General features: G+C 46.0%; 3 protein-coding genes across 10 annotated transcripts; 2 read left to right on the top strand and 1 right to left on the bottom strand.

Moving 5' to 3' along the window:
- Nucleotides 1–306: 306 nt before the first annotated feature.
- Nucleotides 307–9,678, bottom strand: CIAO1 (cytosolic iron-sulfur assembly component 1). Of its 4 annotated transcripts, none has more exons than XM_083753376.1 (8): nt 9,558–9,678; nt 6,585–6,750; nt 5,809–5,957; nt 4,722–4,833; nt 4,392–4,480; nt 2,692–2,893; nt 1,314–1,401; nt 307–1,136 (listed from the first exon to the last, which is right to left on the bottom strand). In XM_083753376.1, the coding sequence occupies exons 2-8, from the start codon at nt 6,724–6,726 to the stop codon at nt 896–898; spliced, it is 1,023 nt and encodes a 340-aa protein (XP_083609502.1). In that variant the 5' UTR covers nt 6,727–6,750; nt 9,558–9,678; the 3' UTR covers nt 307–895. The 4 variants fall into 4 exon arrangements, with proteins under 4 accessions (XP_083609502.1, XP_083609503.1, XP_083609501.1 ...); XM_083753377.1 differs by having other exon boundaries at nt 9,554–9,668; XM_083753375.1 differs by lacking the exon at nt 9,558–9,678 and adding an exon at nt 9,117–9,174.
- On the top strand, nt 9,339–24,393 carry TMEM127 (transmembrane protein 127). Of its 3 annotated transcripts, none has more exons than XM_083753440.1 (4): nt 9,339–9,581; nt 11,936–12,365; nt 19,392–19,556; nt 21,553–24,393. In XM_083753440.1, the coding sequence occupies exons 2-4, from the start codon at nt 12,122–12,124 to the stop codon at nt 21,858–21,860; spliced, it is 717 nt and encodes a 238-aa protein (XP_083609566.1). In that variant the 5' UTR covers nt 9,339–9,581; nt 11,936–12,121; the 3' UTR covers nt 21,861–24,393. The 3 variants fall into 3 exon arrangements, with proteins under 3 accessions (XP_083609566.1, XP_083609565.1, XP_083609564.1); XM_083753439.1 differs by lacking the exon at nt 9,339–9,581 and adding an exon at nt 9,685–9,880; XM_083753438.1 differs by lacking the exon at nt 9,339–9,581 and adding an exon at nt 9,710–9,854.
- Nucleotides 24,394–26,511: 2,118 nt separating this feature from the next.
- STARD7 (StAR related lipid transfer domain containing 7) lies at nt 26,512–48,857 on the top strand. Of its 3 annotated transcripts, none has more exons than XM_083753335.1 (9): nt 26,512–26,996; nt 31,015–31,458; nt 40,028–40,218; nt 41,087–41,136; nt 41,725–41,835; nt 41,927–42,009; nt 42,621–42,720; nt 44,951–45,035; nt 46,817–48,857. In XM_083753335.1, the coding sequence occupies exons 2-9, from the start codon at nt 31,034–31,036 to the stop codon at nt 47,014–47,016; spliced, it is 1,245 nt and encodes a 414-aa protein (XP_083609461.1). In that variant the 5' UTR covers nt 26,512–26,996; nt 31,015–31,033; the 3' UTR covers nt 47,017–48,857. The 3 variants fall into 3 exon arrangements, with proteins under 3 accessions (XP_083609461.1, XP_083609459.1, XP_083609460.1); XM_083753333.1 differs by lacking the exon at nt 26,512–26,996 and adding an exon at nt 27,030–27,237; XM_083753334.1 differs by lacking the exon at nt 26,512–26,996 and adding an exon at nt 27,059–27,610.
- The last annotated feature ends 12,091 nt before the right edge of the window (nt 48,858–60,948 follow it).

The raw sequence follows: 60,948 nt of genomic DNA, 5'->3' as shown, positions 1-60,948 counted from the left end.
ACCATCTTGAAGTGCTTACAAGAACCCAAAAGACAGTACCATATAGAGGAAGTTTGGAAATCATTTCAACCAGGGCTCCTTGACTTCCCCCTCTGCCTTCTGAGGTTGCAATTCATGCAGACTTTTTTGTGAAACAACCTATCCATGCCTCACATGTTGAAGTATTTGACACGGATGAGACAAAGATACCTTTCCCATGAGGAAACTCCCACACATTTTATAATGAGGGGGGAAATGAACTGACAAGCACTTTTCTCTCTTGGATGGTGACCCCTGTATGCCAAATAAGTAGTTGGCATGGCAAAGTCTTAGTTGTATTTTTAACATAAAAACCCATTTAGAGATAGGAGCAGACATACAATAGCACATGGTCAAAATAAATTTTACATGTGTCACAAGCTCATTTGCTCAGAACTGCTCTTCTCCCTCTGCAGCACCACCTCCCAATCCAAACCTACATCTTATAAACCACATTTTAGTACAAAACCAGCAGTTACAAAGCCTGTTGCTTCCCAACTGGTAAGAAACGCCTAATCAGCAGGCCAGTCTTTCTGCAGGCAACCCTGGCTTTGTTTTAAAGGAGTGATGAAGCTAATAAAACCCAGCCTATGTAGTTGGGGGATTTTCTACCCAGCTGCAAGACAAGACCCTGTTTGGTCAACAACATGAATCTGTGCAGAAGACCCAGCCGCCCTCCGCTGCCCCCACTAGGTGTTAGCTCTGGCACAGCAGCTCTTGTGGAAAGGGGGGAGGTACTTCATAACAAGGTTACATGATACCACCTTTTTAATTGCCTTTACAGAGGGGATGCAGTCCAGCTTGCTGCCCACAGGTGTGCCACTGTTACACTACTAGAACTGTGTTATTGTCAGAGGGAGCTGGGAAATTTGGACCCTCAGCAGACCTCAGGGCGCTGGTATTTCCAAAATGCCATCTCTCCATCATCGCTGCATGAAGCCAGCAGCCCAGGCTCCTTCGGGTTCCAGGCCACACAGTTCACATCCTGGGAGTGAGCCCGGGCCATGTGGACAGTAAGGGTGAAAGTGGGCTGGTGGGGGTCTGAGTGCAGCTCCTCCTCAAATATTCTGATGGCATCATCTCCACAAGCTGTGGCTAAAGCTCCCGTTAGCTGGCACCTGCAGGGGATGAAACGAAAAGAATGGACTATGGGCCTGAACACACTGGTGATCTGTGCAAAGGTTCAGTGATACAATCACAGAAAAACTTTACCACTTGACTGGAACAGATTGACTGGTCCCCAGAATGACTTGCAAGCTGCTACACAAGACTTCTCCCCTACCGTGTACACTCACCATGCCACGTCGTAGATGGTTCTTGTGTGGAAGCCAGAAAGGGTGCAGATGCATTTCCAGGTAGGATCTGTGCCACTGCAGACAACACCTGCAACACACAAACAACTCCTTAGGCTGAGCCTGTCTGCTTTGCTTCATAGGCCAAAAGCTTCTTGCAAAGAGAGGCAACCTGAAGCTCTACAGACCCCACCAATGCTTTTTCACTTCAGAAACTAAAGTGTATGGAAGGAAGCAGTGTCCCCACTGGATGCAGAAGCTGTGAAGTTCCCCATTTACATCCTGGAGCAAGAAGATTCTGGCACACCTAAGTCTTGTCTTTGGTCAGCACTTCAACTTAAGTACTAAAACCCTGGAACTGAACTTTTCAAACACCACTTAATTAACTCTAGATTGCTCCAACTTCCACACAGATTCTCATAACTGCACTCTCTCATGAGATTGGGCTGAATAGGGTTCACTCCTCCCCTCCCACTACAGTTTTTACTCAACAAGGGTTCAGTGATAAGAGCGGAGACACTTGCCTTCCCTACCCAAACCCCCTTTTCAGATAACACTTCCATGCTTCAGGCATCTCCACCATCACAAAGACTAGAAGTTAAAGAAGATTAAAGAATACAAAATTGTGTATGTGTGTGTCTGTATTCAGAGAACCTGTATGGAGAGGTAATATAGCACAGTGGCTAAGATTCTGAGCTGTATATTTGAACATGAACACCCACACGCACACCCCTGTTCAAACATCACCTCTATCACAAACTCATTGAGTCTTAGGAATAAATGCTCTCTCAGCCCCAGGTTCCCCATATGTAATATAGGGGAAAATAATACTGACTTACTTCCACACCACCACCAGCATTTTGTGTCCAAGGAGCATGCCCATTTCTCACTGAGCTATCAGCCTTAGACTGTTTTCCTAAGGATTTTTTTTGTGTATCTGCAAACCTTGGTGCTTCTTGTTTGTGGATGCTGTAGCTTTGCATACTTCAGAACCAGCCCACAGAGAATGGCATTTACTATTGGCATGTGTGGTGGTGGTTGATTTTAGGTATGTAATATGGAACCTGTGGTCCCCTAAGCACTGCTGGACTACAGCTCCCATCATTTCTGACCACTGGCTATGCTGACTGTGGGTAATAGGAGGTAGAGTCAAACAACATCCTTGACCTAATGAAAAAACAGCAGTGGAAAGCCCAAGAGAGGCTGCACTTCTACACTGCCACCAGTAACAGCTCTTCAGACCCTACAGAAGCCAATTCCTTAGGGTGGCTCAGCTGCCCCAGCAACAAAAACTTCAAATCTTAGCTGCCATGGCCCTTGGAAAACTAGGCAGATCCAATTCCTTGAACAGATACATTCCATCTTTGCAAATGCCACTGACCTTGCTCATTGCCCGGCTTATACTGGCGCCAAATGCGCACTGTCTTGTCATCGCTGCAGGAGGCCAGGCGCTCCCCACTGTGGTCAAAGGCCAGGCTCCACACCGTGGACTCATGCCCTTCTAGGGTGGTAAAACACACCCAGTCGTCCTCTTCCTCCCGGTACAATTTCACAGTGTCATCATAACTCGCTGATGCCAATAGCTGGTAGTGGAAAGGAAAAATCACAGGTAAGTGTTGGAACAAAACACCTCTAGGGCAAAACTGAGAGCAAGGCTGTTCAATGAGAGCATGGAGGGGAATGCAGAATGTTGTGTAAGACACAAAGCTCAGCTCCCTGATAATCCCGGAATTTATTTTAAAGCCAAAAGCATTCACTCTTCTAGGTGATGTTGGACTCCCATGCCCATCAATCCCAGTCAGAACAGCCACTGAGCATGGATGATGAGAGTTGCAGCTGAGCAACATGGGGGTGGGGGGCAAACCACTTTGGCAATCCGTGCCCTAGGGCAACAAAGATATCAAGGATCCTGCAGTAGTTTCCAGGAGAAACAGATCCGTAGAGAAGAAGCAACTTCGAAGAAACAGGAATACAGACCTAACCTGTGAAGATGACAAAGCCCCACTGCTGGTGGTCACACCAAGAAGGGTGCTGAAGAGCCCTTTGCCTCCATCCCTCCTTCAGAGTGGGTGAAGCAAACACTGCAGCCTCTCAGCCCTTGCTGAAAGACCTACATTGGCTCCCAGTACGTTTCCGAGCACAATACCAAGTGTTGGTGCTGACCTTTAAAGCCTTAAATGGCCTCGGCCCAGTATACCTGAAGGAGCGTCTCCATCCCCATCGTTCAGCCTGGACACTGAGGCAATGGCGTAGCATGGGTTGTCAGCAGCCCCGGGGCAAGGCAAGTAATTTGCGCCCCCTACCCCTAATCCCCAGATGTTGCGCCCGGTGCAGCCGGCCCCCCCTGCACCCCCCACACTACGCCACTGCACTGAGGGCCAGCTCCGAGGGCCTCCTGGCAGTTCCCTCACTGCGAGAAAGTGAGGTTACAGGGAACCAAACAGAGGGCCTTCTCGGTAGTGGCACCCACCCTGTGGAATGCCCTCCCATCAGATGTCAAGGAAATAAAGGTTGAATGCCAACCTCATTTGATCCTTTGCCCCAGGCAGCAAAATGTGCTGGGTCAGCCCTTGGAAGGGCCGGCTCCTGAGGAGTCTTCTTCCCTCTGCCAGCCAGGCCCTGAGTGGACAGGGCTCCTTGCACAAAGGTCTCTCCCTAATCCACCCTGAGTTGGTGGGGATGACCATCTTCCCACTGTCTGATTTGGGAAGCCCAAGGAGAACTGCTCCTCCTTACTCATTACAATTCCCTGGATGCAGTTTTATGGTTCAGCCATGCCATTCCTGTCTTACTTCAAATGCCCATGTTGAAATGAATACTCCAGTCCACACACCCCATTAGCATCAGGAGGCTGCAGCAACTGAGTGCAAAAATTGCAACACAAGGGTATTCTTGTTCGATTAGGAGGGCTATAAGGCTTCAATGGGAGGGGGCAGGAAGGACAGAAATATAAATGTTTACAGTTTATGACAGGGGGCTATAGAAACACTGCCCTGGTTAGAGACCAGCCATTTGATAGGTCTCCAAGACACCCGGCCCCAAGGATACCAGCTGTCCGCCATACGGACAGGGAACACTCACCTCTTGGTTGGGATGCCAGACAACATGCTTGACATCCTGCGTGTGGGAATTCAAGACACTCATGCACTCGTATTCATCCTCTTCGTCCACTGCAGCACAGAAGAGGGGGATGTAGGGGAACAGTTTAAGAAACAAGGCACTTCTCAGCAGTGATTTCTGCACTGTAAGGTGTTTGACTAGATGTTTGGGGTCATCTCCAACTCTACAATTCTATGATTCCCTCCCGTATCTGTGCTCTAGTCATCGTGCATCAAGTATATTCACACACAGTGAAAATCCCAATTCCTTTGCCCCAGCTCCGTCCTCTCAAAACACTTTTGCGGCTCTCACCTTCCCAAACCCAGACAGTTTTGTCTCGGCTGCAAGTGGCCAGAAGGCTGCCAGATGGTGCCCATGACACAGATTTCACCTCATTCTCATGGCCCTCCAGAGTGGCTGCACACTGCAAAGAGAAAAGGGGTGGAGATATGAGAAGGGTAACCAGGAAACTGTGTGAAAACCTGACAATGTGGCAGGATGAGACACCTGAAAACACAACAAACATTTCCTATTGCTGGAGGCAGCAGAAATGGTGCCTCCAGACAGTGTTGGATTACAAATCCCACTATCTATGAGCATTGGTCAAGCAGGCTGGGGCTGACAGGAGCTGGAGTCCAGCAAGATCTGGAGGGTTTCTGGCTATGTGTTATGTGCTAGGAGTCTTGGTTGACCACAAACTTGACATGAGCCAACAGTGTGACGCGGCCAATGCAATTCTGGGCTGCATCAATAGGAGTATAGCATCTAGATCAAGGGAAGTAATAGTGCCACTGTATTCTGCTCTGGTCAGACCTCACCTGGAGTACTGTGTCCAGTTCTGGGCACCACAGTTCAAGAAGGACACTGACAAACTGGAACGTGTCCAGAGGAGGGTAACCAAAATGGTCAAAGGCCTGGAAACGATGCCCTATGAGGAACGGCTAAGGGAGCTGGAGAAGAGGAGGTTAAGGGGTGATATGATGGCCATGTTCAAATATATAAAAGGATGTCACATAGAGGAGGGAGAAAGGTTGTTTTCTGCTGCTCCAGAGAAGCGGACACGGAGCAATGGATCCAAACTACAAGAAAGAAGATTCCACCTAAACATTAGGAAGAACTTCCTGACAGTAAGAGCTGTTCGACAGTGGAATTTGCTGCCAAGGAGTGTGGTGGAGTCTCCTTCTTTGGAGGTCTTTAAGCAGAGGCTTGACAACCATATGTCAGGAGTGCTCTGATGGTGTTTCCTGCTTGGCAGGGGGTTGGACTCGATGGCCCTTGTGGTCTCTTCCAACTCTATGATTCTATGATTCTATGTATTCAACTGTGACAGATTTTAATCAACTGAAAAGCATGAGAAAAGCAGCAGCAGCAACAAAACCAAAAGGGAGATTCAAGACACCTCAAAATCCTCATGGTTCTTCTTCCAAATGCAGGTGGTAGCATCAAAACTGGCAGAAGCCAGGTAGTTCCCACAGGGGGACCAGGCCACCTTGCGGATAGTTCTCTGGTGTCCCTCACCCAGAACAGACTTGCACACCCAGGTATCACCTGCCAAGAGAGAAAGCCAATTAGGAGCTGTGACACATCTCTGGGTCCACTGGAGAGTCCTTCTCCCTCCTCCTGGCACCTCAGAGGTCACTACATAAACCAAGTTAGAGAGGTGTTTACCTGGTTCAGCTTTACACTGGGATCAGATCCACCTAAACTACCCAGAAAAATCAAGAGCTGCTGTTACCACCACCTGAGTTAAAAAGCATCATGGGGAAAGAGATCTAATAAAGTCCTGCCCACTCAACTCCCCTTGGGCACTGGCACACTCTTTTTTGTCACAGCTGTCTTAAGCAGGCCTAGGCACTGATATGGGATGACAGGAATTCATGGCCAATGGCCAAGGGATAGGAGGTCCAAAGATTCCTGACACCTGTCTTTCATCTATAGGTGGGTCACAAGTCTCTCTCTACCCTCCCAGGATAAGATGCAGCATGGAATCCAAAGTGCAATGCTTCTCTTAACTGAACAATGGACATCCTTGACCAAAGACTTGGTTGCCTGTTTCTCTCCCCCTACTTTCACGGAATTACAACAAGGAGAGCAATCTGAACCATGTCTACTCAGTCCCATTGAGGTGAAGTAAATTATGTTAGGATTGCAGTCTGAACTGGCAGACTAGCTCACCTTCTTTCCCCCATATTCGAATGCTACGGTCCCCACCACAGGAAGCTAAGAGACTCCCTGTAGGGTTCCAAGCGAGAAACCAGCATCGGGAATCTGGGTGTGCTGGGATGCGAGACAAAAGTGTCAGGGAATCCTTCATCATAACACCAAACAGTCCCTGCAGAACCTATGAAGCAGCAAAGAATGAAACCAACAAAAAATAAGAATGATTTAAAAACTTGCAATTCAGGCATCTCCTGAACAAGAGTGCCCAGCATTCTAACATATTGATTTGCAACTGCAGAATAAAGCCTTTATTTTATCAAGGTGTGTAATGAAAATCCTCCAGGCATGCAGCCCACATGCCTTTTGCATTATGCAAGTGCTTTAAAACTGTGATCTGCAACCTTCACTCCAGTGGGTCACATCATGTCTTCACCCAATAGTAATATTTATTGTTATTGCTTCTTTTATTTCCTTTATTGCATTATGATTTGAATTCTATAGAATATAAACTACAGTGCAATAGAACAATCAATAAAAATGCAATTTAAAAGTATACAGTATCTAGCACAGTGCAGTCCACTAACATCATCATCAAGTTTCAAGTGGTCCTTGCGGGGAGGGGCAGAAAGTTTGGTAACTGGTACACTACAGAACTGTGTTTGCAGACAAGGGAAGAAACAAGGGAAGAAAGGGTTGCACAGAGCTGCCTGCATCCCAAAGCCCGGGGCGCGCTGAAGAGCGTGCCACAGGCTTTAGGCAGCTCTCTGCAACCCTTGGGAGCCCGGCTCGACTTCCTGCCGGGCTCCCTAGGCTTGCGAATAGCAGCCTGTTCTGGGGGCTGGGGTCAGGGGAAGCTCGGGAAGCTTTTTTTTCTTTATTCCCCCCCCAACCCCCCCTAGGTGCGTCCTATGGGGCGAAAAATATGGTATGTAGGTTTCCGTTTGTGATCACAGGAGGACAAGGGCCACAAGCCTGTAGCTAAGTACTGAAGACCCTGTTTTCCAAAAGCCAAGCCTTTGAAATTGTTGATATCTCTATGGGAGTTTTTGTTATGTGAATGGTGCCACCATACCCTCCAACATGTCCCAATGCAAACTGGGATGCATGACCTGTGGGAGAGGAGGGCACCCCAAATTGAGATGTACCAGACAGTTGATGGGTATGTGCCACAGACCTCCTGGGTGGATTAGGTGGACCACCAGTTGGGAACACTGCTGTTGAGGGTTACTTTTATGTGGCTCTCAGAAGCTACATAATTTGAATTAAGGCCTGGTAAAACATTTGTTGAGAATGTCATTCAAAAGGAAAGGAAAAGAATATTCAAATTGAAGAAGAAATATATTGCACAATTCAACATTATATTTCTCTGGTTTGATTTAGTACGTAACCTGTTAGCTGTGATTCCTGTATTACAGGAGATTGGAGTAGGTGATAACCAGGGTCACTTCTAACTCTACAATTTTATGAGTTTCTTTTTTCCACAGCTATATATAATGTGTGGTGCCTAAGATCATGCCAGAAATAAACCCCAATTCCTACTGCATTATTTATTAATTTCCAAAATAGACTTCTTAGCAGACCGTTAGATGAAGTCAACATTTATAGAATCAAGCCACTACAGAGGGTGGGGTGGGGGCCAAGAAAAATACACACTTTGAGCTACATCCAAAACCACAGGAGTTAGCTATCCAGCGAAAAAAGATTTGTGTGTGTGTTTGTGTGCGAATCTTACTGGCTCACAGTGAGATCCCACCGAGTCCGGCATCCCATTTCCCAAAGTGCTCAGCCAGTGTACTCTTCCAGGGAGCCACAAAGCGGGGCATCAGATCAGGACCAACAACCAAACCTTACTGATCACTCCCAGCATCACCTGTTTCCACAGCCTCTGTACACAACAGTTCATTCACAGCTATCACGTGTATGCAGCCATATCTATCTATCCCTACGGCGCACTTTTCCTCCTTGGCCAAAGCAAGGCTCAACTCAGCATAGCATCTCACTTCCTACAGCAGATGCCTCTGAGAGCAGCGGCTCTTCTCTTTTATTTTACTCGTGCAGTTTGCTATGCAAAGGTATTCTGCCTCTGGACTAGGAAGTTCTAACAGCTGTATGTCTTGGTCATAAAAGAAAAGAGATAAATGGTCGTAAAGGACTCCTGCTGCAAGTCTAGTCTGGTAGCTGGATGAGAGAGCCAGAGCAGTGCAGCGCAGCGGAGTGTCAGGCTAGGACAGGCACAGGCGAACTCGGCCCTCCAGCTGTTTTGGGACTACAACTCCTATCATCCGTGACCACCGGTCCTGGTAGCTAGGGATGATGGGAGTTGTAGTCCCCAAACATCTGGAGGGCCAAGTTCGCCTGTGCCTGTGCCTGGGCTGGGAGAGCAGCGTCCAACTCTTCCCCCCCCCCATTAGCCATGACGCCCACTGGGTGCGACTTCGGGCCAGCCCGCCTCACAGGGTTGTTGTGGGAATTAAAGGGGGGAAAGAACCGTGTACCTTCGGCTCCAGCAGCCCAAGGAAGCCTCCCAGCTCCGCTGCTGCCTCCTACCTGCCTCCGCGCTTCCTCCCCGCTTCCCACAGGGCACCTCTAGGCGCAGGCGCGCAGGCAACGCCACAGCGCCCCCTGGAGCCCACTCCCGCGCCGTGAGTTTCGCCCCCCTCTCCGGAGCGGAAGTGACGACACCACGCGGAAACTACGATTCCCAGCATACTTTGCGAGTGTCAGTGCGAGGCGAAAAAGAGAGTGTGTGTGTGTGTGTGTGTGTGTGTGTGTGTGTGTGTACACACACACAAAACACAAGGAAGGAAAGATGGGCCGCATCTCTTTACTCGGCTCTTGAACTGGCCCTCCTGCAACTTTCAAAGGAACAAGGTTGTGGTATTTATTTATTTATTTTACTTCACCCCTTGCAGGAAAAAGAAAAAGAATAGCCCCTCAAAGCGCTTTACCAAAAGATAAAGACAAGAAAAAGTCAAGAAAGACACCAACAAGTCAGGGCCGAGAAACGCTGAGGTGAATTTTAATCTGCTTCAGTAGTTCGCCTTTTTCTCCCCTTCAGCAGGCGCCCGCCCCTCCTCCCGCCTCTGGCGCCGTGACGTCGTGCGCGCGGCCGGCCGGAAGCGGAAGTGGCCGGCGGCTGATGTTTGGTGGTAGCGGGGGGGTCGGGCTGTCGTCGGGCGAGGAGGAGGAGGAGGAGGAGGAAGGCGCCGGCCCCCGCGGAGCGGCGCGGCCTTGGAAGGAAGGCCAGGCCCGACGGGGCTCAGCGCCCGGGAAGGGAGCCGAGCGGTGAGTGGGGGAGCCCGGCCGGCCAGGTCAGGGCGGCGCCCCTTTGTGTCTCCGAGGGGCAGGATCCGAGGGAGAGCGCCGGGGCGAAGGAGGGCCCAGGGGTGGGTGGAAGGTGGATCGGGCTCCCCGGCTCCCCGGGAGGGTCGCAAGTCCAGGGGCCTGGATTTCCGGCTTCCGATGTGTTTTGATAACGGCAACAAAATCACGCCTCCTCTTTGCCGCTCGCTGAAATGGGGGGGGGGGAGCCCCGAGTGGATGTTTTCCTGACGTTAAAAAAGATGTCCGAGTAGAGTTCTCCTACCCAAAACAAATCCCTGGCCGTAGGATTTCTTAGTTCTGGGGGTTGTAGTCAATGCTAGGGTTGCTCAAGAGTAGACCCACTGAAATCAGAGGGCACGAGTAACTCAAGCTCATTGATTTCCACGGGCCTAGCGTTGGCGACAACCCTTAGCACCTGACTCCGGGTGGTGAATCTTGGGGTTCTAAGGAAAAATAAATGAGATTCCACAAGACTGAAGTCTGCTAGCCGTGCCCTAGTCCGTGAAAGCTTCCTCTGTAACAAACTTGTTAAGTCTTTAAGGTACTTTTCGTTGTTCAGAGAGTGAGCAGTTTAAGAAAGGTGAAGGCAGGGTGGTTTCCAAGTTACATGTGTACTTGAAGTATGTGTACCTCGCTCCTCAGCAAAATACAAGTTCCTGAAGAAGGCTATAATGCTGATTAAGATGATCCCTGGTCTCAGGATTACAATTTAAAAGAAACAACACAAAAGGAAAGGGGATTTGGAGGGAGCAGTGGGAGCAAACCAAACTAAAAAAGGCCTCTTTGTTCCTTTTTTGGCTGGTGAAAGCATGTACAGGGTTCCTTGTGTCAAATGAGAGGATAAACAGAGGAAGGTAAAGCAGAAAGAATACATAGTTGCTTATGTTACTTTGACTTGGTTACCATTTAATCAGGTCTAATATTATTCAGTAAACTGAATGGTTTCTGTTAAATGGACCCAGCTGCTTGAGCTGTGATGGTTTGAGTGATAATTTCCCTTTATTCTTTATTCCAAAATACTTAGATGTGCCTTATGAAAATGTCTAATTTCCTCTGACCTCACACAACCTGAATGGCTCTTGTGTGATGCATTCATTGGACTTGCAATAATTAAATGAACAACACAGTGTGGCTTTGTCAAAGGCACTAATTGTTCTGCTTAAAAGTTGTGTGTGTGTGTACATGTAGATAAACAAAGGTGCCATTTTGACAAAAGTACAAGAGAGGGTCCCTTTGTCTCTCAGCTCTTTTATACACCATGTTTGATTCTCTCCAGCCAGCTGAAATCTACAAACTGTTTTTTGAAAGTGTTCAGTGGGATAATATGCAAGATACGTGCTCCATTTATTCTCTGTCTCAGTGGAGCACCCTTGGAACACTACCTGGCTTCACTGTTGTTTAGAAGCAATTTAGTTGAGGTGCATATGCATAACAAAGGCACAAATCCACTTGCCTAAAAATAAAGAAATGCTATGGGGGGGGGGCTACTGCTCCTCCTCATTTCAAGCCATACATTCATATATCATTACAGGAATGTCTAATATCCATGACCAACTCATTGGTTTTACAAATGCTGAATAGGCCATTGCCATTTGACAGGTTGATTTGGTTTGCTAGTATTGTTGTATGAAGTATAAAATGGGAGCCTCAATAAGTTCTCTTAAAAACACTGCTTTTGTGCAATTTAATCTTGGAAAATAATGAGCCTATTATACATGATAGTACTTGTAGTTCTTTTATTAAAAGGACTCATTAGCAACATTTTTGCCACTTTTGTGAACTCTGGCCCTAATCTCCTTTGGCCTGAGAATTAATGACCACTTTTTAAACCGAGGCTTCTTGGCATTGTGTGTTTGTGGGGTGCAGGGAAACTGTTGTATTTCATCTGCTTAACCATGGGAATCTCCATAGAAATCAGTGAGTCTGCTCACTTGTACCAAAAAAGGAAGAAATGTTGGTCAGACTTGGCCACCTTGAGGCAGCCCTTAACTTGCCACAGGTGAGAGGCTATTTACAAGGCTTGATCTGTTTGTCTTTTTCAGGTTCTTCTGAGTGCAGAAGAGACACTTCATCTGGTGCTCTGTTCTGCCTGCAGCCTTCTGTGAGTCTGCTCCCCCTGACTGGTGCCTAAAGTCATTGGCCACTCACCCATTCCAGAAGATCCCAAGGGCATCTGTCCATAGTGTGTTTCGTTGGATTTATTTGGCCTAATCTCAGAAAGAGGATCCATGTACACCCCAAGTGGCTCGGTGTTGCCCAGTGGGCGCAGGCGAAGAGGCCAGGATGGGAGTGCCTTGCCAAAGCAGCCAGAAAGGAGCCTGGCTTCTGCATTGCCTGGTGCTCTCTCAATAACTGCCCTGTGTACTGCACTAGCAGAGCCTGCTTGGCTACGGATTCATGGGGGCACTTGTTCTCGCCAGGAGCTGGGAGTTGCTGATGTGCTAGGATATGTAGACCCGGATTTACTTAAAGGTGAGAGTGAATTGTGTATAGTGTGCATTCTTTAAACAGAAATTGGTGTAGGTTGGTTCACACAGTAGCTATTCAGTGTAATCTTGTGCTCACCAAGGTGAATTCTGTGTGTGTGATTCCTGGTGTCTTATAATAATCAACTGTCTGTAGGGGAGTTGATTCTTGTTTCATGGTTCTCCTTATTAAATATTTACCAACCCAGAAGTTATGGAGGGATAGGTCCCTGTGGGAATGAAACTTGCTGCCCCACCTACCCCTACAGTTTGTGCATTCTTGTTTGCATGTTTACTCAGATGTAAATCCCAATGCCGTCAGAGGAGCTTACTTACAGCTAAACAGGACTGCAGCCAAAGTTGTCTTTTTGTAGAACTAAGTGCTGTCAAAAGGATACTTTGTATCAATATTGTTATAATGATATTTTATATGTTCAGTGTTTTTGAGCACTAATCTTGTCAAAATTTAACTGCCAATGTTCCATTCGTTGCAGTGGGATAAAGTTATTGCATAAAATTTATATGCCATTTGATTGTAAATACAAACAAACCTCAAAGTGGTTTACAAAAGTTAGACATGCGCTTAAATCATAAATGTGTTACAGTGGTATCTCAGGTTACATACGCTTCAGGTTACAGACTCCGCTAACCCAGAAATAGTGCTTCAGGTTAAGAACTTTGCTTCAGGATAAGAACAGAAATCGGGCTCTGGCGGCGCGGCGGCAACAGGAGGCCCCATTAGCTAAAGTGGTGCTTCAGGTTAAGAACAGTTTCAGGTTAAGTACGGACCTCCAGAACAAATTAAGTACTTAACCTGAGGTACCACTGGCTGGTTCTGGCTGGATCTTGCAGCATACATCCCATGCAATTTCATATTCCCAGCTTTGGCTATAACTGGCAAGAAGCTTGTCACTACTAAAAAGAATGCACACTGCAACTTCTTGCGGGCTCAAAAAACTTGTTTCTTCAATAATTCCTTTTCCTCCCTCTTAGCACCTGCCTTTCCCCTGTAACTTAATGAGATGCTTATGTTCTGGAGAGGGCAAGGTCAGACCATGCATTAAGCATATAAGAGGAAACCCAACTTGAGTTTGCAGACCTTGCCAGTAACCAAACAATTAAGATAGCTTTTTTTACAACTATGTGTGTGGTTAACATTCAACCCAACAATTGGCTGTGTCTCAACAGCTCTCTTCTAGCAGGCAAAGTAGTTTCCTACTGTTAAAATAGGTGCCTTTGAGGACCTTGGTTAGTTATCTTTGCTGCTCCTGTTCTACAACTACCAAAGCAAATTGTTTCATTTACTCACACTGCCTACTATGCCTGAAAATTCCAGAACACCTACAGGACCAGGCAACCTCTTTGCTTCCAATGGCACGGACCATGCAATCATAGATGGTGGGTTGAAGGCACATGTAGCCTGTGGGTCAGGCGTCCCTTCCACCCCTCTCTTTTTGACCCACACCTCATCTCACCATCAGTGGTGAGGAGATGCCATCATGCACCTTTCTGCCATCAAGCTGATTAGCACAGAAATAGCCGAGCAGCTATTCTGGCTAGTTAGTTGGGCAACAGCAGGCATAGGCAAACTCTGCCCTCTAGATGCTCTAGATGTTTTGGGACTACAACTCCCATCATCCCTAGCTACCAGGACCAGTGGTCAGGGATGATGGGAGTTGTAGCCCCAAACATCTGGAGGGCTGAGTTTGCCTATGCCTGGGCAACAGGGACGTGGGGAATCAGTGGGAGGACGACCCTGACGCATGTGGGCTTGCCTATATATAACATATATTGTACCACCTGTCTTCTTTCCATAACCTCCATGAAACCCAAGGTTTCCATGATGCATGTTACTTAAACCCTCTCATACCCAACTGAAATGAAGCCTTTGTGTGAATAATTGCAGTGACTCTTATTCATCCCTTGTTGAGTATGCCTCTCTCCTTTCTCCCCTTCCTTTGTCTACGCCACTCTCCGTGTTTAGATTGTAAGCGCTTTGGATCTGGGCTGTTTTGTTTGCTTTTTTGTATCAGTTGCTTTGCGATAAAGGTAAAAAGGTGAAGGTGACTATTGGGTGTGGCGCTCATTTTGCTTCAGGCTGAGGGAAGCGGTGTTTGTCCACAGACAGCTTTCCTGCTCACATGGCCAGCATGACTAAGCTGCTTCTGGCACAACGGGACACTGTGACAGGTGCCAGAACACACGGAAACATCACTTCGGTATCTATTTATCTACTTGCACTGGTGTGTTTTTGAACTGCTAGGTTGGCAGAAGCTGGGACAGAGCAACAGGAGCTCACCACTGCCATGCAGATTTGAACCTCTGATCTTCCAGTTGGCAAACCCAAGAGGCTCAGCTGTTTAGACCACAGCACCACCCGCGTCTGCACCTTTTACCTTTTTAACTTTGTTACTTTGCAGTGCACTACGAACCAGCAGTGGAGCATATTCCCATGGCGCCCTGGAGCGCTCGGGAAGGGCAAAATGATCCTAGAATTCAGTCTGGATCGAAGGGCACATGGCCGTTGCATCCTTTTTACACACGCTCCCTGAGGGCAAATGGAGCCCACTGTGTCAGGCGTCATTCTGGTGGCCAGAGCACCATGGAAATGCTCCTCACAAAGCTGCTTGGGGAGGGCACATGAGAAGGACATAACAGCCTTTCGCTGAGGCTGGGGTCCTTCTCATGCCACCCTCACAAAGCCACACAGGGCTGGCTTGAGGAGGGCATCGTGAGCAGCGCCCCCTCCCCCAAACTGTCCCCCCACACACACTATGTCCCTGCTATGAACAGTCAATACCTGCCATAATTCTCTTAATGGGAGCAAGAGGAATTTGATTTCATATTCAAATGAGGCTGATTCATTCTGGTATGGCTGGTACTGTGGTGTTTTAGCCTTATACATCCGGTTCCAAGTAAATGTGCCTTTGGTATTAGATTATGTGGCTGCTGCACTAGATGCAAATGAATTGATCTGAAACAAAGCACAGTATATCTTACTAAACTGTTCTTATGGTTCTCATTGTCATGAAGAAGCTGCCCTAAAACAGCCTGTAGTCTTGGGAGCATCTGCATCCAACAGATGTTGAAGAAAGTCTACGTAGTTTCAGGGCTCCTTTAGAAATCTCAGAATCCCTGTTTCATTTTTTAAAAATTGTTTCTAGCTCTTTGCAGAAAGGATGGAAAATGTGAGGAACTTAATGTTTTTTAAATTTTATTTTAAATTTTAATAAAATGGAAATAACTACACTTCTCAGGACTTTTCAGTTTTCACATTTAAGAAGATAAAGCATTGTGGGTTCAGTTTTAAAGACCCCTACAAAGAGGTCTGCAAAAGCAACTAATCCATGAAAATTCCTCCTTGCCACACATTTTTCTTTTTTGTTAGATTTGTAGCTTTAAATAAAAAGGAATCAGCTCTCTCCCAGTTGACAAACGCTCCCTTGCCATGTCACCTGGAAGTGACCCTTGCTGCCCAGACAAGTAGTTATTCTAGCCCAATACAGTGGTCCTTCGGGTTACAGACGCTTCAGGTTACAGACTCCACTAACCCAGAAATATTACCTCGGGTTAAGAAATTTGCTTCAGGATGAGAACAGAAATTGTGCTCTGGTGGCGCGGCAGCAGCAGGAGGCCCCATTAGGTAAAATGGTGCTTCAGGTTACGAACAGTTTCAGGTTAAGTACGGACCTCCGGAACGAATTAAGTACTTAACCTGAGGTACCACTGTATAAGCTAGAATGAATCTGAGTGATTATCCTTTCCAGAGCAATAGAAGGCCCTTGTTTGGATAAGCAGGCACTGCAGGTGACCAAAAGATTATTTTAAGATTCGTGTGACTTAGGCCAGAATCCAGAGTATGGTAAGCCCACAACTTGCACTCACTTTGCTTACATGAACATAACATGTGGGTGGGAATAAATAAATAAATAGAGTGTGCTCAATTCTCTCCTCCATGTATTTTCACTCACTGACCCACCCGTGCACCCTTCGGGTTTTCCTTGCTTCCCAGGCTCTTCAAAGGTACAGGAGGGCCCTGGGAGCTTTCCAAGGCCTTTCTGCAACTGTCTCAGAGCCCCTTGCGGTAGTGGGACAGTTCAGGGATTCCCAACTTTGGGTGATTTTGCCTTGGCGCACATACCCCCAGAACCATAAGTGGCTGGCCTGCTGTACTGTGAAATGAGTTTCAGAGCCCAGGAGGCTTTTTGTTTACTTCTAAACAGCAGCTCCCTTCTCCCCACTCCATTCAGTATGGCAAACATGAGTTTTGGAATGAGTTTTAAATGATGGCATTGAGGGAGAATGTCAGTTTTTCAGACAGTTGTTCAGTCAAGAATTGAACATGGCTACCACAACCTGTTCTAGCCCAAGAAACACACAGCACTCTCCTGCCTCCTAACCTAGCTTGATCTCCACCTCCTTGTATATTTTGGATCAAGTTATTTGTGTTGGGTATTCCCTTCCCATGTTTTAGGGAGCACATAGCAATCCTGTAAGCTGCGAAAAGCAACAAGAAAAACCATTGTTAAACTTATAGAAAATGTCCTTGAGGAAATAGAATGTACGAGGCTTTTGACTGAAGTAAGTCCTTTTGTGGGTCGGAATGGCTGAAATATTAGGTGATCAACATTATCAAATCAATGCAAGCCTAGAAAAAATTTCCCAACCATGGGGGAAGCTGGAAAAAACCTGAGACTGAGAAAGACATCCTGCTGGAATCCAATTAGAAGCAGTCTATGATGGAATCTTGCAACAAACCTATAATAGAGTAACTCTGCTTGTGCCAATGGAAAATAATGTGATTTTAGAGCAACAAGTTCCCCAAGTTCATTTTATTTGTTATTAACGTAGCCGATCCAAAATTGTAAATTTCTGTAGTGCATCTCCTCTGTCGTTGGGTTCTCTGAAAATGATTTTTATTTAAAGCAAGAAAGCACATCTGTGATCCTCAAGGGTGTGGAATATAGCTTGGAAAGTGCATTGTGTTTTTTGTGAAGGCTTTTATAAATGACTGGATGATATCCCAGTACAGTGGTGCCTCGTAAGACGAAATTAATTCGTTCCGCAAGTCTTTTCGTCTTGCGAGTTTTTCGTCTTGCGAAGCACGGTTTCCCATAGGAATGCATTGAAAATCAATCAATGCGTTCCTATGGAAACCGCCTTCAGACCAGGTCCGGGAAGTCTTTGCTTCCCCCCCGCCTGCCTTCCCGGGACAGCGGAGACTTCTCCGCTGTCCCGGGGCGATCTTAAAATGCTGGCGGGCGGCAGCGAAGCCTTCTCTGCCGCCCGCCAGCATTTTAAAAACCCCGGGACAGCGGAGGACTTCTCCGCTGTCCGGGGCAATCTTAAAATGCTGGCGGGCGGCAGTGCTGCATTTTAAAATCGCCCTGGGCTCCCCAAGCGGCGAATGTCGGCCCCGCGTGAGGGGCGCTCTGCTTAAGAGCACCCCTCGCGCGGGGCAGCAGGCTGCTATCCGCAGCCTAGGCGGGAACTCTTCTGAAGGCTGGCGGGGGAGAAGGGCTTTCCTCCCCACCGCCAGCCTTCAGAACAGCCTTCTGAATGTTGGCGGTGGGGAGGAAAACCTTCCTCCCACCGCAAGTCTTCAAGACAGGTCCGGGAACAGAGGAGAAGCGCTGCGCACCTTCCCCTCTGTTCCCGGACCTGTCCTGAAGGCTTGCGGTGGGAGGAGGGCTTTCCTCCCCACCGCCAACATTCAGAATGCTGTTCTGAATGTTGGCGGTGGGGAGGAAAAACCCTCCTCCCACCGCAAGCCCCGGGAACAGAGGAGAAGCCCTTCGCGCCTTGTCCTCTGTTCCCGGACCTCCCACCGCAAGCCTTAGGACAGGTCCGGGAACAGAGGAGAAGGCGCGCTGCGCTTCCCCGCTGTCCCTGGAGATTTCCCTATGGGCTTTCGTCTTGCGAAGCAAGCCCATAGGGAAATTCGTCTTGCGAAGCCGCTAAAAATCGGAAAACCCTTTCGTCTTGCTGGTTTTTCGTTTAGCGAGGCATTCGTCTTGCGGGGCACCACTGTACTTTTATTTCTGTAAAATGTGGTCTGTTTCTGATGGCATAGTGCAAAACGTGCTCTTGCATAACCAATATTCTACTTGTAAAGTGATTGGATATTAAAAGTCCTATATAATAGTCTTTCCCACAGAACCCTGGGAGGTTGGGCACAATTCCCATTTCAAACAAAGGGGACTGACATGTCAGTGATGCGTTCAAGGAAAAAGCTGTCTCATTTATCAAATATGTGCTGGACTACGCAGCCATTAAATAAGACCAGATAAGGCTTGTTTGTCCTTTGTTTTGTGGTTGTATCCATTAAATGAAGTCATCACAGAGTAGAACTAATACTGCTGCCACAACTTCCCCTTCTTTTCCCTATGACTACTGTCAGAGCTGACAACTACCTTCACTACTCCAAATCTACTCCAAAGGGTTGAGGGAAGCATCAGAGCTGATTTAGGGGGAGGGAAATGGAGTACGAGGGCAAATTATGTTCCATAAGCAGAAGTTATTCAGCTTGCGCAATGACTTTGGGCAATAACCCTTGGTGAGTCTGGAAGAGAGAGGTTCCTTTTTATCCACAGAAGAAAAGGTTTGTCTTTGTTTAATGCCCACATCAGACTACAATATTTTCACATCTGTGCTCTTATGACAGAGGTGTCAAGCAGTTTGATCAACATGGCACATAGAACTTGATCCAGCAATAATGTAATACTTCATTAAAATGGTGACAGCTTTTATTTTTGTCTTCAGCATGCCATTGGCAATTCATCATCTTCAGCTAACAAATGCAAAACTGCTCTAAGCTGTATGGACAGGAACAGCCTCACTTCTGCCTAGCCCATTATAGATGCAGACTTTATAATGTGGAAAGAATGCCAAGTACCATGTAAATCCTGGCACACTACAAACTAATATGTTTAATTCTCAGAATGCTCCAGGAAGCAGCTGGTCTTAGGAACAGTAAATTACATGTGTGAAATCTAACTTTGAATCCTCTCTCTCTCCCCCCTGCCCCCCGCAGAGTACTGCATGAACCCCCAGACAGTGTTGTTGCTTCGGGTTATTGCTGCCTTCTGCTTCCTGGGAATCATATGCAGCCTTTCAGCTTTCCTGTTGGATGTGTTTGGACCAAAGCATCCTGCACTGAAGATCACACGACGTTACGCATTTGCCCACATCCTCACAGGTAATGTTAAAGGGGATTGATCTGCTCCATTTACTGTGTTGGGCACCTGAAGCTTATGCTTGCAAGCCATGGTTCAAAAAGGGGTTGCCCATGTGGTTGGTTCATAGTTTACTCATGGCCTCTGCAATTTCTCTAGACCCATGTGGCTGCTAAATTGTATTCTAGGTTGGTTCCTTTGGAGTGCCACCTCTCTCCTTATCAAAACCCTCCTTTTTCTATGAACCTCTTGCCTTTTAACCGAACCAAAACACAACTTCATCTGCACATTCTCCCTCTGCTACCCATTCCTATGTAAATATGAATACACAGAGATTCAAGATGGCCTTAACAGATTGGAGAATGGGCCAAAACTAACAAAATAAATTTTAGTAGGGAGAAATGCAAGGTTCTATACTTGGGCATCCTGCCAACCTAGCAGTTCGAAAGCATGTCAGAGTGCAAGTAGATAAATAGGTACCGCTCCGGCGGGAAGGTAAACGGTGTTTCCATGTGCTGCTCTGGTTCACCAGAAGCAGCTTAGTCATGCTGGCCACATGACCCGGAAGCTGTACACTGGCTCCCTTGGCCAATAAAGCAAGATGAGCACCGCAACCCCAGAGTCAGTCATGACTGGACCTAATGGTCAGGGGTCCCTTTACCTTGGGAAAGAATAACCAGCTGCACAAATATAAGTTAGGGGACACTTGGCTTGTCAGTAGTATGTGTGATAAGGATCTAGTAGACCACAAGCTTAACATGAGTCAACCATGAGATGCAGAAAAAAGGCGCTAATGCTATTCTAGGCCGCATCAATGGAAGTATAGTGTCCAGCTCATGGGAAGTAATAGTACTGCTATATTCTGTCATCAGACGACATCTGGTGTCTGGTTCTAGGTAATTTAAGAAGCATATTGGTAATATCTAAAGGGCTGCCTAATGGAAGATGGAGCAAGCCTGTTTTCTCCCACTCCAGAGGGTTGGACCTGAACCAATGGCTTCAAGTTACAAAAAAGGAGATTCTGACTAAACACCTGGAAGAACTTTATGACAGTAAGAGCTGTTCAAAAGTAGACCAGACTCCCCCAGAAGGCAGTAGACTCTCCTTTGGAAGTTTTTAAGCTGAGGTTGGATAGCCACCTCTTGTAGGTGCTTGAGCTGAGATTCCTGCATTGCAGGGGGTTGGACTAGATGACCCTTGGGGTTCCTTCCAACTCTACAATTCTATGATTCCTGTGACCTGCCTTCTGCTTATATTACTCTATACAGTGGTATGCACATTGAAGACTATACAAATAGTAATAAAAATATTAGAACACTTGTAGCAATAAAATGCCATATTTTTTGCTCTATAAGACTCACTTTTTCCCTCCTAAAAATTATGGGGAAATGTGTGTGCGTCTTATGGAGCAAATGCAGATTGCGCAGCTATCCCAGAAGCCAGAACAGCAAGAGGGATCTCTGCTTTCGCTGCGCAGCGATCCCTCTTGTTGTTCTGGCTTCTGGGATTCAGAATATTTTTTTTCTTGTTTTCCTCCTACAAAAACTTATAGAGCGAAAAATACGGTATCTTGTTTTGCCTTGAGTTTTACCTTGAGTTCTTTGGTTTGGGACTTAGGAATTTTGTTTTCTTTTGTCATCCTTTTGTCTTCCCTGAAGTTGTTCTTCAAACCTCACTAACTAGGCAAAGCTCCATTGATGTCCTCTGAGGTCAGGCAAGAGGGTGGAGTTGAGAAACAGGAACATGCTCAGCCATGGTGGAGTCTGATAAATAGCTTGCATCTTTAAATCTCCATGTCTGTGCATAGAAACAAGAAAATGCACATCCACAAATTCAAATTAGTCAAATGTAAATGTGTTACCATTCTAGGATTATGTGCTACATTACCCATATCCACAAGCTTTTAAGAAGTTGCATTAGAGTCAAACGAATTCCACTGAGCAATGCTTGTGATAAAAATACCTAAGTCTAGAATCTGGGGAACAGTTTTTAATTCTTTTCTCTTGCTTCTTCCCTCAGTGCTGCAGTGTGCCACTGTGATCGGGTTTTGTTATTGGGCCTCGGAGCTCATCCTTGCGCAGCAGCAGCAGCACAAAAAGTACCATGGCTCACAAGTGTATGTTACCTTTGCCGTTAGCTTTTACCTGGTGGCTGGAGCTGGTGGGGCCTCCATCCTTGCCACAGCTGCCAACCTACTGCGCCATTACCCAACTGAAGAGGAAGAGCAGGCACTGGAGCTCCTCTCCGAGATGGAAGAGAATGAACCTTATCCAGCAGAATACGAAGTGATCAACCAGTTCCAGCCACCTCCAGCATATACACCATAATGCTACCACTGAACGACTGGGCTGGGGGAAAGAAGGCTTCCTGGTAGCCCAGCTGCAGATCCTAACTGCACACAATCACTTGGGACTGCATTCCCTTGCCTGGAGCCACTCACTGGTGCTTTTCTTTCCCAGGTGGTTCACTCACTTTTATGACCTCCCAGCCAGGAAGAGAACTCACTTTGGAGCTGCAAACTGAAGCTTTGCTCATGCTGTGACTTCCAAAGCAGCCCTATGGGTGATTTTTCTTTCCCAGCCCCTTGCATTTCGTACAGCAAGTGACTCAATGAACTGACTGGTGTGACCCAGCTATAGGTTTGTGCTTTTTTGTGACTCAACAGACTCGACCCAGGCAGTCCAGCTACTTGCACTCACTTGGGTGTCCTCCTGTACAGAGAGGCAAAGCACAGCTACTCCAGGAGAGGTCTTGCCTTGTATGTGAAAGAGATGGCATGTGCAAGCTTGACTTAAGTGTTTGGGAAGAGGGGGGAGGGGTCCACAGTTTTTTTTGCATTGTGATAAGATCTTTCACACTAGTATGCACACTTGTGGTCGTGAGTTCAGCAGTCCTGCACTGTTCATCCACCCGCACTCAGAGGCGCTGCCTCTTTGGGGGGAATGTGACTCTCACTGATATTCACACCTGGGGGCAAAGATGTTCTTCATTTAGCACATCAGAAGGTGGGAATCCTTCTCTATGCACTGGTTTGTGGGGAGGTGACACATTTGGGTTGATTCATGTGCTCTCTGAAAGGCATGGTAAGCTTGCTGCCACCATTGCTTCTTCCTCTCCCACATTCTGCCTCATGCTACTTAAGAGAAACATTTTGCACTTTATTTGCTGTTCTCGTAGCCCCCATTCCTCCATAGGCATTGGGAAGGGGGGGGGCGAGGAGAACCAACAAAACTTGGCAGAGCCACCTCCAGGATGTTGCCACTACTAAATATCTCCTGGGTGGACTGGGCTACCTTTTGAGGTAAAGGAACAGCACCTTTAAAAGGGTTATCATTCCAGTTGGCACAGGTGTGTGTGTTTGTGTTGGCACATGTGTACATACCTCTGTGCACACTCATGTCCCAGTTTTTGAGAAATAGTATTGGCACCCATTTGTTTATCACAAGACTATATGCAAAATCTGATCCTAGGCTTGATTTTAATTTTTTAATCTATTTTAATTGAAACTATATTTACTTCTGGTTTTTAAGCTCTCCAGCCCAAAAGGCAATTCTTCCAACTTAAGCCACTGTTTAACTGAGAGGCAGAGATATTCCTGATAGTTGCAGGCAGTGATGCAAGATGCTGCATGATGCTCTGTGTAATGACTGACATCCTCTTTTTCTTTGTGTACTGTAGTGCTTTGAACTAAAATTGCTTTGAATAAGCCAGGAACTTGACCTACTCACTGCAGCTCTTTTCTGATGACTAGGTGGGATGTTATGTTGAACTGAAAAGGTGGGGGGAGTGGATGAAAGAGATGCCTGCTTCAGTTTAGAATAAAAATAAGGGGATGGCACTTTGGAGAACTAAAAACAAGACCTGCTTTAACTTAGGAAGACAAGAGATTCAACAGTGAAACTTCCATGAAACAGGTTGCCATTCAGGATATGCTGAAGCTATATCCTGAGGACACTCCTGTCTTTCAGATGTCTATCTGATTTCAGTCTGCTAGCTTCTCTCTGTCTAGAACTGGTTCATGCAAAAGTAATGTGCAGTGTAGCTGAGATTTTCCTGCTACAAGTATGAAATGTTACACATCACAATGAGGAGTGACTCCTTTGTGTTATCCTAATCGCTTGAAAACAGGGGCTTTAATTGGATTCTGATAAGGTGCTTCCCTCTCTGTGTCCTTCAGAAGATAGAGAAATGGGATTAAATTGTAGAATTTGAAAGAAGTCTGTCTTTAAAAAGCAGCTTGTAGGAGATTAGACAAAGAGTGGTTTTCATTCAGCTCCAGTCCAGTGAATGATGAATGTGCCATTGGTGCATTCTGATTTTGTGTTCTCTTCTTGTTATTGCTCACTGTCTTTACCAGAGGAGGGCCTTCCACATGTCAGCAGAGCTGACTCTGTAGCTCCTTTTGTATGTGGTGTGAGCAGAGACTGTCCCTTCCCCCTCTCTCCTCCCCCTCCCCACTGCTGCATATGAGAAAAGAGTTTGGCTGTAAATAGTATGCATAATTTTACTATCTCCACCTAATCTCTAATCTTTGGCTATCGAAGAGACCAGTGATTAGTCTCGGGAATATTTTGCTGGTCACTCTTGCAGTCTTCTCTTTTTCTGGCCCTGAGAAGGGAAAGCAACACTGGCAGCACCTCCATGTGCCAAAGGGAGTTTGACTTATCTCCAGTATGGAGGTGGCTCCATTCAGCTTGTTTCCACAGAGGGGACTTGACCAAAACTGGTTTCCATGTGTACTTGGTTACTGTGATCATTTTTAGACCTTGAACAACATTCATGAAGCACTGTTGATTAAATCTATCTGTAAAATCCTGAATACCCTTTTCTACCAAAAATAAAATAAGGATGTAAATAGTCTTTTTTTGGGTGTTTATACTATGGCTGAGAGAAATTACCACATAACTGGGCAATCTTGTTCACCCACACACCATCACACCATTAGAAAGCATTAACCAGACCTGCCTATTGTTTGCTTGTGTATAAGCTGTCTGTCAGTCACCAAAGGCCACTGCCTTGCATGTGCATCTTAAAAAGCTTTTTTTTAAAACTTTGCTGTCAAAACCATTATACTACTGTCCTTTAGTGCAAATTGTTCCTTAGCCAACTTGTCAACTTGTCTTGAACTTGTTGCTTCTAAGGCTAATGCATGACTCCGGAATTAGAATTTCTAGTCTCTCTTATCTATGAAGGCTAGTGATATATGTAGGGGTCTTGCATCACTACTGGAGGGCACTTGGATCTCTGGACGAAGGCAGTTTTAAAGCTGTGGAACTACCTGTGAAAACACCAATATACACACTACCAAGAGAATGTCTCTATAGCTGCAGAGATAGACAGATAATCACAAAACAAAGGTCTTTGCTATTAGGGACGTAGTCTAAATTTTGACTCCAGGAGGTGGGAGAGGTATAGTATATGTCATGGCTTCACAGCTGACATGAAAAGGATGGGGATAGAAGTGGTCCTGAATTTGCCAAGACAAGAATGAAATACTTTGTTACAGAGTAGAGGTCTTGTGGATTTTCTTGCACTAAGATCTGGGTGCCTGTGGCTTTGCAAAATGAGAGCAATTATATAGAGTGGTATATTGATTGAAGTTATTTTGACTGTAATGCCTTGGTCAACTCAAGTTCTCTCACAAGGTACACGTTTTCAGAGCAAATACTGCTTTATTTGTTCTCTGAACATCTATGCCCCAGAGAGGATGGTAGCATCTCACATCCAAGTATTTTAGATTTGTTTGTTCTCACGCTACCACCCCCAATTGACCGAATTGTAAAATACTGTACTCAAAAGGTATGGCAACATGTTACCCAACAGAAATTCAAAGACAAATGTTCTGCAGGGTGGCATCTACGTAAACTTTTTAAAAAAGTGATTAACTTCTGTATTTTAAGCAACTGATCACATTTGGGTTTGAATATGCATCTTTATAAGAGGATGTGGGTGCTGCTGTGGTCTAAACCACCAAGCCTCTTGGGCTTGCCGATAGTTCAAATCCACGCTATGGGGTGAGCTCCCGTTGCTTTGTCCCAGCTCCTGCCAACCTAGCAGTTCAAAAGTATACCAGCGTGAGTAAATAGGTACTGCCTTTGCGGGAAGGTAAAAGGCGTTTCCATGTGCTTTGGCACTCGTCAGTGTCCCATGCACCAGAAGTGGCTTAGTCATGTTGGCCACAGGACCAGGAAAAGCTGTCTGTGGACAAATGCCAGCTCAGCTTGAAAACGGAGATGAGCGCCGCACCCTAGTCAAATTTGACTGGTCTTAACTGTCCTGGGTTGTTTTACCTTACCTTTACTAATATTGTTGTTTTGAAGATCCTGATGGGAGGGAAGTTTTCCCTGTGATATGGTAACTTCACATTTAATAAAAACTTCTTGTTAGATTTGTTATCTTTAAAATTATGGATCCATGTAGCGTATTCCCCATTATGGCAATATAGCAGTGCAAAATGATTCAAACATGTGTTCAAAGCCTATGAGAATTATTGAAAATCTAGGATTAAAAGTTTTACTGAAACTGATTTTGATTGCTGCCAGCTTTAATTGGCTTGAGGTGTTTGAAGTACAGTAATCATTTAGCGCTTTATGAAAGTTCTGTTTTGCCTACAAGGGAGAATACATCTTTTAACATTTCCTCTACTGCCATTTCAGTGCAGGGATGAATGCTGCACTACTACAACCCCCATCACCAGTTTATTTGCCTGGCTGGCTGCTGCTGCTGGGAGTTGGAGCCCAGCAATGTCTGGAGGGTCGCAGGTTCTCCTTGTTTTAATGGAAGTGTGTGGCTTCTAAGCTCCGGGTCCCAGCAGGAGTTCCAAGTTTTTGAAATATTAGCCTCCGAACCTGGTGGAGAGGGAGGAGAAAGAGCAGCGTAGTAACATTAATTAATTGAACTTGAGTAACTCATGATTGCCTAACTCATAATTGAGCTCAGGATGACGTACAAGGGACTGCCGTGTTCTTACACCAACCCTTTGAGTTAGGAGGGCCTCAAGGCTGGCTGCGGATTGGGACGCTGGTGTCCCGGCTCAACCATTATCCTGCACTGCCTTTTCGGTCACTTGTACGCAAAAATAAATAAATAAATGCAGAAGGGTGAAATGTTTTCCTCAGTACATGAAGATTTAGCAAAGGGTGGTGGTAGCGCTTGCTGATTTTCATACCCGGCGCAGTTACGCCGTTCTTAAGTGCGATAAGAGTGTCCACATTTGAGTCGGCGGCGGTGGCCTGACCTTACAAAAAACACAGCCAGTCCTCCAGCAACGCACTCAGGCATCGCGAGGGGCAGCCCCGAGTGGGGACCTGCTGTCTCCAAGGCGCCCTTGAGCGGGTCACAAGGCAGAGAGGAGGGCTGGCGGCGGCTGACAGCAAGATCAAACGAAGAAGCTGGGGCAGCCGAACTTGCTGGCTGCAGAAAGAAGACGGATGCCCCTCTTCTCCAACCAGACGGCGAGGACGGTGAGGGAGCGGCCAATGGCGGGGCGCTGTCGAAGGACCGGCGGGCGGGGCCTAGAGGGCAGGGGGCGGGACGCAGCGCGCGCGCGGTCGGTCGGTCGGGCGGAGTGTCGCTGGTGCGGAGGCTTCTTGGCTGTGAGGGAAGCGGCAGGCTGGAGCAACCGGAGCGCGTCGCCTCTCAGTCCGCTAGGCCGCTGGGCGCGGGTGGCCCCTGGCAACCGCGAGAGGGGCCGGACGTCGCCAGGTGAGTCGGTGCTGAAGGTCGCCCGCCGCCGGTTCTGCCGCAAAACAGCGAGTGGAAGCGGCGACGGCTGCAGCCTCCGGGCGGGAGGGCTCGGGAGTCGGTCCCTCCGAATTCTCGGGGAGGCCCTGGCCAGAGTTTGGCGGGAAGAGGCTCCTTAGGGAGAACCGGCACGCGAAGCCCCTCACGTCTCCCCCCGCAAAGCGGCCTGGGCCTCTTTCCTTCCCTGCCCAGCCTGCGGGGCTCGCCCTTCTTTTCTCCCCTCTAGCCCAGAAGGGGCGCTTCTGCGTGCGGGGCCCTCTTGCCTCATTCTGCACGCCCCTCAGTGGAATGCCAGCACACGCCTAGGCGAGAGCGCAGATCGCGGCCGCGACAGGTGGGTGCGTCGCTGGGGGCCGGAGTTGAGCTGCTTAGCGGGCCACGTGATTTTGTTACTATGTTGCGTATTTTTATACTGTGATTAGGGCTGGACAGTTTCTGGTTTTCGAGATCACGGTATAATGCCAGCTAAACATCGATATCTCGATATATATCTGAAATAAGGTTGGAGCTTATAATAATCTAGGAAAATATTGAAAAGAATAAAAATCTAAAATTGATGCGTATAATTAAATGGAAAATTACGCAGTGATAGCATGTTTAACCAAATCATTAAAGATTTCTGGAGAATCTATTACTGTTCTGTTAAGGGCTTTATATACCCATAGTTACATCTTGAATTTGGCCCTGTAACAAATTAGGAACTGGTGCAAATCAAGTTTAGAAAGTCAGGTAGACAATCTAGGTTCCACATGGCGCCTAGTTACAGATGGTCATCCAACCTCTGCTTAAAAACCCCCACGGAAGGAGAGTGCATCACCTCCCTGCTTCCTGCTTGCCAGGTTTGCAAGGCCAGCTGGGCAGTGCATTCTCAATGCATTACAAGGTGAAAAAATATGAAACCAATATCTCAGTCTGGAGTTCATACCAGTAAGAGACAAAATATCAATATATCACACACCCCTAACTGTGATCCTTGGATGAAGGGCAGTATAGAAATACAGTAAATAAACAGAATAATGATTAGGGTTGCAGGGTGGCATTAGAGTAGACCCCTGTTAAAATTAATGGACCTGACCAAGGCCACAGTTACACTGTACATTTCTGGTGCTGTAATAGGATTTAAAACAGTCATGGTTTCTCCCAAAGAATTATGGGAACTGCAGTTTGTTAGGTGTGCTGAGAGTTTTTAGGAGGCCCCCTATTCCCTTGCAAAGGTGCAATTTCTAGAGTTCTCTGGGAAGGATTGGTTGTTAAACCATTCTGGGAATTGTAGTGCCTGATGTGGCTGTAGAAACCAGTATGGGGCAGACATGCTTTGTTGCAGCTGGGGTAGATGAAGGTTTTGCTGGTGCACCATGGTGGTGGTTCTTTGGGCATTGCTGAGGAAATACATTCTTACTGCCTGTCTCTAGGAGCTGCAGTCATCTGCAAGGGATTTCCCCATGGAGGGGTTAATGTTGCCAGCCTTCACAGTAATTAAGTACTGTATTTCTGGTTCACTCTGAAAATCTGTAGCATTTCATTTTCTCCTGTAGTGAATTGGGTGCAGTTCCTATGCCACTAAGAAGGCTGATCTAGAGATTTGGACCTAGATTCCTGAAGGAAGCTTTGCTATTTACTTGCTTTATGACCTAAGGAATATTGTTCTTCGCTTCCGTTCTTTGTTGTAACCATCTCATGTGCCTGTAAACACAAAGCCTTTATAAATAATTTGCAAATTTAAATATTTCCATGTAAAGAATTTGGGGGAAAGCAATTTTTTGGTGTTTTTGTTTACTCAGAACTTTATCAGCAAACAAAGTAGCCCAAATAAAGATTATTAGTGGTTTGCAGGCAGGATGATCTAGGCTGTATCCAACTGTCATACTTAGTAGACCCCTTTAATTTCATTATTCCATTAATTTCAGTGGGTTTCCACTGAGTAGAATTTAGTTGCTTACTACCCTCTGTCCAGGAGGCACAAAAGGCCTCAAAAGACTTACAGGAGGAAGGGTCTTTGAACCTGACTGGATGGGTTGGAGGGCTTCTGTAACCTTAAGGCATGCTAATATCTAATCTTCAAAGCATCTGTATTAAAACCCAAATTTTCTGTGACACCTGAAAGAATTAGGCTGCACTTATTTGGGACTAATCTCCATTCAACTCACAATGTAGGTTAGGGCTGTAAGTGGCTTACTGTGGTCCTGTCAAAGAATCAATGGCTGCTTGTCAGCACAGAATTGCGAAGGCTGATAGGGATGTCAGTTTTAAGATTGCACCCAGAGCTCCCTGCTCCTGTCCACAAACTTCTTGGCCATTAAGGGACTAACAGGTTTGTGCTTGGGATCAGCTACAGCAGCTGAAAGAGAAAAGCAATTGCTGCTCATTTATCTGTTACCATAATATTCTTGTGCAAACCCTGAAGCAATCCTGGGTGAGGGTGTTCCATTGCAGCTGCTGCAGAATACCTTGTGTGCAAAAAGATGCCTGTCAAACACTTCTTCCTCTTTCATGCTTAGAGTACAGACGTGACTATTAATGGTACTGCACCAGGGTCATTGCTGGGTGATTGTTAAGCTTAGGCTGTTTGAAAGACTGAAAGCTAATGCTGCTAATGCAGATTACCTGCCAGGTTTTGCTGTATTGTGAAAGCAAGGTGGAGCTGGCAGAGATCCTGTTTATTTTTGGCTCCTTCTCTGACTGGAGAGGAGGTCAAATCACTGGAAAATTGTGGGAGGGTGTGTCTCCAGTTTGATAAGCAGAATTTCTGGCAAAGGAATGCAGTGAACAATTTGCCCCTTTCATTTGATTTGTGTAGTTTGGTGGTGTTTATTCTATTTCTTCCCCGCAAGCCATATCAATGATTCTACTGCTTTTGGGGAGACATATTTTTTTAGGCAAGCTACTTGCTCAAATCTTGGAAGCAAGCTTTCAAAATGACGCTTTTCAGAATAATCCCCCCCTCCACCTTTTCTGTATTCTTCCTGTTGACTATTACTGTGCTGGCTGACAGAAACTAATAATTAATTTGTATATTTTCTTGTGGATCTGTCTGGTATCCACTTGAAGAAAAAATGTGCTTGAACAGAAGGGAAAGTTAGAAATCACAGATTCAAACAATGCATGAGCTGACCTATCTGCTGGTGTATTATAAATTTCCTGGCCACCACCTCTTTTGGCCTAAATGAGCTTGCTTAGTCTAATTTCAAGCAACTGAGTAAATTCTGTTTTAAAATAAATAGAATGACTTAACTAAAATAGTAACGGCAATTGTGCTTTGGGAATAACAGCACACTAATCCTCTTGGTTGTGCTATATGTTAATTGGATGAAGTGGCTTGTGATTTCATCTATATAAAACAGCAGGGCAAAATAATTTTTTAGAAACTTTTTGCTATGCAGTAACACAGAAAAATCATGCATACACTGATCAAAGCAAGGGTTTGTTATGGTGAGAGCTTTTAAAAATTGCATTACTGTCATTCAGGTAACTGAAATTCCATAGTTGCTCTTCATCTATTTGATGTTAGTGAGGTAAATAAGTCTTCTGTCAAGGTTTTGATGGATTGTTGGTGGGAGGTAGGGGTGGCTACACTTGCTTCTTTGATCCTTTGGTGGCTTTTGGAAGCCTAGCGTGAGACTAAAGCCTGGGAACGGCAGAGCTGCAAAGTTAGTAGGGCATATTCTAAGCACGTAGGTGTGAAAGACTTCTGTTGGCATCTTTTGTGACTAATTTTCTGTTCTGATCTCTCTTCCCAAGTCCGTGAGGCTTGGCAGGAATGTTCCACCCACTTCATTGGAGGCCTCCCTCCAGCATTTATTCCTACTGCACGAATACTGCCCGCTTCATCGGCTACAAAGGGAAACTACAACTTGTTTGGCAAAATGAGAAGTCCTTGAAAGACAGGTACCAGTGGCTGATCACCTGGCTATGGAAAGGAACAGAGCAATGTCCAAGGCAGAAAAACCTACTCTCACTGCTGGCCAACCAGTGCAGCTATGTGACCGGCCATAGGGTCCTGCGTGCTCAGCAGATTGGACAGCTGTACAGTAACATCTACTCTGAGAGAACACGCAAAAGCCTCTTCAGCTCCTTGTGGCGCAAGTTCCTAGGGCGTTATACCAGTGCCTGCAAGCTGATGGCAGCCGTCACAGGTGTGTTCTTGTGGGAAGAGGAGAGGATCAAAGAAGAGGAGCTGAAAAGGTGGGTCTTAATTTTCCTTCTAAGGGCCATTATAGGCAGAAAACATTGTGTGCTCTTTAATTTTGTGGATAACATGGCATATTTCTTTTATTTATGTTTTCATGTTTTGCTCTGAAATTAGTATTTCAGTTTCTTTGATCTGTATTTTTGGAGGCAGTGCCAGATGAGGTGGAATATTTACGTCGTGGTTCCCTCCCAAATAAATGGTTGTTGCTCTATGGATGACTGTACAAACTTTATCTTTTTCTCTGTCAAATGAAACTTGTGACTGAGTTGGGGAGGGGGAGCCTTGTCCCTTTAGTGGCACAATAGGTCTTCCGGGTCTACTGGACAACAGTGGGGCAAGACTGACCAGCTCCTGGCTTGGAGGACTGGCCAGTGATTCTTTTATAGTGTCCTTTGAATAATAGGGCTGTGTGTAATCTTGCTGCAGTTTGAAGTTGGCATAAGTCATCCTTGGCTAGGAATATTTAAATATTCAAGCAAAGTGATAACAGGTAGAGAAGTGATAGATGGGTAGTAATAGGTGTGATGGCTTATGGCTTACAGTCAAGGTGCAGAGGTTTCATCATCCTACATAGTCTCAAAGAGCTGAAATTGTGTTTTCTAAACTTCTGTCAGGAGCCGGAGTCAGGCATAGTTCAGCAATAAAACACCCGGCTTCAGTTAAGTTAACTCTATTTTCCCCAGTAGGTCTTTCCCAAATTGTGGCAGTTGTGAAGCCTAAAGATCCCTGCCTTTCCACCACTGTCTAAGGTTCCTTCCCCAGCAAACTAAGGCTCCTTTGTCTTGTTTCTCTATGCTCCACCCTCTTCATTTCTCTGCGTCTTCTAGGACACCAGGGGGGAAGAGAGCTGATCACAGCAGGACCAGCCTGCCTCCACTTGCTCATTGAGCCCTGCTACCTCTTCAGCTTCTGACACATCCTCCCCCCAATCTTCTCCCTCTTCTCCCTTTGACCACCTGTCCTCATCCCATCGCCAGTCCCCGGCTCTGAGCCTTCTTCCTGTGGGGTTCCCCAACTGGGCCTCCCACCATTTCTCTGCATCCAACCAGTCCATGACAACTATGTATCTATTTTGAACACCAGTAAACGTTTCTATGATTGGTTGGCTCTAGATAGGTTGGCCTAACAATTTAGCACTAGTTAACTTTGCTTTTAGTGGGACGCAGGTGGCGCTGTGGGTTAAAGCCTCAGCGCCTAGGACTTGCCGATCGAAAGGTCGGCGGTTCGAATCCCTGTGGCGGGGTGCGCTCCCGCTGCTCGGTCCCAGCGCCTGCCAACCTAGCAGTTCCAAAGCACCTCCGGGTGCAAGTAGATAAATAGGGACCGCTTACCAGCGGGAAGGTAAACGGCGTTTCCGTGTGCGGCTCTGGCTCGCCAGAGCAGCGATGTCACGCTGGCCACGTGACCCGGAAGTGTCTCCGGACAGCGCTGGCCCCTGGCCTCTTGAGTGAGATGGGCGCACAACCCCAGAGTCTGTCAAGACTGGCCCGTACGGGCAGGGGTACCTTTACCTTTACCTTTAACTTTGCTTTTAAAATCTACTACTTTTTTCTTCACTATACTATTTAGCCCCTGGTACATTTTTTTAAAAAAACCAGAAGTGTTCTGCTCAGATGTGTGGCTTTTTGGATTATTATTGCCTGTATTGTACAATATTTTTTTTGGGGGGGGGTCAATTCCAGATTTAGCAGCGGGTATATAAGGCCTGTTGAGAATCTCCCCTGACCTCAATGGGGCATCTTTAAATGAAACACCCTGTGCAGCTGTCCACAGGCAGCGAAGGATAGACTACAGACTCTGTATTTGGAAATGGCTAATCTCCAAAGGCTAGACTGTAATTTGTGAAGGAGGATATTACCCTAACTAAATCTCATTTGGATGACTATGAGTCTGCCCTTTAAAAGTGTTCGGAAACTTTAGTTGGTCCTGAATGCTGAGGACAGGGTCCATTTTGGAGGGCACATGACTCTATTGTTTGAATAATATAACTGACATTGCAGGCATTTCCATGAAAAAATCACAGTGCTTTTTATGGCTTTTAAAGCCTCTAATGGCTTAGGATCAAGATACTTGATGGATTCCCTTCCCCTGTATGGAAGTGCCTTGCTTCTAAGATCTCTGTGTACTGCAAACATTTGAAGTGAGGATGTATAATAGGGCCTTTACAGCGGCTACACCAAGGGTTTGAAACTCCTTCCCAAGGGAAACCCAGTCCGTCACCCTGGGCAACTGTTTCTTCCATAAAATGGGTGCCCCGGGAAACTACAAACATAACTTCTGATGACCGTTTCCAAAATAATAATAAAAATGACAGGTTTTAAAATCCAAATTGCCTGAGTGTTCCTATCCTTCCAAAAGCCTGGGCAATTAAAATGTCTTCAAATTCTGCCTGAACATATTCAGATTAGGAAAGTGCCTGATCTACTAGGGGAGGGAATTCAGAGACAGGGTGCTGCCGTGGAGAAAGCCCTCTCTCAGATTTGCCCCCTCCTTGCCATCTGCTGCAATAGAAAACTACAAGCTGGGGCATACATTGAGCTTTTTGTTCAAGCAGGTCTTTGACTTGAGGGGGTGATTGTTTGCCTTCTGCAGATTTTTATTAGTGGCTGCTCTCTTATTTTGTTCTGTTGTTGTTGGAGGGCAGGGTTAGGGGGTACATTGTGTGTGCTAGCTGCCATGTATGGGGAGCTTGGGTACACATTTAATAATAATGTTGTCCTAAAGGAGCAATGTGGCTTACTTGATGTTTGATTGTGGGGAGGAATGGGAGGATTTCCCAAAAGGTGACTCCATAATGTTCCACAAACATTGGGCCATGTTGGAGCCTCTTTGGACTTCACAAGTGTTCCCCTCCCTTGCAACCATCCTAGTCAACCTCTTTATTTGAGCACTAGATAGGAAGGAGTTTTACTCCTCTGATTGGGTATTTGGGATCAGAATTGTTCTATTACCGTATTTTTCCCTCTATAACACACAGATTTTTTTCTCCTAAAAAGGAAGGGGAAATGTCTGTGCGTGTTATTGAGCGAATGTGTGGTCCCTGGAGCCAAATGGCAAAAAAAATCAGGCAAAAATCAAATCGCGCGTCTCGGAGAAGGGAAACCTGAAAAGAGGAAGTGGCTGCTTTCCTGCATTCTGCCTCAGGGTCTTACTGCCCACCCACCTCTGTTTCCTTGCTGTGTTTGCTCAAACGGAACAAAGAGCAGGGAAAGCCCCTCCCCTCCAGGCAAGCAGAGGGGAAAGCAGAGTGCTGCTGAAAACATGCAGGAGAGAGAGAGCGCGCGCGAGAGAGAGCTGGCTGGCTTGGGTGGGTAGGTGAGGGAAAACTTTTGCCTTCCTTTCCTCCCGTTATACCCCTCTCCTGCATTCTTAGCCAGCTGCTTCTCTGCACACCCCTCTCGTGCTCCTTGTCCGTTCTGTGTTTTTCCTTCCCTCCCCACTTAAAAGGTGGTTAAAAAGCATGGATCCACATGGATCCTCGGGATCTTTGCATTGGGTCACCCCAAATTCACTACTTCAGATCACATAGCATGTCCATGGCTACAGCCTGCCCCCCTAAAATCACCCACCCACTGTTGCCTGGGGCTGCAATGGTGCAAAAATGTGGTTAAAAAGCATGGATCTACATGGATCCTCAGGATCTTTGCATTGGGTCACCCCAAATTCACCATCAGATCACATAGCATGTCCATGGCTACAGCCTGCCCCCCCCCAAACTCACGCACCCACTGTTGCCTGGGGCTGCAATGGTGCAAAAACGTGGTTACAAAACATGGATCCACATGGATCCTCAGGATCTTTGCATTGGGTCAGCCCAAATTCACCATCAGAGCACATAGCATGTCCATGGCTACAGCCTGCCCCCCCAAAATCACACACCCACTGTTGCCTGGGGCTGCAATGGTGCAAAAACGTGGTTACAAAACATGGATCCACATGGATCCTCAGGATTTTTGCATTGGGTCACCCCAAATTCACCATCAGATCACATGTCTGTGGCCACAGCATGAAGCACAAAAATGATACATCCACTGTTTCATTCAGAATGTTTTTTCCCTTGTTTTCCTCCTCTAAAAACGATGTGCGTGTTATGGTCAGGTGCGTGTTATAGAGCAAAAAATACGGTAACTCTTGTCATGAGTAGCTGTGTGTGTATGAGTACGCTTGCAAGCATTTAGCTAATTATGGTAAAGAGTGGGGTGAGTGATTAGTATCTGGGATAAAAAGAATGGAGTCCTGTTTACAGTATTTCAACAGCAGCAAAAACAACCTAGGAGAATCCTCCTTGGATGATGTGTTTAGTAGCCTGTAAAACCAACTGCACTGTCAATGGAAACTTTTTGCAGCTGTTAAGTGGCAGATGATATTGTGGGAACAGGATAGGTCTGCATATCTCTTGGGGATGATGAGATGATGGTGGTAGGAGTAGTAATAATAACAATTTTATTATTTATGCCCCAGCCAGCCTGGGCATCTTCCAGCACATATAAAAACATAATAAAATGCCAGACATTAAAAACTTCTTGATACAGGGCTGCCTTCAGGTGTCTTATAAAAGTTGTGTAGTTCTTTATTTCCTTGACATCTGAAGGGAGTGTGTTCCACAGGGAGGGCGCCACTGCCAAGAAGGCCCTCTGCCTGGTTCCCTGTAATTTCACTTATTGCAGTGAGGGAGCCGCCAGAAGGCCCTTGGAGCTGGACTATCCTTGAACCATCTTCATTCTCCCAATAAGGGCAGTAAAATAGGGCTGGCAATTCCTCCCCTTAAATCCCAGTTTGAGGGGATTTTGCCGTTTGTCTTGCAGAGGTGCAGTTTATTTTCAGTTTAAACTATCTTTGCAACCAGAAATATGGCTTCCCATGCCCTCTCTTGACTTGCCCTCGCACTGATTTCTAAAAGTATTTAATATGCCACATAACAACAGTTTTCTGTAAGTGACTTAACTGTTATAAAAACATTGAAATCATTACGTCCACCAGTGATTCATTAAGTTAATAACCAGCAATTGACCCATCACTCTAATTTATCTCTAATTCTCTTGCAAAACATGTCTCTCCCGTATTGGTCTCTGCAGCCACAACAGGCACTGTAACTCCAACGGTTTGACTTTACCCCAGATGGTGCCCTCTTCCATTGTTTCTTGAGGCAGACGGATGCCAACAACAACCTAGAGGTAAAAACCTGGGAATGGCTGGCTTGCCTTCCAGACCCCCCTCTTCCTCTTGGATCCCAAGATGCTGCAAAGTGCCTGCATCAGACATATCTGTGTGTCAGACATCTGTGTGGTGGACTCTCTCTCCCTTTGTGACCCCTAGTGTTCTTCAAAGATTTGATGGCAGCACCCTCTTAATGATTACATTCATGAATCTGGTTCAGAGATTAAAAGCGTGAAGGAAGCTAGCTATTCATGGTGCATGTTTGGCATGCAATCTCTCTCTCTCTCTCTCTCTCTCTCTCACACACACACACACACACACACACACACACACACACACAGAGTTTTAACATGCCCTACTGCAGACTCTGCAAAAGTGCTCAGCTTTAGCCTTTTGGAAGCATGTTTGGTTGGCCTCTGGGAAATTTCAATGAAATTTCAGCTTCATTAGTTTGCTGGTGTGAGTGGCTTTTTGCTACCCTTCCTCCTACCATCAAGATGGACTGCAGTCTTCAAGTATGTGCCTGTAAGGGGGTGTGTGGCTGGTAAGAGCATTTGTACTGCAATGAGGCTAACTTTACTCAAACTCACCATAAATAGTGTTTAATATTTTGACATGCTCTCAGCTTTTATAGAGAGGAACTTGTTTATCAATGTGTTGGAAAACCTGTTCTTGACCCAGTCTAAGGCAATCTTCTGGGTAACCTTTTCAGATATTAGCATACAGTGGTACCTCTGGATGCAAACGGGATCCATTCTGGAGCTCCGTTCGCATCATGAGCAGAACGCAACCCGCATCTGCGCGTGCGCGGGTCACGATTTGCCGCGTCTGCGCATGCGTGTGACATCATTCTGAGCGTCTGCGCGTGTACAAGTCGCGAAACCCGGGAGTAACCCGTTCTGTTACTTCTGGGTCGCCGAGGGATGCAACCTGAAAAGATTTAACCTGAAGTGTCTTTAACCCGAGGTATGACTGTATTGCTGACTTCAGCTCTCTGCATGTTTAAGCCTTGTGTAAATGTTTCATCCTTTGTGTAATCATGCTGAAGTTGCAATGTCCCAAGAGGCCACCTGAAACCAGCTGGATGATAGCACTTGCTTTTGTTAAGGCTTCTGTCTCTAGTAACCAGGTCAAGATTAAGCAGCTGTACTCTTCTTATCTTTTCTTGCAGCTTCCAAAATAACATAGTATCAGTGTCTTCCTTTGCTGCCATCATCAACTTGTTTTTGGTGGGCTGTGAGAATTACACAGCTGATGAATGACTGACAAACAAACAAACAAACAAACAAACAAACACATTATGTAATAAACCTCTATGAAGCTTCAATTCTGGGCCCTCTGCTAAGAAGTATTAGATTGCCAGGCGCTAGAGATGCAGCCTTCTCAGTAGTGGCCCCATGCTTATGGAATTCCCTCCCTAAGTAGCTACATTTGGCCCCTACATGGATTACTTTAAACTGGTAGTTATCTGCCACTGTTGTTTTAGTTTGCTATTTTTGCTGCATGCATTTATGTGTATGTTCTCTTGATATTATACTTCTCTGACAATATCTCTTTTAGATGTGTTACTGTATAATGCTTTCATTTTTTAGCAGTTTGTAATGTATTCTGGATTGTGTTTTGAGTTGCCTTGAGTGGAGCAACCCTGAAAGGCAGCCTTTAAGTACCTAAATAAAAAAATACCTTTGTCCTTGAGGATAGAACTGTACAAGAGCTAGGTGTGACTAAATTAGTGCAGAGGCCCAGCAACCCAGGATGGAGCTGTGCAAACTCAATTGAAGTGAATAAGATTTGGGCAAGAGTTATCTTGTCCAAGTGTCATAGGATCATGGGAGCAACCACAGAGTCAAGACCATTGCTCCCTCTAGTTCCGTGTTTTCTACACTGCTTAGTAGTGGCTCTCCATGATTTCAGACAGGATTCTCTCTCAGCCCTAGCTGGAAGTGCCAGGGATTGAACCGGTGATCTTTTGCATGCAAAGCATGTGTCCTACTGTTAAGGTATGACCCCTCCAATACTTAGTAATCCTTCTACCTAGGATTTTGTGACACATCTTTTGCAACTGCACTACCCTGCAAAACACCTGATTCTCCTGGCAGCAAAAATATTTTTTATTATATTTTATTTATTTTGATGCCGGGTGAATCAGGGGGTTTGCAGAGCAGCGTGGCAGCAAAAGACACATCTTTTGCTACCTTGCAAAACTCCTGATTTGCACAGCTGCAAAAAAGAAATGTATTTTTGCTGCTGCGCTGCTGGGAGAGTCAGGCGTTTCGCATGGATAGCATGGCAGCAAAAGAGGCACATCTTTTGCTGCCACTATGTCCAGCAGACCAGCTCACTGCAGCCAGGCAGGTGGAGATGCTAGGCACAAAGGGTGGTGCCCAGCTAGTTTGGAACACTGGATAGACACAATTGAAAATGCTCCCACCACAGGATACCCATTCCTTCAAAACAAACTTAGGAAAACCATCCACTATTTCATCACACAGTCCAAAACCTAACAAAACTTGACGAGCCAAAGGCTTATATTGCCTAACAGGCTTCTACAAAAATAATAAACCCATACTGACACAAGAAATACAGGACAAACTAGGGGACACCCAAATGCCCTGGCTAACACACTGCCAACTGCATGCTTCTTAAACAACCCAGCAGTAAAAACAGCAGCCACTAAGCCCTTGACCACCTTTGAAAACCTTCTGCTGACAATAGAGGGACATGGCAAGGGGATGGCATCCACAATGTACAAAGACTGCTCCAGAATCCCACAAATCTCCTCATCTCAATCAAAAAACAATGGGAGTATGACATAGGCTACAAAAGAAACTCTACCCAATGAACTAATCTGTGGTCTAAACCTCCCTTTAAATCCATCTCAGCCAAAAGAAGGGAACTCACCTTGAAACTTACCTATAGATGTTACATAACACCATGTAAGTTGCTGCTGATACACCCAGGAACCTCACCAAAATGCTGGAGAGGCTGCACCTCTATTGGTACATATCTCCATGTGTGGGAGTGCCCCAAAATTCAACCCTTTTGGACACCAGTGCTACAATAAATATGCAAAATAACTAAACAGGTATTAGAAGCCACCCCATAACTAGCTCTGTTGAATATTTTCCAAGATGGGCAAGGATGTCAGGGATTCTTAAATGAAATAAATGATAATACTGGAAATGGGTGTTATTACACAACACAATTGTGGACTTGGTGCTGCTCATGCCTACATCCTGCTTGCAGCTTCCACACAACATTGGCCCTCATAAAAATGCCATCCCATTCCCCATCCCAGTTCTAAACCAAAGAATCGGATGATTATGGTAATCTAAGCTGTCCTGATAGGTTGAATCAGACTGAGCAAGCCCTAACTGATGATTGTTGTCCTCCTTTCATCACAAGGTCTGCAGAAGAGATGAAACGCATGGAAGAAATCAATGTGTTCCAGAGTAACAAAGGAATGAGCCAGACACAGGAGCCAAAGGATGCAGGTTCTGTTTCCAGGGATCAGAGCTGGGAAATGGTGATGGACAAGAAGCACTTCAAGCTATGGCGGCGCCCAATTGGAGGGACTCATCTGTATCAGTACCGAGGTAGTTCCTGCTTCCTGGATTTCCTACTTAGAAGCCCATTTGTGTGGCAAGAACACTTGAAAAAACAACAGCAAACTTGTTAAAGGGCTTTCAGAAGAACACAAACTGAAAAAGGGGATAAAAACAGTTATTTTTAACCTGGGCTGGGTCCACGGCCTTTTTTTTAACCAGCAGAAACAAATGCAAAAGTCTCTGCATTGGGGGGGGGGGGGAGAAATGCACAGGAAATGCAGTACCCCTCTGTCCTTGCCCCCAATTCCTTGAGCCCCTTGCTTGCTGGAGAGTTCCAGGGAGACCCTTGCTCGTGCTGCAGTTTGGATTTGGATAAGGAAGGAAATGGCAGGAGGGACACCTGCAGTTTATTTCTTAGCCAGGCTGGAGGCTGTGGGTAGCTTTTCTCACCAGAAGGCAAGCAGAGTGAGGAAATTTGGTGTGGACACCTGATTGTTCAGGGGAAACACCATAGATGATGCATGGTTTATATGTTTGCTGGTAGCTGTAGAGTTAGTCTGCAGATGGACATGAATTGGAAAAGTGGTACTGGCTTATGGGCACTATGTAAACACACATCAGAATTGTAAACAGCAAGAAAAAAAGATGTCATCTTCATGGGACGATGGGGTTGGAGACTCGCTTGATGAGAAGCAAAGAGATTAGCATGTACAGAGTAACTGAAATCCATGCATTAATCATAGTAGTAGTATTATCACTGCCAGCAGTAAACTTGTTAGTCACTTATTGTTAAACTTATTAGTTGCATTAGACTTACATTTTGACAAAAACATAAATGCAGTATACTGTAGAAAAGCCATCATATAGAACATTAACAATTTACAAAAACAATTTATGTCTTGTCGTTCCTTTGTAGTCTTTGGGACATACACAGATGTGACACCTAGGCAGTTTTTCAATGTGCAAGTGAGTATTTTCATCTCTCTTCCATGCCCCTCACTGACTGAAGGATGTCTCTAATGTAGCCTTCACCAATCTGGTGCCCTTGGACTACACCTCCTGTCCATTTTGTGCTGGTTGAAGCTGATGGGAATTGTAGTTCAAAACACCTCTAGAGGACTCCAGTTTGGCAAAGGCTGGTGCAATGAAGATTCAACTCATACTGTGTTTCGAATGCCCCTGTTCTTGCTGCTGTTCCTGTTCTTTGAGATGTCTGACTACTAGGGGGAGTGTCAAGGGCACCAGAATGCAGTGATCACAATTTGCATTCCTTGGAAATAAAGGGAAACTGGACTCAGAGTTAATAACTTATCCGTAGCCAAGGTGAGGGCCTTTGGGACAAGCTTCTCCACCTGGCGCAGCAAGCTCAAGTGACATCGCTTCATTGCCTCCCCTGGGTGTTTGAAATGCAGATTAAACCAGGAGGCATAAAACCCATCTTGCCTCTTAGTGAATTGTCACAGTATTTCATCATTTCTTAGTTGGCACTTCGACAAGTAAGAAACAAATTGTAGGATCATCTCAAGGGAACTCTTCTGGATTCTTATCTTCTAGCTGGATACAGAATATCGAAAGAAATGGGACTCACTAGTCATCAAACTGGAGGTGATTGAGAGAGACCAGGACACTGGATCAGAGGTTATTCACTGGGTAACTCATTTTCCGGTGAGTTTTTCTTTCTCTGGCTTCCATATAATGACACTGGTGTGTTGATGGCAGCTGCTCCAGGATTACAGCTGTGTCTTCTTCCTTTCAGTATCCAATGTACTCACGGGACTATGTGTATGTGCGACGGTACAGTGTGGACCAGGAGAACAATTTGATGGTGCTTGTGTCACGGTAAGGGATCCTGGACCAAGTGGAAGATACAGCTGCATTTATTCTGCAAGTTAAACTTCTCTATAGAGCTACTTACTTTGCATAATTCTGTCCTCAAGGTTTGGAGAGGTTATGGGGGGAAATGCTGGGAAATGAAAGGAGATGAAGACATGAAAGTTGCATCTGGAGGTATCATCTACTTGCCCTACAGCTGGTTGCACCTGATAATACCTATATGTTTGAGATATATTTATATTGTAATACTTTTTGATTGGTTTAGATGAACTTTCCTCACTACTCTTCTAAAAATCTTTGAGCTGTGGAATACGTTCAACTTGCAGTATTTTAATATATTTGTTTATTTGTTTATTTATTTGATATATTTGTTTCCATTCTGTTTCAGTTTAGTTATTTTTAATTATTACCTTTTATATGTATTTAGCTTTTCATATTTTATCTACATTAACTTGTGTAAGCTGCCTTGTGTCCCAGTTTGAGGAAAGGTGGGACGTAGATATTCTTACTCAGATTATAATATTTATTTAACTGTGATGAATTCTGCACATAGAGCTGAGGGGAATTTTGAAGTTTTTCCCCTGAAATGTTTGTCCTTTCTCCTGTTTGGTTGCCAGAGCGGTTGAACACCCAAATGTCCCTGAAGATCCCGAATTTGTCCGTGTTCAAACTTATGAATCTCAAATGGTTATCCGCCCTCACAGTTCGTTTGATGAGGTGAGTGCCCAACTTTTACAGGAGAAAGTTTGTTTGGGTGGTTTTTCCAGAACTATCTACCCAAGAGGCGAGACTGAACCAAGTGGTAGTCATTGAATTAAAATACCCAGTTTTTAAAACTGTGTTGAGACTAACTTCTAATGTGCCCTGTATTGGATGACTTCTGGAGAGACTCATATCAAGGCCTCAGAGTATGAAAATGCATTTGGAAGGTCCCCTCACCTAGAACACTGTGGCTGATCTGAATTCCTACAAAGGTAGGAAAGGGGTGGTTAATTTTCTATGGGCCTGTGGTGCAGCACCACTGCATAAGATTAGCCCACCTCATCTAGCATCCTGTTCCTACAGCAGCCAACCAGATGCCTCCTATGGGAAGCATGAAAGGTGGATCTGACCTGAGCACAACTGCATGCTCCCCACGTGAGATTCCCAGCAACTGCTATTCAGTGGCATACTAACAGTGGAGCATAGCGAGTGTGGCTAGTAGCCATTATTAGCCTTATGCTCAGTGATTTTGTCTAATCCTCTTTTCTTCATTTTGTTAAATTTCAAATATAAACAACATGAATAACCTCCTCCCCCACAGATGAGTACAAGCTATCATGTCTGAATGAAAGCAATTCCAATCATAATGCCCATCTTATGAATATGTCTTCCCATAGATCACCATGAGATGTTTGTCCTCTGCATCCATTTTCTTTTGTCACAGCACAACTAATAAAACACCATAAAACTTCTCATTTCTTCATTCTTGTAGCTTGTTGGTTAATTTCCTTGAGGACCAGGTCTTATAATTGTGAAAAGCAAGTTTCCATCAATTTTGTATTTAGCTGTGTTTTGGAAATTGTTCTTTTTGCTGCTGTCATGGTGTGAACAAAAATATATTTTGGGGTAAGGTCTTGGGCTTCTGAATCATGTATTGACCAATGAGCAATCTTTGCATCTAAATAGTTGCTTGATTAGTAATCATTTCAGCCTTGTGAAATACTTTTATCCAAAATCACTGGACAGTTTATGGCCATCATTACCTTCTGTGGGAGTAGTTTCTATTGTTTAAGTGTACACTGTACATATCTTTTCTTTTGTCTGCCCTGAATACTTAGATACTAAGTACAGTCGTGCCTTGGTCCTCGGACATTTTAGCTCCCAAACGCCGCAAACCCGGAAGTGAGTGTTCTGGTTTGCGAACGTTCTTTGGAACCTGAACGTCTGACAGGGCTTCCGTGACTCCGATTGGCTGCCAGTTTTTTACTATTTAGGGAGCTATTGCAGCACAGTGCCTTGAATGCAAAAGATCCCACATTCATACCCCAGTACCTCCAGCTAAAAGGGCTTCAATCAGGAAGCATTGTTAGGGGGAGCCTCTCTTTGCCTCCTGAGACCCTGCATAGCTATTGGCTGTCAGAATGGACAATACTATAAAAATACTCCAGGGCTGGGAACATCTGGCTTCTGGGCCTTCTCAGTTAAGCCTACCATGCCCTTTTGGGGCAAATGTGTGCCTGCTCCTGGCTTGAAATTTGAACCATGTGATGTCAGATGATTTGCAGGTGGATAAAGCCTGTGTATAAAGTCTAGTCTTGCTGTTGCATGAGGCAATGCCATGCTCATAAACTTTTCTTGCACCTCAGAAGGCCAGATGGGAGCTAGCCTCCTTAACGTACATAGTTCCCTTAAACATTTTATGCCATTTCCAAATGATCCAAGCAGAACACCTCAGTTCTGTACTGCAGGGTTGTCACTGTGGCACCCACTGCTGCTTTCTCTGGGACTCATAGAGGTCCCTATCCCCACTAAAATGAGTCTTGAAAGAAGCAGTTTGCTGCAGCCCAAGAAAACGGGGTGTGGTGTCTGCTTGAGGCCTATGGCAGGTTATTCAGTTTGCATGTATGGCACAGGTTCCAAAAAGGTAGCAGCCCCTGCCAAATGGATTACAGACAGGCTACTTATTTGTGTTGGTACTACGGTTTTGAGAAGTCAGGTTCCCCAAGAATTGCCTTTGCCCATTAGAACCTTGAGTCTGGTGGTCCTGGAGTGTGGTTTTTCTTCTGTTAAATATTTCCATGCTGCCTTAGTCTTTCTAGCGGTTCTGCTTTGGTTTGTATTTTTCATTTGTTCTCCATGGCTTTATGTAGAAGTGCATGTGAGAAATTGAGTGAATAAAGGGATGGAGTTGTCCTTGCTGGTCGACCTCCCAGGAAGGGCCTGCTAACTCCCTTTCTCTTTTCAGAATGGCTTTGACTACCTGCTAACGTACAGTGACAACCCGCAGACAGTGTTCCCCCGGTACTGTGTCAGCTGGATGGTCTCCAGTGGTGAGTCACGGCATTGGGATATCTCGGTTTAACAAGCAAAAAAACCTCACACTATACTTGTTGACCAGAGGAACTCTCTGCCAGCAGATGTGTAATGCTTGCCATGGGATCAAAGAGTTCTCATTTTTCAAATCAGGATGCTGAAGAAGGCCATCTCTGATAATTTTCCCTGCCAGAGACTTGGATTAAATTATCAGTGACAAAATTCTCCCTTTGTAATGGCAGGGACTGATGGCGAGGTGCAGTCTAAAACATCAGGAGGGCACCAGGTTGCCAAATGCTGCCATACAAGGGCCATTCAAAGGGGTTTGACTTGAAGTGACTGCTGTGTTCCTTGGGGATTCCTTGGTACCAGCATCTTCCTGACATAAGCAGTCCTTTAGATCCTAAGATCGAAGGTCCTGATCCAGCATGATGGCTCATAGGGCTGCATTGTTCTGCAGCACTGCTGGTCACTGTGCTTTTGTTTGAGGGCTGTTTGCTTCTGTTTTAGAAAGATGATTCCTGAACCCTTAGATGCTTTCATCAGAGTGCTTTCACAGGAGATACTCATGTTGCCTTCTGAATTACTGCGTATAATTTTTAAAAGTACCAGTCATATCCAGGTTTATGTGGAAGCAACTGCCCACAGACTTTATGGGATTTGCCTGGGCTTAACGCCTCCCTCCATTTCTTAAAGCACCAAAGACGCCACGCGCTGTGGATGCCATGGGTATCGCATGTCCACATGGCAAAGTCATCTGCTGATGGCTGATGTTACTGTCTTACACAGGGAAGATGGCACAGGCAGGCCTTCAGTGAGTCCCAGAACAAAGTGCTCTGAGAGGCACAACCATGGGGTTTAGGAACAGATTTTTTAAAAAAATGTTTATTTACTTACTTCTCCGTGCTTATAATTTGCCTGTCACCTAATGGTCCCAGGGTGGAAAATTAAACAATAAAATTAAAAACAGCCGGTATAATTTCCATGCAAATAAAGCAGCAGCAATAAAAGTCCAAACCAGTGTGCCTTGCCTTTCCCCGAAAAGCCTGAGCAGGGAGGTGCATCTTCAGCTGAGAATGAAATAATGACACTGTCATGGTTCTTCAGAGGGCAGGTCATTCCAGAGGCATTGGGCCACCACCAGGAGAGCCCAACTGTGGATCACCACCCCAGATATCTCATTGGGTGAGGGCGCTTCTAACAGGGCTTTCCCCACAAATCTTAATATTTAGGCAGTATGGGAGCAGGCATTCTTTCATGTTCTAGGGACCCAGATAGTTTTGGGCTTTCAATACTAACATAAGCAGTGTAACTTTGTCCTGGAAGATGATAGGCATCCAGTCTGATTAAAATTGGTGCTGTGTGCAGCCGTGTTTTGTACTAGTCGCAGCTTTCTGACCATTTTCAACAGAAGCCCCATAGAACACATTGCAGTACTCCAGTGTGGAAGTTACCAGGGCATGGGGATAACTTTGGTTAAGCTTTCTCTGTCCAGGAATAGTCATAGTTGGTGCAGCAGCCAAAGCTGACCTAGCCACTGAGGCCACCTTGGTCTCAAGTGACGAATGACTCAAGGAACACCTCAAGGAACTGTGCATCTGTTCTTTGTGAGGGAGGGGCAGGATTCAACCCCATCTAGAACTGGCTGACCTACCAGTTCCCAGACCTGAGACCTGCCCACCTACAGAACCTTTTTCTTGTCTGGATTCATGGCCTTAGCAAAAGTATGTAATCCTTTTATGCTGAGAGTTTGATATGGGTTGACTTCTCTGTTATTCCTCCTTTCTTTCCTTTTCAGGCATGCCAGACTTCCTGGAAAAACTGCACATGGCAGCTTTGAAAGCCAAGAACATGGAAATCGAAGTGAAGGACTATATCTCTTCTGCCAAGTCCCTGGAGTCTGGCAGCAGTGACAGCAAGGAGGGGAAGGCCAGCATGCCCAGCCAGGATCACAAAGGTGAAGGGACCTGCAGCCCTATTCAGATAGACTATGCTTAAAGGAGAGTGCTTCCCAACCCCGCTCAGAGTTGGCAGCCCAAGCCTTTTCATTCTGCAGACTGGAAAGGATGAAGATTGCAGGGATGCCTTTGGGACATTAGTTCATCTGGTCACTTCCTGTCTCTATAACTCCTCCCTCTCCTGTGCCATCTCGGAAGAGGGCAGTGCTCTTGCCATTGGAAGCCAGGCTCAGCAACTTTGTAAAGCAATTTTGTGTGCCACTTGTGTTCTGGTGATCTTCTTTTCCCCAGTGGGGGTGTTCATGGCAAAAGTCTCTCTCCTTTTCTCTTCACACACATCCCCGCCATGCCTTTGGTGCTGCCAGATGCCTTTCAGAGGTGGCCCTGCAAAACCAGCAGGGCCACCATAGCCTTGACCCTTTTACAGGTGACTGTGGCACATGAGCACCTGCAGTGCCTCCACTGGCATGTTGAGTGAAGCCAATCCAAAAGACTTGTTGCTGGGGCAGGAACTCTGCCACCTGTGCAGTGTGTTGCTCTGCTGCCAACGTGCCTTTTTCTCCTCTGGCACTACCGAATGCAGCTTCAGGCTGCTGGAAGCAGACACTGTCAGGCTCTGGGTCAGTGGTGTTGTTGCATCTCTGGCACCTGCAGAGTGAAGGAAGGCTATATTTTTATGCATCTTGTTTAGTTTTCTCCTCCTTGGCTTTATAACATTCAACAGCTACTGGCTCAAGTTCTGGCTGGAGTTATTCTACTCCATTTGTCAAACTGATGGAAGCCCCAAATGTTTCATTTATAGTTGTTCGAAGCAGAATCAGGATCTAGTTGTGTCAACCGTAAATCAGTTGGTTTTCTCGGTTGATTTCGTCACTGGATTTGGAGAAGCGCCTATTAGCTGCCGACTTCTCTCTAATATGTTTCCAGGGTGGTGGGGAGCTTCCTCTGGGAAACCCTTGAATAGAACTGGAATACCTGACATTAGTGTGTGTGCGCGCGCGCATCTCAGGTCAGAGTGTCTAACATGCTTTTGTTTTGGCATGAAAGGCTTTGAAACCATCTGTAAAAGTAGATTAGAAAGTAACCATCTTATAACACAAAAGGTTTGGTTTTCAGGAGAGGAGGGGGAGTTGAAGATACACATGCGTCTGTCCTACATATTCTCAGTTTTTTTAATAACTTATCATTGGCTTGGTTTTCTTCCACAACCTAGAATGTACTAATTTGTGAGTCTCAACTTCTTCATTTATCGTTGAGGCTGGCGGGGGAGATGACATTCCTACATGCCTGCTATACAGGTGCACTACTGCCTTCGATTGTGTTCCGTGTGAAGCAAAGGCGTGTGCCAGTGTTCTCCTTCCAGATACAGGCACCATAAGCTGAATTGTCCTGAAGTGGGTCATTGGTAAACACCCAGGGTACCTACTTCTACAGTGAGAGGATTCTGCTGCTTTCACTGTCCTCGAAGAATGCAAAGTAGAATGAATCGCAAGTGAAGCTTGATTTTGTATATAAATATCCTCAAGGAACCACTTCTGTGCCAGTGAAAAATTGGGTGCATTTCCCGCCCTCTCATTCTGTGCATTGAAGCATGTGATGTCTTTTTAAGAAGCTTCATGTGGAGCAGAAAGGAGACAGCTAGGTTGTGTTGAGGAGATCCAGTGCTAAAATGAGAGAGCACCTCTTGGCTTGGCAGCTGAGAGCTTCAGGCGGCTGTATCTGGGGGGTGGGGTGGGATGAAATTGTGCATGAAGACAGACCCCTTTGGTCTTGCTCTGTGGCCAGTTTGGCCTGTTAAACATAGCTACTGATGCTTTTAATTAAAGCTCGTGTTTTTATTAGAACCAAAGCACCAATAAAGGTAACCAGTTGGTACGACAACCTCATGAGTCGATCCTTTTTGGGAATGAATGGGACAAAACCTCCCTCCGCTAGAGCAATTTGGGTTTTTTTGTTTGTGTGGAACATCTGTCACGTGCCCCATGCACATTTCTCTCTCCAAAAACAAAGGTGGTTTTAAGTCCTGGGGATTAAATGGAAATGCAGCGCTAGTTTCCTTGCTGCTCATCAGCAATGCAGCCGTGTATTGCACCTTCTCATACTATCACATCAAGACCTTAAAAAGGTCAGTCCACTGGCAGGAACATCATTCCAAAAGTTACGAAGGTGAGACTAGGAATATAGGACTTTGAAAGACTGAAAGGATGCCTCAGAGCTATCCTGTTACTTGTGAGTGACCTACGGAAATCCATCCTTCTCTGTGTCAGCAACAAATTACAACTGTGTACTGGAGCAATTCATGTGTTGTGACAAGAAAAAACTTATTATGCAAATTCGCAATGAAGCCGTTTACGATTTTTCATTTCTTTGGCTTTGCCTGTCATGGAGAGAGGCAAGGAAGCTATTGCCCTAACAAGAAGTTTTAAACCAGGTATATGTGGTTTTGGCATGGGAACATTGAATGCTGCCTTAGTGCCCATGAGACCACTGGCATATCAATATTGTCTACACTGACTGACAGCGGCTCTCCTGGGTTACAGGTGTGGGGTACTCCCAGCCTTGCATGAAGATGCCAAGGATAGACCTGGGAGGACTTGGTGTATACAAAGTAGGTGCTGTACCTCTGAGCTTCAACAGCCTGTTTTCCATCGGCATCTTCCATGTCCATCCAAATCAACCCGTAGCTCTGCACAAGTCTTGAGCCGATGGAGTGAATTGTATCTATTTTTACTTTCTAAAAGTCTGTTGACTAGTTGCCACTTAAGTGTTGCTCTGAGCACATTCCCCAGGGCTAAAGAAGCTCTCTAAGAACATAAGAGCCTGCTGGATCAGGCCAGTGGCCCATCTAGTCCAGCATCCTCTTCTCACGCTAGCCATCCAGACACCTGTGGGAAACCCACAAATGGGACCTGAGCACAAGAGCACTTCTGTAGTTTCCAGGAACTGGAATCCAGAAGGATAATGCCTGTGACAGAGCAAAGCAAAGCAAAGCCATCATGGCCAGTAGCCTTATCCTCCTTAAATTTGTCTAATTTGTTCAATCCTCTATGAAGTTGGTGGTCATCAGTACCTCCTCTGAGGGTGAGTTCCATAGTTTAACAATGTGCTTAATGAAAAAGTGCTTCCTTTGATCTGTCCAACATTCATCTTCATCGGATGTCCATGAGTTCGGAGTTTTATGAGAGGAGAAAAACACTTGTCTATCCTCTCTGTTCATGTCATGCATAATTTTATAAACTTCTGTTGTGTCACCTCTTATTTGCCTTTTCTCTAAAGGTCTCTCCCTTTGCATCCTGTACGTAGGACAGGGCAGGGAACTGTTGTACTGAAATCCTTGGCTGTGCATGAAATATTGGCTCTGGCAATTTGGTGGCATCCAGGAAATGGCTTGAAGAAGTTGGGTTTTTTCTAACCTAGCAAAGTAGTTCTTAGTGTATTAGCATCCCAGGCAAAACATGAAAACAATTCTCAAAGGACTGTATGGTTTTGCAGCTGATAGAACATCATCTGAAAGTTGCTAGCTAACTTATTGGCAGTTCACTCTGCATTTCTGTTGATTAGATGCTTTCTGACTTCATCCTATTCTGTGTGATCCTTTCACTGTTGCTGTTTCATCTATGTACCACTAGATTGCAGCATGCTACCATATAACATCTAAGAATGGGCTTGTCTGTAAACCTGTAAGGGAAACCTAAATCCTCCAGATTCTGTCTCTGGTCTGTAAACTTCTGTCAGTACCACTTTGTGAAGAGTTTGTGGAGCATAGCCTAGCTCACTTTGAAATCTAGACAGGCTAAGCAACAGGGCATTCACACGTTTTGAGAATCCTGTAGTCGTAGTGTCAAGGAGAGGGTGTTTATTTAGAACTCTTTTTGGTCCTAACAAGGGCACTCAAAGTGGTTTAAATACATTTCTCTACACCTGTGTGAGGAAGTTCATTTGTATGACTGTTGCTAGACTTAGCCATAAGTAACAAAATCTTGTTTCAAGATGGAAACAAAATGGTCCTCGGTAAAGGAGGTTTTCAACCTACTACCTCATATGCTCAACGAGCCTGCATCAAACCTTGTACTTTACTTCCTAGAACCTAAAGCCTACTTCATATACTTAGCCAATTAAAGTGGCAGTAAGGACACAATTAGTCTAATACAGTTGAGGGCACCTGGCTGGCCTAGGCTCTCTTAGAGCATACCCTTCAACATTTCTCCAGTGAAAATAGGGGCGTCCTCTTCTGCATCAGGAGGCTTCTCCCGCATTTAATCTTGCCACACACATAGACATTATATACACAGATACATCACTCACCTTGAGGCAATGGCAAGTTCTCTGCCTCACCTACCTCACAGGGTTGTAATAAAAAAATGTGCAAGAGAAAGGATTCTGTACAAGACCACACAGATAAATGGAATGAAATAAAATTTTAGTGGTAATTTGTCTTGAGTCCCTGTCAGGGAAAAAGGTGGGAAATCAATCAATCAATCAATCAATCAATCAATCAATCAATCAATCGGTGAGCATGATCAGGAACGTACCAGAGAGTAAATCCTATTGAACTCAGTGGGACGGACTTCTGAGTCAAAATGCTTTGGATTGCAGTGTAAGGCTGTACAATCTTGACCCAGTTACCTGGGAGTAAGCTCCATTGAATACAGTGGGACTTTTTTCTGAGTAGACATATAAAGGCTTGCGGTGTAAGACTCCATTTACAATAAAGGAAGAAACACTCCTTGCATTTCCTGATGAATGGCTGGCTGCTGAGCATTGCCAGGGACTCCTACAGAGGCACAAAAACGCTATCCTTCCTGGGGATGGGCAGTTTTTGCTTCAGTGGAAAAGATCAAATGCTCAACTGCAAGCAACAGAGTTGCCTCCCACCCAACCCAGCTGACTGCAAGGAAGCAAAGCCCAAGCAGCCATTCGTAAAGAGACCCAGCTGGCCACTTCCTCTATTGTGGGTTCTCAGGAAGCCTTTAATTTGTGTGTGGTTCTCTCCTGGCATCCAGTAGTGGTGAACTGTTGCCCACCTGTTCTCTGGCAAAGGGTGGGTGCTTATCTCACTTCCGCCTTTGAATTTGGGTAGGTGGGGGGGGTAGACTGACATTTGAGGGGGTTGCCAAAGACTTGGATGATTTGGAGGGGGCGAGAGCAGAAGTGGCAGGGTTGTCTTGCACTCAGAAAAGGAAGCAACAAACATTACCTTACACCGTTCAGTAAGCCATGAGGTGATGGAAACAGGAAGGCTACGCACTCTGTGTGGGTCCTCCTGTCTACCAGGGAGGTTTTGAAAATGTGTGGGCTTTTCCTCCACTTTCAAGGCACCTGATGTTGACCTCAGCTTATGAAAGCATGAGGCTGTGCCCTGTGTCACATTCAATGTGGAAATAGTGTGTGGCCAAGAGGGCAGCCTGTTATCAGCTCTCCAACGAGTAGACCTATAGGCTAATGCCCATGTTTGCAAGCAGTCATATTCATATTTTAAATATGTGTTTGGTTTTTTTAAGTGTACACTTAATTTTAATTACTGCATTTATAGCCCACCTTTTTTTCTCCTAGTAGCTCAAGGGGGCATACATGTTTCTCCCCCTCCTCATTTACTGTAATCTTCACAACAACACTGCACAGTAGATTGGGCTGAGAGGCAGTGACTGGCCTCAAGGTGACCCAGTGAGCTTCACATCCCAGTGGGAATTTGGACCCTGGTCTTAGTGTAATGTTCTCGAATCACTACACCATGCTGGTTGTCCTCTCAAAAAATATAATGTGCTTAAATGCCCCGAGTCAAGCCCAAGTCCATATCAAAAGAGATGAATAGGGATTATAACCAATGAAGATGCAAGGAAGACACAGCCACTTTGTGTCTAGAAAGGGAGCAGGATTGGGAGCTGTGCCATGCTCTCTGGGTACTGCCTGGGCTTTAACTGGGAGTGAAGGAAAAACATTCTGCTTATGTACTTCATCTTGACTGGCACCTCAAATTTCAGTGGTACTTTGTGCAGTGCCAAAATCTAGCACCCTCCACCTCTCGCTCTCCATTGGATGTCACAGTTGCGGCACCTGCTGTGGCACCCAGATGCTCTGCACCCGGTGCGTCCAAACTGATCACACTCCTCTAGATCCGCCATTGTTGGTGAGGGCTTCATTAGGCTGAAAGAGGATGACTGGCTCAAGAGCACCAAGTAAGCTTCATGGCTGAGAGAGGACTTGAACCCAGGTCTCCTCACTCCTAGTCCTACTCCCTAACCACCCAGCTCTACACTGCCCCGTAACTCTGTTCATTTGGTTGCTGGGTTGATTGGAATGAATGAGCAAGGGTGGCAGCCAAAGATGACACCAGGGACTGTGCCAGTGAGACTTACCCCTCCCAGCTGGAATATAAATGCAAACAAGCAAGCAAACACTTGGTAGTAAAAGCCCAACAAAAAAATGCAAAAATTAAACCGGGACATGGCGACTACAGATTAATTAATAAATCCTGGGAACTGTAATTCGCTAAGGTGCTGAGAGTTGTTAGGAGACCCCTGCTTCCCTCACAGAACCACAACTTGCAGATAAAGAGATTGAAAGTTAAGCCACTCTACAGATTGTAGCTCTGCCAGTGGAATAGGTCTCCTAATAATTGTCGGCACCCTTAACAAACTACCATGACTGCACAGGGGAGGTGGGCCTTGGTGGGGAGGGGTAATCTGCTTGCCATGCAGGAGATCCTGGGCTTAGGTCCTGGCAGCTTCAGTCAAAAGGATCTTACCCTGGAGAATTGCTGCCAGCCAGAACAGGTAACACTGGCCTCTGGACCAAGAGCCTGGTTCTGTTCTAGACAAGTTTCCCATCCCTGATGTAGAGGGATATAGATAAATAGTTATATGAAACATATTGGCATCATTTGAGGGAAGGAATGAAATAACCACCCTAAATATCTCAGTATGCAGGATTGAGAGTCAACAGTTTAGAAGGACATCCCACATTACAGAGAAACTGGAATCTCTTGCATTGGATCAGAGACAACTCTGTGATGAGGAAAAGTGAAATTAAGGTTGATTTGGGGTTGTCTCAGGCAGCAGTGTGAGAGGTGGATATATATCTGACCCAACGGAAGTACCAAGGAGATTGGCAGGCAGAATGTCAATAGGTGAAGCTTTTTTCATAAGTGCATATTCATGCTAGGAAACGCTTCACCCATCAGAAAGCTCAAGTTGCACAAACTGCAAGCAGGAGTAGTTTGGACAAGACAGGAGGGGGGGGGGGAGATTTCCTCTTCTGATCCAAGGCCAGCCCCCAATAGCCCTTGTTCTGAACTGCAGCAGGGCCTTTGATCTAGCTTCCCTGTGTCAAGGTTGCCAAAGCCAGCTCTTCAGACAGAGGTTGGAAGAAGTGAATGAGAGACAGTCAGTTTAGGTGAGAATGGACAAACCAGTTCTCCAAGAAGCCACAAGCAAGGAGGAGGAGCTGTATTTGGCTGGTCTGGGACTTTCCACGCACGCAGTCATGAAATGTACTCTTTCCAGCATCTGCTAAAACATTTCTTGTTACAATCAAGTGGTATGTCAATTTTGTTGAAATCAAAATAAATCAAATTGTACATTCTCACATGTCCTCTGGTATCTCCAAAAAGAAATCTATACTGGGACAGTTTCGTAACACAAAGATTTATTGAAATTTAATACACCAATTCATTGATATAAGTGTAGGACTATAAAAAAATGTTTTAATCAGGTGTAAAGCCCTAATGAAAAAAAAAGGGAAATGAATCAGTTACCTGTAGTGATGGAGAAATGCAGGGAGGGTACTGCATTTCTTAGGGTTGCTAACCAGCCAATATCTTCTTATCTGACCAATATTCTACCATGTTCTGTCGGTCTTGGAGTCCCAATCAGCCAATAAAATATTTTTTTTTAAAAAAGATATTTATTAAAGTTTCAAAAAGAGTTACAGAGTAAAAAAAAGAAGAAAAAATACAAAGTACAGAAAAATAAAAAAAACAATTAAAAACATATCAATCTTTTCATGTCTTGTCTTTCATTTGCTTGTTTCCCTGACCTCCTCACACCTCCCTTTTTTTGTATTCCAGTTCAGTTCGTTAATTCAGCAAAACCTTTCCCTCCTTGTTTTTATCTTAATCCTTTACCTTAATATATTGTAACTTTGCATTCTCACCTAATAACAGACCGTTTTTTACATACTCCTATATGACATTGCTGCTAAAACCACTTAACTTCATTCCGACATCACTCTAACATTCATTAATTTTGCAGTATTTATATAAGTAGTCTTTAAATTTCTTCCAATCTTCTTCCACCGACTCTTCTCCCTGGTCTCAAATTCTGCCAGTCATTTCCGCAGCCAATAAAATCTAGATTTTTAGAAGGCTCCACCCAGGGCTGAACATCACCCACTCTTGATCACCCACCCTTGGCATGGGTTTTTGTATTAAAAAAATAATAATTACAAAATGATGCACTTTGTTTGCTCAGAAAATATGGCACCTCCATAAAACAAAAGGGAAGACCAATACAACAATTGTGGAAAGAATGCAAGCCTTAAATTGTGTGTTGAAAGGACTCGGAACACAGGACTTCAGTTGATGGACGTTTGCAGAGAGTCCTGGGGGAGCCCCCATTGCGCTGGAGCACCTGAATATTTATCATCTACAAGCCTTTCGCTGCAAACACATTTGCCGAGCTGTAAAGTCCCATTGGGCTGGAAAGGCCATACTTGCTTGGAATTGTAAGGGGCCTAGTAGGGAAATGAATTTTTCTGGGCTTTCAAAGGCAAAACCCCTGTCCCTGCCACACCAGACAGGCGTCGTGGGAAAATACTCAGAGCTGAACAACAAAGAAAATTGTTTCCTGGTTTAGGTGTAACTAGTTCTGCAGGGGAGAGAAAGAAGGTCATGCTTTCTTTAAAATAATAATAAAGTACTGAATATTGAGTATTGGGAAATAATGACAACCTTTTAACCTGACAGTGATCAAGAAAACAAGCCTTGCTCTGCTGTGTAATTACCAGCAGCAGGAGACCATGAAACCCTGTGACACATCCCAGACCTCAGCCTGGGTGGAAGGTAGATAGGAAGTTCATGAAGACAGACCAAAGGCTGGGCTGGGCTGATCCTGGCTGACACCCAGGTCTTAAAAGGCATCTTAAACATTGCATGGAAAAAGCTAAGCCGCATATTTGCTTCCATGGAGTTTTGGGGAGCAGTCCCCAAACAGAAAATGATATTATTGGAGTTAGGGTGGTGGAGAGACAGGAAACGCCACCCTCCTTTGACAAGCTCCTCTCTAATATATGGATACAACACTAGCCTACCTTACAGGGCTGTTGCAAGATGTCTGTATAAGCAAGTTGAATGGAGGAATTGAGGGGATGCTAATCAAATTTGCGGGACGCAGGTGGCGCTGTGGGTTAAAGCCTCAGCACCTAGGACTTGCCGATCGAAAGGTCGGCGGTTCGAATCCCTGCGGCGGGGTGCGCTCCCGCTGCTCGGTCCCAGCGCCTGCCAACCTAGCAGTTCGAAAGCACCTCCGGGTGCAAGTAGATAAATAGGGACCGCTTACCAGCGGGAAGGTAAACGGCGTTTCCGTGTGTGGCTCTGGCTCGCCAGAGCAGCGATGTCACGCTGGTCACGTGACCCGGAAGTGTCTCCGGACAGCGCTGGCCCCCGGCCTCTTAAGTGAGATGGGCGCACAACCCCAGAGTCTGTCAAGACTGGCCCGTACGGGCAAGGGTACCTTTACCTTTACCTTTAATCAAATTTGCAGGTGATTCCAAACTGGGAGGGATAGATAATGCAGCAGAAGACGGAATCAGAATTCAAAATGACTTTAAGATTGGAGAACTGGACGTAAGCTAATAAAATGAAATTCAATAGGGACAAATGTAAGGTTCTGCACTTAGGGAGGAAGAACCAGGTGCACAAATATAGGATTGGTGACACCTGGCTTATTAGCAGTACATGTGAAAAGGATCTAGGGGTCTTCGTGGACCACAAGCTTAACATGAGTCAACAGTGTGATGCAGCAGCAAGAAAAGCTAATGCTATTCTAGGCTGCATCAATAGAAGTCTAGTGTCCAGATCAAGGGAGGTAATAGTCCCACTCTATTCGGCCTTGATCAGACCACATCTGGAATATTGTGTCCAATTCTGGGCACCATCATTTAAGAAGCATGCAGAGGAGGGTTACAAGATGATCAAGGGTCTGAAAACCAAGTCTTATGAGGAAAGGTTGAAGGAGCTGGGTATGTTTAGCCTGGAGAAGAGGAGACTGAGAGGATGTATGAGAGCCATCTTCAGATATCTTAAGGGCTGTCACATGGAAGAGGGAACATGCTTGTTTTCTCCTGCTCTGGAGCATAGAACTCGAACCAATGGCTTCAAGTTACAAGAAAGGAGATTCTGACTAACACCAGGAAAAACTTTTGGACAGTAAGAGTTGTTTGACAGTGGAACAGACTCCCTTGGGAGATAGCAGACTCTCCTTCCTTGGAGTAGAGATTGGATGCCCACCTGTCATGGATGCAGTGCAGGGAGTTGGACTACACTAAGTGATCCTTGAGGTCCCTTGCATCTCCACAAGTCTATGATTCTACGATAGTGTATATGAAGTGTTGGTCCCCGTGTGTGGTCTGAGGCAGCCTTTGCCAACTTGGTGCCCTGCAGATGTTTTGGACCAGTCACTATTTGTTGCCACAACCTACCTCAAGAGGTTGTTGTGACAGTAAAACAGAGGGAATAGACCCATGTGCAGTGCCTTGAATTCCTTGGAGGAAAGGAGTTGTATAAATGCAGTGAGCAAGCCAGTGACTCTCCCTTGACTAAGAAAAGTCTCCCTTGCTGTTTTATGCACATCAAACTTCTGTTAAGGGCACAAGAGCGGCCTGGCCTGGCCTTCTTTCCTGTCAGGCGGTGACCCTAGAGAAACTGCCGTTTGGACTGTCTGTTGGCAGAGCTGGGGGTGCCCTCTTCTACAGGCCTTGTGTGAGCGTGACGGGAAGAGGGGAGCAGAAAGGCCAGCCTCTCCTTGCTGCCTGAGGCTCCTGCGCTGAACAGGCCAACTGGCTAAGGAGCCTCTTTTGCTGGGCCTGTCGCAGCTGCTGCTTCACTCTTGCCCTTTCCTCGTGGAGGTGAAAGGCCTTGTTGCTTCCGCCCAGAGCCACTTCCCTGCTCTTTCCTGTCACACCAATTTCCGCCGCCTCTTAAGCACATTCACTTTTCCCTGCTGCCACCTGGGAAAGTGCCCGGGGCCATTTTGGATAACTCCCTCCACCAACGCAGGCCTCTCTCTCTCTCCCTCTTCTGCCCGCACGTGGCTGGTTGCCATGTGCCATCAGGGCAGGAGAACTGGTTTCCTTCCAGATTCCCCCAGACAGGTTTCTCTCCTGCCACGGCTGCTGGATCAAACCTTCCAGTTTTTTGGGATCACCAGTTTTTTGGGATCACATGTGCACACACCCCAAAAAATGAGTGTGTGGGATAGGAAATGGCCTTTTGGGGAAACAGTTGGGAATGTGGAGCACTCATTGTCGTTTTCTGTGGAACAGTGTACACTGGAGTCTTACTGAGCTGTTTCCCGTGAATATATGCCCAGTCGAGCTAGCCACAGACTGTGAGGTGGGACCTTTCATCAGCGGTGGAGCCCAGGGCGGACACGCTCCTGAGGGGCACGGAGGGTGCCCTCCCAGACTCGGGATAGCTGCTTGGGTGCCTGGAGTGTCACACATGCCCTGCAGCCAGAGGTGGAGCGAGCCGCGCACGGAGGCAGAGCGAGCCGCCGATGGTGGATATTTGGCACACTGCCTGCCTGTGACTCCAAGCGTACCCCAAGCCATTGGGAGGAGGGGGATGCAGCTCCCTCCTTCCCCCGACGGCTGGGGTCTGCTTGGAGTCACGGGCAGGCGGCACACCGAATGTCACCCCCCAACCTACCCCCTTCCTCCACCACTGCCTTTCATACTGAGGGATTCTCCTCCTCCCTGCTCTCCAAACTGGGCAAGGAAAGCACTGCATCTGGAGGCAGCTGTGAACAGAGAGTATAGCTTTGCCCTGGAGCCACATTTGTGCCAGTCCATTCTCACATTCACACCTTCTCTTAACACAACTTCCACTAAGTGACAGAAGTCCAGGGCTGGCAGAGGGAGGCAGTCCCTTCAGGTGGTGGGTGTTGTGGGGGGAGGAAAGGGACAACAGAATGACATAAGGAAAGGACCTGCCGCACCAGGCCAGCGGCCCCCCTAGTCCAGCATCCTGTTCTCACAGCAGCCAACCAGATGCCCATGGGAAACCTGTAAGCAGAATTTGAGCACTTTAGTAGCCATTGGTAGCCTTCGTCTCCATTAATTTGTCCAATGCTCTTTTAAAGCCATCCAAGTTAGTGGCCATCACTGCCTCCTGAGGGAGGGAGGGTGCTGTGTAGAGAAGTATTTGCTTTCGTCTCTCCTGACTCTTCCAACGTTCAGCTTCATCCGATGTTCCTGGTTCCCGTGTCATGACGGACTAAGGGTGTGCCACTTCGTCCTCTATGCCCCCTGAGTTCCAGGGGAGGAGGCTGTTCTGCTGTTGCCAGTTCATACTGTCCGACTTTCTGGGATGGGAAAGCAGGACATCTGGCACTCTCTCTCCTCCCCTTCCGCCCAATTGTCATGCCCCACCCCACCACAGGCTTACTTTCATGGACTTTCTCTGCACTGCTGTGGCTAGGCCTTAGCCTTCTTGTGGCCTAGCGTGAAGCCTTCTCAGTGAAGCCTTCTCAATGGTGGTGGAGCCTTTGGTGGAGGCTGCCATAGCTGACCCAAAGAAGGTGAGGTGGCAGAAGTGGGACATCACAGAGGTCAAACAAAAGCCAGGGCAGCTTCTGTGAATCCATGATGTCTCAATTCAGAACAGCTGAATGATGTGCAGTGTAGAAGTAAGAGTCAACTGCTGGAATCTGCAGGGGGAATAGGGTGTTGTATCCTTTGCCTCAGGCAGCAAAATATCTTGGTCTGGCTCTGCAGAATACATGTGTGTTAACAACCCTGAAGAAAACTCCATTTCCGGGATATAACTCATGTTTTTAGAACATCAGACGAGCCCTGTTGGAGCAGCCCACAGGCCCATTCAAGGCTCATCCACACACCATTTTGTGTTGCGTTTCCAGGCACAGGTCTGGGCTTTCCAGGTCTGTGTCTGAGTGGGTTGTTGTTGTTTGTCTTGGTGCTTTCCCCAAGAAAAACTGTGTTTTACTGCTGAATCAAAGCAAATGGTAATCAGGTTTTCCGCGGATTGTCATTGCTCTGATTCAGTGGTAAAATGCGGGTTTTCTCAGGGAAAGCACTGGGACAAAATAAAACCGCTCAAAGTTAAACCAAGAAAACCCAGACCTGTGCAAGGAAAGGACAGAGCAAAGGTGTGGATGAGCCCTAAGCCTGTTTGCCACAGTGGCTGACCAGGTGCAGCCAGGAAGCCCTCAAGCACAGCATGACAGCAACCCCCAGACACACACGGTAGCTCTTCAGCAACTGGTATTCAAAGACTGATTGCCTTTGATGCTGGAGGTTCCATTTCGCCATCATGACTAATGTACTCACTGATAGACCTAGCCTCTGACACTATTATTATTAATTTTACTTATCACATTTATATTCCACCTTTCCTCCAAGAAGCTCAAGGTGATGTACATAGTTCTCCTGGTCCTTGTTTAACCCCCTACAACAACCCTGTGAGGTAAGTCAGGCTGAGAGGCAGTGACTGGCCCAAGGTCACATGCACTGAGCTTCAAGGCTGAGTGGGGATTTGAACCCTGGTCTCCCAGGTCCCAGCCCGACACTTCAACCACCCTACCACACTGGCTTTATCTAAGCTCCTGGCCAATGTCACCACCTCTTGTGGCAGCAGGTTCCATGGAGTAAGAGTGTCCTGTGTGAAGCAGGTCTTTGCTTTTTCTTTCTTTTATTCTTCCTGTTTCTTCCTGAGGATGGTGGGAAGCTCAGTTGTGAG

Source organism: Podarcis gaigeae (genome assembly GCF_964106915.1).
Source record: "Podarcis gaigeae genome assembly, chromosome: 8".
Classification (NCBI taxonomy): domain Eukaryota; kingdom Metazoa; phylum Chordata; class Lepidosauria; order Squamata; family Lacertidae; genus Podarcis; species Podarcis gaigeae.
Note: the sequence above shows the minus strand (reverse complement) of the source record. Positions and strands in the feature narration are given on the sequence as shown.

What these genes read in the sequence shown, in the direction of transcription:
- TMEM127 (XM_083753440.1), top strand. Translation starts at nt 12,122, where the DNA reads ATGTACACCCCAAGTGGCTCGGTGTTGCCCAGTGGGCGCAGGCGAAGA. An exon ending in AGACCCGGATTTACTTAAAG is followed by an intron (nt 12,366 to 19,391) that starts GTGAGAGTGAAT and finishes TGCCCCCCGCAG; the next exon opens with AGTACTGCATGAACCCCCAG. An exon ending in ATTTGCCCACATCCTCACAG is followed by an intron (nt 19,557 to 21,552) that starts GTAATGTTAAAG and finishes TTCTTCCCTCAG; the next exon opens with TGCTGCAGTGTGCCACTGTG.
- CIAO1 (XM_083753376.1), bottom strand. Translation starts at nt 6,726, where the DNA reads ATGATGAAGGATTCCCTGACACTTTTGTCTCGCATCCCAGCACACCCA. An exon ending in AACTGTCTGGGTTTGGGAAG is followed by an intron (nt 4,481 to 4,721) that starts GTGAGAGCCGCA and finishes TCTGTGCTGCAG; the next exon opens with TGGACGAAGAGGATGAATAC. An exon ending in TCTGGCATCCCAACCAAGAG is followed by an intron (nt 2,894 to 4,391) that starts GTGAGTGTTCCC and finishes TTCCACTACCAG; the next exon opens with CTATTGGCATCAGCGAGTTA.
- STARD7 (XM_083753335.1), top strand. Translation starts at nt 31,034, where the DNA reads ATGTTCCACCCACTTCATTGGAGGCCTCCCTCCAGCATTTATTCCTAC. An exon ending in TCATCTGTATCAGTACCGAG is followed by an intron (nt 40,219 to 41,086) that starts GTAGTTCCTGCT and finishes GTTCCTTTGTAG; the next exon opens with TCTTTGGGACATACACAGAT. An exon ending in ACTGGGTAACTCATTTTCCG is followed by an intron (nt 41,836 to 41,926) that starts GTGAGTTTTTCT and finishes TCTTCCTTTCAG; the next exon opens with TATCCAATGTACTCACGGGA.